We start from the raw sequence: 72,089 nt of genomic DNA on the forward strand, positions 1-72,089 counted from the left end.
CACTCCGCTTCGCGGGGCTCGCGCTCCCCGCGCCCCACTCCCATGTCGCGACCCGTGCCCGCTCTTGGTTGACCCGTCTCCCTGCTAAGCGCTGGGCCCCGCTCCGAGCCTGCCACCGTGTTGCCCCTGGGCCTGTGAAGCGGGGGGGTTCTTGCAGGATCTTGAATGACACTCAAGCATATAAAGAGAATCGACGTGACAAAAGAGCGGATGGTCGTCCTTACCGAAATGAAGCCTGAAGACCGACGCCGGCCGGCGATGGGTGGCAGGACCGAGTTCTCCCTGGCCGACAATTCGTTTATAGTTCCCGTAGCCCTTATGGCCTGGTTCACCGGATTTCTCCTGCCCTGTCACACCTTCCGGCCTTAGTATCTGCCTTGCAGGGGAAGCCTACCTGTGGTTACTGGTTGACATCGTTCTGATCCTTACCTCCAGCTTGTGTTGTTGATCTTTTTCTGTTGATGATCCAGGGTAAGCGGGCCTTGTTTTTTTATTTTTTCATGATCTTCTTGTTTTTTTGTTTTTTTCGTGTCTCATCGTCTCTCTCCATTCTTACCCCCCCTAATTCATCACGGAGGCAAGCATCATTTATACATACCTACCTCCCACACAAAATCGACACGGCAATCCAAACATCCAAATCCAATCATCATACTTCGCGTCCTAAATCCATGTCGAGAGAGACTCGGCCTACGTCCTAAAGTATCCACTCATCGTCTGAACATACCAATCGATCCCCGCCACTACAAAAAAAACCCTCTTCAGTACATCAAAAGTGCAAAACTCATAATATTCCTCTGTGCTATGCTATATCACTACACGCTTCGGATCCCTACGATTGGTCTTCCACAACATTGACACTCCCCCTGCTTGACCAGATCATTTGTCTCACCAAATGCAACCTTGCCTATAGCCTCGTACTCCGCCTGCGCTTGCTCCTTGCACCAAAAAAACGACAGCTACATCGAGCCCATATAGCGCGACCCCCTGCGCGGCTGCCCATACTCTTGGCTTCTCTGGCTACATAGTTCAGCTGCGTACGATTCATATACTTCATATACCTCCATATTATTATCTAATCTATACTTTCCTCTTATCTATTTATTATCCGCAGCATGCTCCGTATGTCGATCAACTATCCCTACCGCTCTCCATATCTGCGTAGCCAAGCCTGAAATTCCGGCAAGTAATCTGGTTCACGTTGCCGATTTGTAATACATCATCCTTTAACTATATCTCTATATCATATCTCTATTTTCTTATGTGATGTGCTATTATCCTCAAGGAGGCCCAGAATACCTCTCCGGACAATCGCTTTTTTTTTTTTTTTTTTTTGTGGAAGCTAATGATATAAATGAGAATCCTAATCTCTGAAATATCGCCAACCCAACATGTACCTTTGGAGACACCTGTAGTACTCCTTTATAATCACCCAGTTACGTTGTGACGTTTGGTAGTACCCAAAGTGTTCCTCCGGTAAACGGGAGTTGCATAATCTCATAGTTATAGGAACATGTATAAGTCATGAAGAAAGCAATAGCAACATACTAAACGATCGGGTGCTAAGCTAATGGAATGGGTCATGTCAATCAGATCATTCTCTTAATGATGTGATCCCGTTAATCAAATAACAACTCATTGTTCATGGTTAGGAAACATAACCATCTTTGATTAACGAGCTAGTCAAGTAGAGGCATACTAGTGACACTTTGTTTGTCTATGTATTCACACATGTATTATGTTTCCGGTTAATACAATTCTAGCATGAATAATAAACATTTATCATGATTATAAGGAAATAAATAATAACTTTATTATTGCCTCTAGGGCATATTTCCTTCAGTCTCCCACTTGCACTAGAGTCAATAATCTAGATTACACAGTAATGATTCTAACACCCATGGAGCCTTGGTGCTGATCATGTTTAGCTCGTGGAAGAGGCTTAGTCAAGGGTCTGCAATATTCAGATCCGTATGTATCTTGCAAATCTCTATGTCTCCCACCTGGACTAGATCCCGGATGGAATTGAAGCGTCTCTTGATGTGCTTGGTTCTCTTGTGAAATCTGGATTCCTTTGCCAAGGCAATTGCACCAGTATTGTCACAAAAGATTTTCATTGGACCCGATGCACTAGGTATGACATCTAGATCGGATATGAACTCCTTCATCCAGACTCCTTCATTTGCTGCTTCCGAAGCAGCTATGTACTCCGCTTCACATGTAGATCCCGCTACAACGCTTTGTTTAGAACTGCACCAACTTACAGCCCCACCGTTTAATGTAAACACGTATCCGGTTTGCGATTTAGAATCGTCCGGATCAGTGTCAAATCTTGCATCAACGTAACCTTTTACGATGAGTTCTTTGTCACCTACATATATGAGAAACATATCCTTAGTCCTTTTCAGGTATTTCAGGATGTTCTTGACCGCTGTCCAGTGATCCACTCCTGGATTACTTTGGTACCTCCCTGCTAGACTTATAGCAAGGCACACATCAGGTCTGGTACACAGCATTGCGTACATGATAGATCCTATGGCTGATGCATAGGGAACATCTTTCATATTCTCTCTATCTTCTCCAGTGGTCGGGCATTGAGTCTTACTCAACTTCACACCTTGTAACACAGGCAAGAACCCTTTCTTTGCTTGATCCATTTTGAACTTCTTCAAAATTTTGTCAAGGTATGTGGTTTGTGAAAGTCCAATTAAGCGTCTTGATCTATCTTTATAGATCTTAATGCCTAATATGTAAGCAGCTTCACCGAGGTCTTTCATAGAAAAACTTTTATTTAGGTATCCCTTTATGCTATCCAGAAATTTTACATCATTTCCAATTAGTAATATGTCATCCACATATAATATCAGAAATGCTACAGAGCTCCCACTCACTTTCTTGTAAATACAGGCTTCTCCAAAAGTCTGTACAAACCCAAATGCTTTGATCACACTATCAAAGCGTTTATTCCAACTCCGAGAGGCTTGCACCAGTCCATAAATGGATCGCTGGAGCTTGCACACTTTGTTAGCTCCCTTTGGATTGACAAAACCTTCTGGTTGCATCATATACAACTCTTCTTCTAGAAATCCATTCAGGAATGCAGTTTTGACATCCATCTGCCAAATTTCATAATCATAAAATGCGGCAATTGCTAACATGATTCGGACAGACTTAAGCATCGCCACGGGGTGAGAAGGTCTCATCGTAGTCAATCCCTTGAACTTGCCGAAAACCTTTTGCGACAAGTCGAGCTTTGTAGACAGTAATATTACCGTCAGCGTCAGTCTTCTTCTTGAAGATCCATTTATTCTCAATTGCTTGCCGATCATCGGGCAAGTCAACCAAAGTCCATACTTTGTTCTCATACATGGATCCCATCTCAGATTTCATGGCTTCAAGCCACTTTGCGGAATCTGGGCTCACCATCGCTTCTTCATAGTTCGTAGGTTCATCATGATCTAGTAGCATGACTTCCAGAACAGGATTACCGTACCACTCTGGCGTGGATCTTACTCTGGTTGATCTACGAGGTTCAGTAGTATCTTGTTCTGAAGTTTCATGATCATCATCATTAGCTTCCTCGCTAACTGGTGTAGGTGTCGCAGAAACAGTTTTCTGTGATGTACTATTTTCCAATAAGGGAGTAGGTACAGTACCTCGTCAAGTTCTACTTTCCTCCCACTCACTTCTTTCGAGAGAAACTCCTTCTCTAGAAAGTTTCCGAATTTAGCAACAAAAGTCTTGCCTTCAGATCTGTGATAGAAGGTGTATCCAATAGTTTCCTTTGGATATCCTATGAAGACACATTTCCCTGATTTGGGTTCGAGCTTATCAGGTTGAAGCTTTTTCACATAAGCATCGCAGCCCCAAACTTTTAGAAACGACAACTTTGGTTTCTTGCCAAACCACAGTTCATAAGGCGTCGTCTCATCGGATTTTGATTGGTGCCCTATTTAACGTGAATGCGGCCGTCTCTAGAGCGTATCCCCAAAACGATAGCGGTAAATCAGTAAGAGACATCATAGATCGCACCATATCTAGTAAAGTACGATTACGACGTTCGGACACACCATTACGCTGTGGTGTTCCGGGTGGCGTGAGTTGTGAAACTATTCCACAATTTTTCAAATGTACACCAAACTCGTAACTCAAATATTCTCCTCCACGATCAGATCGTAGAAACTTTATTTTCTTGTTACGATGATTTTCAACTTCACTCTGAAATTCCTTGAACTTTTCAAATGTTTCAGACTTATGTTTCATTAAGTAGATATACCCATATCTGCTTAAATCATCTGTGAAGGTGAGAAAATAACGATATCCGCCACGAGCCTCAATATTCATCGGACCACATACATCTGTATGTATGATTTCCAACAAATCTGTTGCTCTCTCCATAGTTCCGGAGAACGGTGTTTTGGTCATCTTGCCCATGAGGCACGGTTCGCAAGTACCAAGTGATTCATAATCAAGTGGTTCCAAAAGTCCATCAGTATGGAGTTTCTTCATGCGCTTTACACCGATATGACCTAAACGGAAGTGCCACAAATAAGTTGCACTCTCATTATCAACTCTGCATCTTTTGGCTTCAACATTATGAATATGTGTGTTACTACTATCGAGATTCAATAAGAATAGACCACTCTTCAAGGGTGCATGACCATAAAAGATATTACTCATATAAATAGAACAACCATTATTCTCTGATTTAAATGAATAACCGTCTCGCATCAAACAAGATCCAGATATAATGTTCATGCTTAACGCTGGCACCAAATAACAATTATCTAGGTCTAATACTAATCCCGAAGGTAGATGTAGAGGTAGCGTGCCGACTGCGATCACATCGAGTTTGGAACCGTTTCCCACGTGCATCGTCACCTTGTCCTTAACCAATCTTCGCTTAATCCGTAGTCCCTGTTTCGAGTTGCAAATATTAGCAACAGAACTAGTATCAAATACCCAGGTGCTACTGCGAGCATTAGTAAGGTACACATCAATAACATGTATATCACATATACCTTTGTTCACCTTGCCATCCTTCTTATCCGCCAAATACTTGGGGCAGTTCCGCTTCCAGTGACCAGTCTGCTTGCAATAGAAGCACTCAGTTTCAGGCTTAGGTCTAGGTTTGGGTTTCTTCTCTTGAGTGGCAACTTGCTTGCCGTTCTTTTTGAAGTTCCCCTTCTTCTTCCCTTTGCCCTTTTTCTTGAAACTAGTGGTCTTTTTGACCATCAACACTTGATGCTCCTTCTTGATTTCTACCTCCGCAGCTTTCAGCATCGCGAAGAGCTCGGGAATAGTCTTGTTCATCCCTTGCATATTATAGTTCATCACGAAGCTCTTGTAGCTTGGTGGGAGTGATTGAAGAATTCTGCCAATGACGCAATCATCTGGAAGGTTAACTCCCAATTGAATCAAGTGATTATTATACCCAGACATTTTGAGTATATGCTCACTGACAGAACTGTTCTCCTCCATCTTGCAACTATAGAACTTATTGGAGACTTCATATCTCTCAATCCGGGCATTTGCTTGAAATATTAACTTCAACTCCTGGAACATCTCATATGCTCCATGACGTTCAAAACGTCGTTGAAGTCCCGATTCTAAGACGTAAAGCATGGCACACTGAACTATCGAGTAGTCATCAGCTTTGCTCTGCCAGACGTTCATAACATCCGGCGTTGCTCCTGCAGCAGGCCTGGCACCCAGCGATGCTTCCAGGACGTAATTCTTCTGTGCAGCAATGAGGATAATCGTCAAGTTACGGACCCAGTCCGTATAATTGCTACCATCATCTTTCAACTTTTCTTTCTCAAGGAACGCATTAAAATTCAACGGAACAACAACACGAGCCATCTATCTACAATCAAACATAAACAAGCAAGATACTAATCAGGTACTAAGTTTCATGATAAATTTAAGTTCAGTTAATCAAACTAATTAAAGAACTCCCACTTAGATAGACATCCCTCTAATCCTCTAAGTGATTACGTGATCCAAATCAGCTAAACCATAACCGATCATCACGTGAGATGGAGTAGTTTTCAATGGTGAACATCGTTATGTTGATCATATCTACTATATGATTCACGCTCAACCTTTCGGTCTCCGTGTTCCGAGGCCATATCTATATATGCTTGGCTCGTCAAGTATAACCTGAGTATTCCGCGTGTGCAACTGTTTTGCACCTGTTGTATTTGAACATAGAACCTATCACACCCGATCATCACGTGGTGTCTCAGCACGAAGAACTTTCGGAACGGTGCATACTCAGGGAGAACACTTCTTGATAATTTAGTGAGAGATCATCTTATAATGCTGCCATCAATCAAAGCTCGATAAGATGCATAAAAGGATAAACATCACATGCAATCAATATAAGTGATATGATATGGCCATCATCATCTTGTGCTTGTGATCTCCATCTCCGAAGCACCGTCGTGATCACCATCGTCACTGGCGTGACACCTTGATCTCCATCGTAGCATCGTTGTCGTCTCGCCAAGCTTATGCTTCTACGACTATCACTACCGCTTAGTAATAAAGTAAAGCATTACATCGCGATTGCATTGCATACAATAAAACGACAACCATAAGGCTCCTGCCAGTTGCCGATAACTCGGTTACAAAACATGATCATCTCATACAATAAAATTCAGCATCATGTCTTGACCATATCACATCACAACATGCCCTGCAAAAACAAGTTAGACGTCCTCTACTTTGTTGTTGCAAGTTTTACGTGTCTGCTACGAGCTTAAGCAAGAACCAATCTCACCTACGCATCAAAACCACAACGATAGTTTGTCAAATAGACTCCGTTTTAACCTTCGCAAGGACCGGGCGTAGCCATACTTGGTTCAACTAAAGTTGGAGAGACAGTCGCCCGCAAGCCACCTATGTGCAAAGCACGTCGGGTGAACCGGTCTCGCGTAAGCGTACGCGTAATGTTGGTCCGGGTCGTCTCGTCCAACAATGCCGCCGAACCAAAGTATGACATGCTGGTAGGCAGTATGACTTATATCGCCCACAACTCACTTGTGTTCTACTCGTGCATATAACATCAACATAAATAACCTAGGCTCTGATACCACTGTTGGGTTTCGTAGTAATTTCAAAAAAATTCCTACGCACATGCAAGATCATGGTGATGCATAGCAACGAGAGGGGAGAGTGTTGTCTACGTACCCATGCAGACCGACTGCGGAAGCGTTGACACAACGTAGAGGAAGTAGTCGTACGTCTTCACGATCCAACCGATCAAGCACCAAAACTACGGCGCCTCCGAGTTCGAGCACACGTTCAGCTCGATGACGATCCCCGGACTCCGATCCAGCAAAGTGTCGGGGAAGAGTTCCGTCAGCACGACGGCGTGGTGACGATCTTGATGCACTACAGCAGCAGGGCTTCGCCTAAAACTCCGCTACAGTATTATCGAGGAATATGGTGGCTGGGGGCACCGCACACGGCTAAGGAATAGATCACGTGGATCAACTTGTGTGTTCTAGGGAGCCTCTACCTCAGTATATAAAGGACTAGAGGGGGGAGGCTGGCCGGCCACAGGAGGCGCCAGGAGAGTCCTACTCCCTTTGGGAGTAGGATTCCCCCCCCCCCTCAATCCTAGTTGGAATAGGACTCCTTGAGGGGGGAAAGAGAGAGAGGGGGCCGGCCACCTCTCCTAGTCCTAATAGGACTAGGGGAAGGGGGGAGGTGCATAGCCACCTTGGGCTTCCCCTTTCTCCTTTCCACTAAAGCCCACTAAGGCCCATATAGCTCCCGGGGGGGTTCCGGTAACCTCCCGGTACTCCGGTAAAATCCCGATTTCACCCGGAACACTTCCGATATCCAAACATAGGCTTCCAACATATCAATCTTTATGTCTCGACCATTTCTAGATTCCTCGTCATGTCCGTGATCACATCCGGGACTCCGAACAACCTTCGGTACATCAAAATGCATAAACTCATAATATTACTGTCATCGTAACCTTAAGCGTGCGGACCCTACGGGTTCGAGAACAATGTAGACATGACCGAGACATGTCTCCGGTCAATAACCAATAGCGGGACCTGGATGCCCATATTGGCTCCTACATATTCTACGAAGATCATTATCGGTCAGACCGCATAACAACATACGTTGTTCCCTTTGTCATCGGTATGTTACTTGCCCGAGATTCGATCGTCGGTATCCAATACCTAGTTCAATCTTCGTTACCGGCAAGTCTCTTTACTCGTTCTGTAATACATCATCCCGCAACTAACTCATTAGTTGCAATGCTTGCAAGGCTTAATGTGATGTGCATTACCGAGAGGGCCCAGAGATACCTCTCCGACAATCGGAGTGACAAATCCTAATCTCGAAATACGCCAACCCAACATGTACCTTTGGAGACACCTGTACTCCTTTATAATCACCCAGTTACGTTGTGACGTTTGGTAGTACACAAAGTGTTCCTCCGGCAAACGGGAGTTGCATAATCTCATAGTCATAGGAACATGTATAAGTCATGAAGAAAGCAATAGCAACATACTAAACGATCGGGTGCTAAGCTAATGGAATGGGTCATGTCAATCAGATCATTCCTAATGATGTGACCTCGTTAATCAAATAACAACTCATTGTTCATGGTTAGGAAACATAACCATCTTTGATTAACGAGCTAGTCAAGTAGAGGCATACTAGTGACACTTTTTGTCTATGTATTCACACATGTATTATGTTTCCGGTTAATACAATTCTAGCATGAATAATAAACATTTATCATGAATAAGGAAATAAATAATAACTTTATTATTGCCTCTAGGGCATATTTCCTTCAGAGAACATCCTTGTAATAGTTCTCGGGCTTGCAATGCTCCTTCCCCGGCGGCGGCCCGTCCCTCACAAGCCACTCACCGTCTAGCTTACCCCAGTGCACCTTTGCACGGGCAAGGGCCCTACGGGCACCTTCGATGCAGACGGAGCGCTTGATGACCTCGAGCCTTGGACAAGCCTCCACCAGCCGCCGCACCAGTCCGAAGTAGCTCCCAGGTAGGGCCTCTCCAGGCCACGGCCGAACTATGAAGCCCTTCAGGGCCTGTTCGGCCGCCTTGTGGAGCTCGACCAGCTGCTTCAGCTGGTCGCTCAAGGTCACAGGGTGTCCGGCCTCAGCGTACTGAGACCAGAACACCTTCTCCGTCGAGCTGCCTTCCTCGGCTCGGTAGAATGCGGCGGCATCGGATACGCTGCGGGGAAGATCTGCGAATGCCCCTGGAGAGCTCCGGATTCGGGTAAGTAACAAGTAGTTTACTTCTATATGTCTGCTTTGCATAGAGAATGCCTTACCCGCTGCTATCTTTTTCACCGCATCCAATTCCTGGAGGGCCTTCTGGGCTTCGGCCTTGGCAGATTTAGCAGTTTTAAGGGCCGCAGCAAGCTCGGACGCTCGCGTCTTCGAGTCGAGCTCCAAACTCTCATGTTTTTTATGAGAGCCTGAAGCTCTTGCTGCACCTCGCCGACCTGCGCCTCAAATTTCTCCCGCTCGGTGCGCTCCGTGGCCGCTCTCTTCTTGGCCTCAGACAGCGCGTGCTTGAGGGTTGCCACCTCAGTTGTGGCCCCTAGAATAAGCAGTATACTCCTGTCATTTTTTGCAATTGCATCTTCTTATAGGCATTTTTTCTATAAGGTATCTCTTACCTTCTTTGTCCTTGAGCTGCCGTTTGGCAAGGCCGAGCTCTTTCTCGGTCCGCTCGAGGCCCTGCTTCAGGGTACCCACCTCCGCAGTCAGTGCGGCGGTGGCCAGTAGCGAAGCCTGCATACGTATATTGACTCCTTTTTAGTTAGACTCCTGCGATATTTAATAGATCCTCTATTCGGCTTTTCTTTCCGAACTACAAACAGAGCATCAGGGGCTACTGTCTATGCGGTAATATTTTTACATATTTCTACTTACCTCGAAGCCTGTTAGAAGGCTAGCACAAGCTTCAGTAAGTCCGCTTTTGGTGGACCGAACCTTCTGGACCACCGTACTCATGATGATACGATGCTCCTCATCGATGGAGGCGCCCTTAAGCACCTCCAGCAGATTGTCCGGCGCCTCCAGTTGGACGAAGGACGCCGGCTCAATAGGCTTGCTCCTCTTGGAAGGATTTCGCCTGCCGCGGTCCGGAACCGTTGATGATTCCGGTGCGGTGTCTGGCTGAAAGCCGGACTTGGAGCCCTAGGGGGTCTTGTCCCCTTTACTCCTGGAGTCCGGGAGGTCGCCTCGCGGCTCCTCCTGGACCACCTCCTCTTGCCCCAGAGCTTGTCGCGACGCCACTTCGGCGTCATCCGCAGCACAGGGGGAGGCAGCGGGCGGAACTGAATTCCCGTCCGATGAATCTAGGGAGCCGCTCGACGACTCGTCGAGCCCGTCCTTGGGCGGGCTGCATGATTATATTCGACATTAGGGAAAGCTGCGCAACGAAAGGAATATCATGAGTTACTCTGGTATCCGAACATTTACGATTTCGCCGGACGCTTGGCCCTGTCCGGCCACTCCTCTTCGTCCTCATCGGCGTCGGGGGCGTAGTCCGGCGGAGGGGTTTTCCTCTTCTTGGACCCCTCGGCCTCCCCTACTAGGGTGGCCTTCCTCTTCTTTCCTCCCCCCGCTGGAGGGGGAGAGGTTTCTTCTTCCTCCTCCTCATTTTCATGGGAGGAGTGCGTCTCGGACTCGTCGGACGACGAGTCCGACACCACCATATGCCGGGAACTCTTTCGAGTCCCCGTGGCCTTGTTCTTCTTACCCTTCTTCTCCGGCACCACATAAGGTGCCGGAACCAGCAGCTTCACTAGGAGAGCAGGGGCTGGGTCTTCGGGCAAGGGAGCCGGACAGTTAATCAATCCGGACATCGCCTGCCAATCCTGTCAAAGGTGAGGGAGTTTAGATCCCGCATAGAGTCAATCTATGAAGAAAACTTAACATCTTGTAAAAGATGAAAATATTTTACCTCGCCAGCAGGACGCTGTGAGCTGAATCCGTGGTCTCCGGAGGCGGATGTGGGAGCCTCGGCGCCTTTGGTTAGCCCCTTCCAGACATCTTCGTACGTCGTGTCGAAGAGCCTGCTCAGAGTTCGGTGCTGCACCGGGTTGAACTCCCACAAATTGAAGTCCCGTTCTTGACACAGAAGGATCCGGCGGACGAGCATGAGCTGGACTATGTTGACAAGCTTGAGCTGCTTGTTCGCTAGGGACTGGATGCATTTTTGCAGTCCGGTCACCTCTTCTTCATCGCCCCACGACAAGCCCGTCTCGTTCCAGGACGTGAGCCGCGTAGGGGGTCCGGATCAGAATTCAGGGGCTGCGATCCACTTCGGATCACGTGGCTCGGTGATGTAAAACCACCCTAACTGCCACCCCTTCAAGGTCTCCACAAAGGAGCCCTCGAGCCATAGGATGTTGGCTATTTTGCCCGCCATGGCACCTCCGCACTCCGCCTGGTTGCCGTGCACCACCTTTGGCTTGATGTTGAAGGTCTTGAGCCAGAGGCCGAAATGGGGACGGATGCAGAGGAAAGCCTCGCACACGACGATAAATGCCGAGATATTGAGGATGAAGTTTGGGGCCAGATCATGGAAATCTAGGCCATAGTAGAACATGAGCCCGTGGACAAATGGGTGGAGAGGAAAATCCAGTCTGTGGAGGAAGTGGGGAAGAAATACTACCCTCTCATGGGGCCTTGGGGTGGGGAGAAGCTGCCCCTCCTCAGGAAGCCAGTGCGCGATGTCTTTGGACAGGTATCCGACCTTCCTTAGCCTTTTGACATGGCCCTCCGTGACGGAGGAGACCATCCACATGCCTCCCGCTTTGGACATTGTTGGAGAAGGTGGAGGTAGGAAGTGCGGGCTTGGGCACTGGAGCTCGGGTGCGTAGAAGATGGATAGGCAAAGGAGGAAGAAGGCGTAGGTAAAAAGGTGGATCCTTATCCCCTTATATGAGTGGATGCGACTATGCGTCCCCACCAGCCTAGTAAAACTCGCTTGCCTCCCAAGCGTCGTGATAAATGGCGCGGTTTGGTTACCCACGTCCGTATTGATGAGAATCCCGTAAATGGGGGACACGATCTCTGCTTTGACAAGACGTGCCAAGGAAACTTCCTCGCCAAACACGCTGAGGTGGAAAAGTGATAACGATTCGAATAAAGGCTTGGCCGTAGTGTGATGTCACGCTGCGGAATACGTCAGCAGATTAGATTTGTGTTAATATTATTCTCTCTGTGGCAATACGTGGGAACTTATTTTGTAGAGCCGGACACTACTCTTGGTGTTCACAAACTTTTATGAAGAATTTGGAGGAGGAACCCGCCTTGCAATGCCGACGACAATCTACGCGCCGGACTCGTCGTCATGGAAGCCTGGTTCAGGGGCTACTTAGGGAGTCCTGGATTAGGGGGTGTTCGGGTAGTCGGACTATACCTTCAGCCGGACTCCAGGACTATGAAGATACAAGATTGAAGACTTCGTCCCGTGTCCAGATGGGACTTTCCTTGGCGTGGAAGGCAAGCTTGGCGATGCGGATATTCAAGATCTCCTACCATTGTAACCGACTTTGTGTAACCCTAACCCTCTCCGGTGTCTATATAAACCGGAGGGTTTTAGTCCGTAGGACAACTTCATCATACAACAATCATACCATAGGCTAGCTTCTAGGGTTTAGCCTCCTTGATCTCATGGTAGATCTACTCTTGTACTACCCATATCATCAATATTAATCAAGCAGGACGTAGGGTTTTACCTCCATCAAGAGGGCCCAAACCTGGGTAAAACATCGTGTTCCTTGCCTCCTGTTACCATCCGGCCTAGACGCACAGTTCGGGACCCCTACCCGAGATCCGCCGGTTTTGACACCGACAAAAGGTCTACCAAGAATAATAGGGCATGAAGGATTGCAATCTATGTCAAGAACAATAAAATCTACGGGCACATAATTCCTATTTGCAACAATAAGAACATCATTAATTCTTCCCATAGATTTCTTGATAGTGGAATCCGCAAGGTGCAAGTTTAAAGAGCAATCATCAAAATCACGGAAATCTAACAAATCACACAAAGTCTTTGGAATCGTGGAGACACTAGCACCCAAATCACACAAAGAAGAGCATTCATGATCTTTAATTTTAATTTTAATAGTTGGTTCCCACTCATCATAAAGTTTTCTAGGGATAGAAACTTCCAACTCAAGTTTTTCTTCATAAGATTGCATCAAAGCATCAACGATATGTTTGGTAAAAGCTTTGTTTTGACTATCAGCAGGAGGAGAATTTAGAATGGATTGCAACAAGGAAATACAATCTATCAAAGAGCAACTATCATAATTAAATTCCTTGAAATCCAAAATAGTAGTTTCATTAACATCTAGAGTTTTGATCTCTTCAATCCCACTTTTATCAAATTTAGCATCAAGATCTAAAATCTCCGAATTTTTGGAACGCCTTCTAGGTAAAGGTGGATCATATTTAGTCCCATCATTATCAAGATTCATATTGCAAAACAAACATTTAAGAGGGGACACATCGATAACATTTAGATCTTCATCTTTATTATCATGGAAACTAGAAGAACACGCTCTTATAAAGGAATCTTTCTTAGCACGCATCCTAGCGGTTCTTTCTTTGCACTCATCAATGTAAATTCTCATGGCTTTGAGAGACTCATTGATATCATGCTTTGGTGGAATAGATCTAAGTTTCAAAGAATCAACATCAAGAGAAATTCTATCAACGTTCCTAGCCAACTCATCAATCTTTAGAAATTTTTCTTCAATCAAAGCATTGAAATTCTTTTGTGAAGTAATAAATTCTTTAATATTAGATTCAAAATCAGAGGGAATCTTATTATAATTTCCATAAGAATTGTTGTAGGAATTACCATAATTATTAGAGGAATTGCTAGGATAAGGCCTAGGATTAAAGATTCCTCTATACGCATTGTTACCAAAATTATTCCTACCAACAAAATTCACATCCATAGATTCATTATTATTCTCAGTCAAAGTAGACAAAGGCATATAATTAGGATTAGAAGAAGCACTTTTATTAGCAAATAATTTCATAAGTTCATCCATCTTTCCACTCAAAACATTAATTTCTTCTATCGCATGCACTTTCTTATTAGTAGATCTTTCAGTGTGCCATTGAGAATAATTAACCATAATATTATCTAGGAGTTTAGTAGCTTCTCCTAAACTGATTTCCATAAAAGTGCCTCCCAAGGCCGAATCTAAAAGATTTCTAGAAGCAAAATTCAGTCCGGCATAAATTTTTTGTATAATCATCCACAAATTCAATCCATGTGTTGGGCAATTATGTATCATTAATTTCATCCTCTCCCAAGATTGTGCAACATGTTCATGATCAAGTTGCTTAAAATTCATAATATCATTTCTAAGAGAGATGATCTTAGCGAGAGGAAAATACTTAGAGATAAAAGCATCTTTGCACTTATTCCAAGCATCAATACTATTTTTAGGCAAAGACGAAATCCAAGATTTAGCATGATCTCTAAGCAAAAAAGGAAATAGCTTCAATTTAACAATATCATTGTCAACATCTTTCTTCTTTTGCATGTCACACAAATCAATGAAGCTATTCAGATGGGTAGCGACATCTTCACTAGGAAGGCCGAAAAACGGATCTTTCATGACAAGATTCAGCAAGGCAGCATTAATTTCACAAGATTCAGCATCGGTAAGAGGAGCAATCAGAGTGCTAATAAAATCATTGTTGTTGGTATTGGTAAAGTACACAACTTATTGTTATCTTGAGCCATCGTGACAAGCAAGCAATCCAACGCACAAGCAAACGAGGAAACAGGCAAAAAGAGGCAAATAGAGAAAGAGAGGAAGGATAGAGAGAGAGGGAGAATAAAATGGCAAGTGTGAAGTGGGGGAGAGGAAAATGAGAGGCAAATGGCAAATAATATAATGCGGGAGATAAGGGTTTGTGATGGGTACTTGGTATGTTGACTTTTGCGTAGACCTCCCCGGCAACGGCGCCAGACATCCTTCTTGCTACCTCTTGAGCACTACATTGGTTTTCCCTTGAAGAGGAAAGGGTGATGTAGCAAAGTAGCGTAAGTATTTCCCTTAGTTTTTGAGAACCAAGGTATCAATCCAGTAGGAGGCTACGCGCGAGTCCCTCGCACCTGCACAAAACAAATAAATCCTTGCAACCAACACGATAAGGGGTTGTCAATCCCTACACGGTCACTTATGAGAGTGAGATATGATAGATATGATAAGATAATATTTTTGGTATTTATGATAAAGATGCAAAGTAAAATAAAAGCAAAGCAAGTAACTAAGTATTGGAAGATTAATATGATGAAGATAGACCCGGGGGCCATAGGTTTCACTAGTGGCTTCTCTCAAGAGCATAAGTATTTTACGGTGGGTGAACAAATTACTATTGAGCAATTGACAGAATTGAGCATAGTTATGAGAATATCTAGGTATGATCATTTATATAGGCATCACGTCCGAGACAAGTAGACCAACTCCTCCTTGCATCTACTACTATTACTCCACACATCGACCGCTATCCAGCATGCATCTAGAGTATTAAGTTCATAAGAACCGAGTAACGCCTTAAGCAAGATGACATGATGTAGAGGGATAAATTCATGCAATATGATAAAAAAACCATCTTGTTATCCTCAATGGCAACAATACAATATGTGCCTTGCTGCCCCTACTGTCACTGGGAAAGGACACCACACGATTGAACCCAAACCTAAGCACTTCTCCCATTGCAAGAAAGATCAATCTAGTAGGCCAAATCAAACTGATAATTCGAAGAGACTTGCAAAGATAACCAATCATACATAAAAGAATTCAGAGAAGATTCATTGCATATTCCAGCTCCAACCCCATCTCGAAGCCTGGGAAAAGGATTGAAGGCTATCGGAGCAAGTGGGTCATGATGGATGTCGGGCGCCTCCACCCTCGTCTGGTATTGCCCACGGGGCAACCTAAGTCCGTTGACGCATGGTCCCGCGCGGAGCTCGTCGACCCTCGCGCGAAGGCCGTGTTGAGGAGGATGAACGCGGACCTGAGGCCAAGCAACTCAGAGGCGGCGAAGCTGACCGGGGCCACGGTCCTGAGGGAGTTCTTGGAGCATCGGGTGGCTCCGCTCCAGGAGCACCCGCTCCCACTGTGGAGGCTTGGAGGAGCAGACGCCGCCCTGCGCCTGAGCTCTGAGGCCCTGACCGATGAGGATCTGGCTGCGGCCCTCCATTCCTTGGTTGGGGGAGACGTGGCAAGCCCGGTGGGTGCCCCCGTCCCCCTGTTCCTTCATGACGACTGGGAGCATGTGGTGAATGCCATGCCCACCTTCAACGGTGAGGTGCTGGTGCCCACGGCAGCTCCCAAAGATCTTATGGTCTTGGCGACGGTGAACTTGTCCTCCGGCAGCTCCAGCGGGGGAGAGGAGGAAGGAGAGGAGGAGGAGAAAGCGTCTGACTCGGAGGAGACTAGCGAGGATTGGAGGGAGTCCTTCCCTCGGCGCAGGTCCCAGGCCCTCCGCTCCATGCCGGACGATAACGAGGCCAGCGCCAGGTGAGGAGGGGGGCTCTTCCTCGATCATGAGGAAGGGCAGGTCGAACTTGGTTCCCCCAGGGTATGCTCTGGTCCCTGGGGGGTCCAAGGCCAGCTACATCCCTCCTGACACGCCTTCTGCCTCCGGGCCCCCCAAGGCTGACCCCCGCAGCAGGCTCTCGGGCTTCAAGTTTGGCCGGAGGTTGCTTGAGTCCACGGACGACGTCCAGTAAGTGCTCGATTCATGCTCTGCTTGGTTTCCGTTGCTGAGGCTTGACGTTTGCGCTCTTTTACCAGGCCGGCACCTGCGGCCAAGAGGTTGAAGGAGGCTTCTGCGGCCCTGCTTGGGGCGAATCCGTCTACGGGGCGACGCCTTCGGCTGTTGGGGGAGAGGACGGCGAGGCCCGCGCCTCTCCGACCCAACCGCCCTCGTGAGGCCAACTGGGGCACCCCAGCGAGGGGTCAGCCCTCGTGGCCACGCTGGACATGGAGTCGACTGCGCTTGACGCTGCGGCCGTGGCGGCCAAGGCTCAGGAGGTCCCTTCCTGCCAAGCCGTGGTCCCGCTGCCATCTTCTCCGCCTGCTCCTGAGGTTCTTGTCTCTTCTGCTCCCTCCGCCGCTGTCCTGGACCAGGTTGCCAATGAGCTGAGCCAATTGTGGGAGGATCTCCTGAGTGCGAACCCTCGTCTGGTGGCCGGGCGCCTGGAGTTGGCCTCTGGCTAGGCTAGTTCTGCTGCCTCCGTCCGAGCAGTGCTGAGACAGGCTGTGTCGTCCTCTAACGAGGAGAAGCAGGCCGCCAACCAAGCCAAGGCTGCTCACGACACTGCCCTGGGCGACGCTGCAACTGCCCAGAGCTGCTACAAGACGCTTGAGGCCGAGCTGCAAGGCCTGCGTGACGAGCTTGCCAAGGAGGTGCACAGCCGCCAGGAGAAGGAGAAGGAGATGAAGGCCAAGGAGGGCGCCGCCAAGGACCGGAACGCCAAGATTGATTTCCGGCACAGCCGACTGGAGACGCTGGAGCGGTCGCTGAAGGCGGAGAGGACCGAGCTGGACGCCAAGGCGAAGGTCCTGACAGAGGACCGGGTGGCCTTCACGGAGCTGGAGAAGAGGGCTCCTGGCATACTGAAGACACTGTATGAGAGCGGCCTGGAGGAGCCGTTGGCTGGTGCAAAGGACGGCCCCACCCAGCTGCTCCCCTTCCTGGTTGATGCGCTTGAGGACGTCGCAGACGGCCTTGGCCCCACGGTCGAGGCCGAGGCGTGTGCCCTGTCTTTTGCGGCGCTGACGCATGTCCTCAGCCATGTCTACTTGCGCGACCCCAACGTCGACTTCGACAGCCTGCTAGAGCCCCTGAGCGGCGACCGTGCCGCTGCCGCCGCTGAGGCCGTGAGGGGCCGAGCCGACGTTTTGCTGGGGAAGTTCCGCTCCCCTAGCGTCCTTCCCGGGCGCGGTGCCGCTGGCCTTGCGACCTCGAGAGGCGAAGCCATCCAGCGTGACTCCACCACCGGTGACGGCGTTTCTGGGGAGTGATCCCTTCGCGACTTCCATCCAGTTTTATTCCTGCATATGCACCATGCCTCGCGGAGGCGTTAAAACTTGTGTTTGGTGTTGTGGAACAATCTTATGGCTTGTAATATTTGCTTTGAATTTCCTGGAATTTGCATTTTCCTCTCCTACTTGCTTACGCTCTACGTCGGCAGGGCCCGGCCCCGCGCGTACCTCACCCAGCGTTAGCCCCGACCGAAAACCAAGGACGGGACTAAGGAGTGAGGGGCTACGTGGCAAGTTAGGCTCCTGAGTGCCGATGCTCAGGAGTCCCCCTTGACGCGCGAGCAACAAGTAGGGATGGGGGGAGCGAGGAGTGGATTGATCGTTCTACGTCGGCAGGCGGATGTGAGCGACGTCGAAGTCGATGAGCTCAGTGCGGTAGTTGTTTGCGTTGCCCGAAGGTGACCGGAAGGCGAATCTGCCCAATTGGAACAGTGGAACCATCGGTGACTCCTGAGAAAGGCTTGGTCGGCTGAAGCTGGTCGTACGACACTTGGAGATTGTCGTACGTCTCGATGGACAGGACGTTGAGTCCTGCCCCGCCATCGATGAGGGTCCTGGTGACCTGCACGTTGCTGATGACTGGGGAGCAAAGCATCGGGAGGACTCCGGCCGTTGCCGCACACTTGAGCTGGCCTGCGGAACTGAATGTGATCGCGCACGAAGACCACCTGAGAGGGCGCGTGGCCTCAAGCTTGGGAAGGATTGCATTCATCTCGCGAGCAAACTGCTTGAAGATGCGCTGTGAGGCTGGGGCCTAGGCGCCGCCCAAGATGCAAGCAATTGCACGCGGCTCTTGGAAGCCCCCAACCCCATCGTCTTGGTGTTGGTCTTCGTTCCTCCTTGGTGGAGGCGGCAGAGGGGGGAGGCCTGCGTTGCCGTGTGGGTGGCCCTCACGAGGCTGGTCCCTCCAGCCTCCCTCGCGAGGCTGATCCTGCCAGTGGTCCCTGTGAGGGCGGTCACGCCATCCCTGGCGAAGGCCACGGTATTCCCATTGTCTGCCACCTCTTCCTCTTCCTCAGCCATAGCCCCTGTCATTGCGCTCTGGGCGTCGGCCGATTCGCCCATCTCACACGGCTCTGAGTTCTTGACATTCATTGGTGTTGTGGGTGTGGAGTTTGTGGTACACGCAGTACTGTCCGCCCTTGGATGACTCAGGCTGATCCCTGCCTCGCTTGGTGTCCGGTTCTGCTGCTAGCACGGCAGCCCCCTTGCGCTTCACGTCTTTGGCCTTGAGCTTCTTTTCTTCCAGGTCAGCAGCCGGGAGCTCGAGGAGGGAGAGACACCCTTCCTCAGCCTTGGCGCACTTGGTCGCCAAGTTGAACAGCTCCAGGGATGTGCACTGGTCTTCATGGATTGCTAGCTCTTCCTTCATCTTGACGTCGCGCACGCCGTCGGAGAAGGCTGAGATGATAGCTTCTTCAGTTACCTTGGGGATCTTGAGGCGAGCGTAGTTGAAGCGCTCAATGTACGTCTGCAGGGTTTCTCCCAGCTGTTGCTTGATGCGGCGCAGGTCGCTCACGGCTGGGGGCCGGTCGCGAGTGCCCTGGAAGTTAGCGATGAAGCGGGTGCGCATCTCGCTCCAGGAGGAGATCGTGCCGGGAGCCAGGTTCAGGAGCCAGGTGCGGGCTCCGTCCTTAAGCGCCATGGGGAACCAATTCTCCATGACCTTTTCGTCTCCGTTGGCAGCTACGATGCCCAGCTCGTAGAGCTGCAGGAACTCCGCGGGGTCCGTTGTGCCATCGTAGCGGGGAGGGAGGTCGGGCTTGAACTTTCCTGGCCATGTGACACCGTGCAGCTTGGGGGTGAAGGCGAGGAAGCCCGCCGTGGTCACCGGCGCCCTTTGCTGGTGCTAGACTTGTTCTCGCGGGTCACCACGCGCCACCACTGGGAGCAGCGCGGGGTCTTGTCGTGGGGGCGCCGGGGGCGATCTTGGCGCGCCGGTGCTGGGAGCGCGCGAGCACCTTCTCGGGGACGTGGGATCTCTTGGCAGCTCCCTTCTTGCTACGCAGGCGCCGGACGTGGAGGGTCCCGCCCTGGGGCTGCGCGCCTTGGAGCCAAGGCACCTTCTTGGGGAGGAGGCGATGGAGGCGCCTCCTGATCCTCGCCCCCTGCACGGGATGGAGGGCGAAGCAGAGAAGGACCGCATGGGGGAGCCCCCTGCGGCACTGACGAGCTCGGTGATGCGGGCGAGCCAGTCCTCGTAGAGGTCGTCGACGGGGTGATAGTGCAGGAGCTCCCGCGCCAAGAGCAATGAGGCATGCACATGCATGGGTGCATGACGGGCGTGGGACGACGAGCCAGCTGAAGTCAGCGACGGGGTGGCAGTGCGGCCATCTCGCCGCACCGAAGGATGCTGGGACGAGGCCTGCTGCTCGTTCCTCGCCGGGCCGGTTGCGCCGTTGGCGGTGGGTGACGGGGAACGATGTGGGGGGCCGCCGACGGGCACCGTCTGGGCGACACGAGTGGCGCGAGCAGCCCGGCGCTCGGCGCGAGCCCGGCGAGCGTCAGCCATGGACATGACGGAAGATCACACACGGACAGCGGAAGAAAGATTCCGGCGCACCCCTACATGGTGCGCCAAATGTCGGATTTCGGGTTCCGGTAGACCCTTGAGGTTCGAACACTGGGGTGCACGCGGAGATCTTTCCCCTACCGATCTGCGTCCGATTCTCTCGTGCGAACTAAGATGAAAATGATGAACAACACAAGAGACACGAGGTTTATATTGGTTCGGGCCGCCGTTGTGGTGTAATACCCTACTCTAGTGTGTGGTGTGGTGGATTGCCTCTTGGGCTGATGATGAACAGTACAAGGGGAGAACAGCCTCGCAAGAGGTGTTCTTGAGCTGGTGCGATGAACTACTAGGGTGCGTCCCGTCGCCTCTCTCTCTTTCTCTGCTAGGGTTCTTCCGGGTCTCTCTCTCTTCTCCCCCTTCCTTTGTGGAGGCTAGCTCTATTTATAGAGGCCCTGGGCCTCTCCCCGAATAATTGAGCAGGAAGGGCGCCAACAATTGGCCATTTTAAAGGGGCACATCTGGTACAAGTTATCCTGACCAAAGGTGGTCTTCAGCTACCAAAAGCACTGGTGATGACGCCGTCTTGGGATCCATGGTGACCTCCGTTCGGACTCCGACTGGTCTTGGTCTTGTTGCACCGGAATGGCAACCTTTGCCTGATACCTTGGCCTGTGCTTGCTCCCTTTGCACCAAAGGGGAAACAAGGACACTGCATAGGCCGGCGCCCGCCTGGTCTTGATTGTCATGGCTTGCGTCATGGGATCCTCGCGAGGTACCCCTGCATTGATCTCTCCGCCTCCTCGCGAGCCTGCCTGATGAGGCTGCCTCTGAGGAAGCTTTGTGTCGTCCGCCCCGCGAGGCTTGGCCCCTCGCGAGGGTCTTGAGCTTGGGCTGATGAAGATGGGCCGCGGTGGGCCCCTGCCTGAGCCACGCCGTAGGCAGGCAAGTCTGGGGACCCCCGTTCCCAGAACACCGACAGTATTGAGATCCAAAAAGAGAGAAGAAGCCATCTAGCTAATAAATATGGACCCGAAGGTCTTAAATAAACTACTCACACTTCATCGGAGAGGCTATGGTGTTGATGTAGAAGCCCTCCGTGATCGATGCCCCCTCCGGCGGAGCTCCGGAACAGGCCCCAAGATGGGATCTCGTGGATACAGGAAGTTACGGCGGTGGAATTAGGGTTTTTGCTCCTCTTCTGATCGTTTGGGGGTACGTAGGTATATATAGGAGGAAGAAGTACGTCGGTGGAGAAACAGGGGGCCCACGAGGGTGGAGGGCGCGCCTAGGGGGGGGGTATGCGCGCCCCCTACCTCGTGGCCTCCCTATTGGTTGCTTGTCATAGGGTCCAAGTCTCCTGGATCTTGTTCGTTCCAAAAATCACGTTCCCGAAGGTTTCATTCCGTTTGGACTCTGTTGGATATTCCTTTTATTTGAAACCCTAAAATAGGCAAAAAAACAGCAATTCTGGGCTGGGCCTCCGGTTAGTAGTTTAGTCCCATAAATAATATAAAAGTGGATAATAAAGCCCAATAATGTCCAAAACAGAAGATAATATAGCATGGAGCAATCAAAATTTATAGATACGTTGGAGACATATCACTTTGCGCTTTTCTATCAATTGCTCAGCAGTAATTTGTTCACCCATCATAATTTATACTATCTTTAGAGAAGTCACTAGTGAAACCTATGGCCCCCGGATCTCTTTCTTATTATATTGCATCTCTTTTGTTTACATCGCATCTCGTTTACTATTTTTCAATCTTTACTTTCCAGTCTATACAACAAAAATACCAAAAAAATTTATCTTACTATCTTTATTAGATCACACTTTTGCGAGTGGCCATGAAGGGATTGACAACCCCTTTATCGCGTTGGTTGAAAGGTTCTTGATGGTTTGTGTAGGTACTAGGTGACTTATGTGTTATCTCCTACTGGACTGATACCTTGGTTCTCAAAAACTAAGGGAAATACTTACACTACTTTGCTGCATCACCCCTTCCTCTTCAAGGGAAAACCAACGCATGCTCAAAAGGTAGAAAGAAGGATTTATGGCACCGTTTCCGGGGAGATATATGCTCAAGCCAAGATATACCAAGTACCCATCATAAACTCTTCTCCCTCGCATTACATTATTTGCCATTCGCCCCTCATTTTCCTCTCCCCCACTTCTAAAATGATTTTCGAAAACCTTTGCCTTTTCTTCGCCTCTTTTCCGTTCGCCTCTTTTCGCCTGCCTCTTGTGTTCTTGTGTGTTGGATTGATTGTTTGTCACGATGGCTCAAGATAATACTAAATTATGTGACTTTTCTAATAACAACAACAATGATTTTATTAGCACTCCTATTGCTCCTACTACCGATGCTGAATCTTGTGAAATTAATACCGCTTTATTGAATCTTGTTATGAAAGATCAATTTTCTGGCCTTCCTAGTGAAGATGTCGCTATCCATCTAAACAACTTTGTTGATTTGTGTGATATGCAAAAGAAGAATTATGTGGATACTGATATTGTTAAAATGAAGCTATTTCTGTTTTCGCTTAGAGATTGTGCTAAAACTTGGTTCTCTTCTTTGCCTAAAAATTGTATTGATTCATGGAATAAGTGCAAAGATGCTTTTATATCTAAGTATTTTCCTCCCGCTAAGATCATCTCTCTTAGAAAAGATATTATGAATTTTAAGCAAATTGATCATGAGCATGTTGCACGAGCTTCATAAAAGATGAAATTAATGATACGTAATTGCCCTACTCATGGTTTGAATTTGTGGATGATTATACAAAACTTTTATGCCAGATTGAAGTTTGCTTCTAGAAATCTTTTAGATTCGGCCGCGGGAGAAACTTTTATGGAAATCACTTTAGGAGAAGCTACTAATCTCCTAGATAATATTATGATTAATTAGCCTCAATGGCACACCGAAAGATCCACTAGTAAAAAGGTTCATGCGACTGAAGAGATTAATGTTTTGAGTGGAAAGATGTATGAACTTATGAAATTGTTTGCTAATAAGAGTGTTTCTTCCGATCCTAATGAAATCCCTTTGTCCACTTTGATTGAGAATAATAATGAATCTATGGATGTGAAATTTGTTGGTAGGAACAATTTTGGTAACAATGTGTATAGAGGAAACTTTAATTCTAGGCCATTTCCTAGTAATTCCTGTAATAATTATGGTAATTCCTACAACAACTCTTATGGAAATTTTAATAAGATGCCCTCTGATTTTTAGACTAGTGTTAAAGAATTTATGAATTCTCAAAAGAATTTCAATGCTTTGCTTGAAGAAAAATTGCTTAAGATTGATGAGTTGGCTAGGAATGTGGATAGAATTTCTCTTGAGGTTGATTCTTTGAAATTTAGATCTATTCCACCTAAGCATGCCATCAATGAGTCTCTAAAAGCCATGATAATTTCCAATGATGAGTGCAAAGAAAGAACCGCTAGGATGCGTGCTCAAAAAGATTCCTTTGTGAAAGCGTGTTCTTCTAGTTCTCATGATAATAATGATTCAGATCTAAAAGTGATTTATGTGACTCCTATTAAATCTTTGTTTTCCAATATGAATCTTGATAAAGATGCGACTGGAGATGAGTCAACTTTAGTTAAAAGGCGTCCAATGATTCAGAGTTTTTAGATCTTGATGCAAAAATTACTAAAAGTGGGATTGAAGAGGTCAAAACTTTACATAGCAAAGAACCCACTTTTTTGAATTTAATTATGATAATTTCTCTTTGATAGATTGTCTTTCCTTGTTGTAATACATATTAAATTCTCCTCATGCTTATAATCAAAACAAAGCCTTTACTAAACATATCGTTAATGCTTTAATGCAATCTTATGAAGAAAAGCTTGATCTAGAAGTTTATATCCCTAAAAACCTTTATGATGAGTGGGAACCTACTGTTAAAATTAAGATTAAAGATTATGAATGCTATGCTTTGTGTGATTTGGGTGCTAGTGTTTCCATGATTCCAAAAACTTTGTGCGATGTGCTAGGTTTCCGTGAATTTGATGATTGTTCTTTAAATTTGCATCTTGCGTATTCCACCATTAAGAAACCTATGGGAAGGATTAACGATGTTTTTATTGTTGCAAATAGGAATTATGTGCCCGTAGATTTCATTGTTCTTGATATAGATTGCAATCCTACATGTCCTATTATTCTTGGTAGACCTTTCCTTAGAACGATTGGTGCAATTATTGACATGAAAGAAGGAAATATTAGATTCCTATTTCCATTAAGGAAAGGCATGGAACACTTTCCTAGGAAGAAAATTAAATTGCCCTATGAATCTATGATGAGAGCCACTTATGGATTGCATACCAAAGATGACAATACCTAGATCTATTCTTGTCTTTATGCCTGGCTAGTGGCATTGAACAATAGCGCTTGTTGTGAGGCAACCCAATTTTATTTTTGTTCTTTACTTTTTGTTCCTGTTTAGCAATAAAAAATTCATCTAGATACTTTTATGATTGTGTTTTTATGTTTTAGTTAGTGTTTTTGCCAAGTAAATCCTTTAGGATCTTCTTGGGTGATTGTTGTTTGATCTTGCTGATAAAAACAGAAAGTATGTGCTCACGAAAATAATTATCTTCTTTTACCAAAGAGCGATAAAATACCAATTCCAAGTGTAGTAGATCAATATACTTTTTATATTGGTCATCCTAAGTTTTCAGAATTTTTGGAGCGACCGAAGTATTCGAAACATCTAGATTTCTACAGAGTGTTCTGTTTTGACAGATTCTGTTTTTCGTTTGTTGTTTGCTTATTTTGATGAATCTATGAGTAGTATAGGGGGTATGAACCATAGACAAGTTTTAATACAGTAGGTTTAACACCAATAAAAATAAATAATGAGTTCATTACAGTACCTTGAAGTGGTGGTTTGTTTCTTACACTAACGGAGCTCATGAGATTTTCTATTGAGTTTTGTGTTGTGAAGTATTCAAGTTTTTGGGTAAAGATTTGATGGATTTTGGAATAATGAGTGGCAAGAGCCTAAGCTTGGGGATGCCCAAGGCACCCCAAGGAAAAATTCAAGGACAACCAAAAGCCTAAGCTTGGGGATGCCCCATTAGGCACCCCCTCTTTCATCTTCATCTATCGGTAACTTTACTTGAGGCTATATTTTTATTCACCACATGATATGTGCTTTTCTTGGAGCGTGTTGTATGATTTGAGTCTTTGCTTTTTAGTTTACCACAATCATCCTTGATGTACACACCTTTTGGGAGAGACACGCATGAATCAGAATTTATTAGAATACTCTATGTGCTTCACTTATATCTTTTGAGCTAGATAATTTTGCTCTAGTGCTTCACTTATATCTTTTGAGTTAGATAATTTTTCTCTAGTGCTTCCTATTAATGCTATGCTTTGTGTGATTTGGGTGCTAGTGTTTCCACGATTCCAAAAACTTTGTGCGATGTGCTAGGTTTCCATGAATTTGATGATTGTTCTTTAAATTTGCATCTTGCGTTTTCCACCATTAAGAAACCTATGGGAAGGATTAACGATGTTCTTATTGTTGCAAATAGGAATTATGTGCCCATAGATTTCATTATTCTTGATATAGATTGCAATCCTACATGTCATATTATTCTTGGTAGACCTTTCCTTAGAACGATTGGTGCAATTATTGACATGAAAGTAGGAAATATTAGATTCCAATTTCCATTAAGGAAAGGCATGGAACACTTTCCTAGGAAGAAAATTAAATTGCCTTATGAATCTATGATGAGAGCCACTTATGGATTGCATACCAAAGATGACAATACCTAGATCTATTCTTGTCTTTATGCCTGGCTAGGGGCGTTGAATGATAGCGCTTGTTGTGAGGCAACCCAATTTTATTTTTGTTCTTTACTTTTTGTTCCTGTTTAGTAATAAAAAAATTCATATAGCTAATTTTATGATTGTGTTTTTATGTTTTAGTTAGTGTTTGTGCCAAGTAAATCCTTTAGGATCTTCTTGGGTGATTGTTGTTTGATCTTGCTGATAAAAACAGAAAGTATGTGCTCACGAAAATAATTATCATCTTTTACCAGAGAGCGATAAAATACCACTTCCAACTGTAGTAGCTCAATATACTTTTTATATTGGTCGTCCTAAGTTTTCAGAATTTTTGGAGAGACCAAAGTATTCGAAACATCCAAATTTCTTCAGAGTGTTCTGTTTTGACAGATTCTGTTTTTCGTGTGTTGTTTGCTTATTTTGATGAATCTATGAGTAGAATCGGGGGGTATGAACCATAGAGAAGTTGTAATATAGTAGGTTTAACACCAATAAAAATAAAGAATGAGTTCATTACAGTACCTTGAAGTGGTGGTTTGCTTCTTACACTAACGGAGCTCATGAGATTTTCTATTGAGTTTTGTGTTGTGAAGTTTCCAAGTTTTGGGGTAAAGATTTGATGGGTTTTGGAATAAGGAGTGGCAAGAGCCTAAGCTTGGGGATTCCCAAGGCACCCCAAGGTAAAATTCAAGGACAACCAAAAGCCTAAGCTTGGGGATGCCCCGGAAGGCATCCCCTCTTTCGTCTTCATCTATCGGTAACTTTACTTGAGGCTATATTTTTATTCACCACATGATATGTGCTTTGCTTGGAGCGTCTTGTATGATTTGAGTCTTTGATTTTTAGTTTACCACAATCATCCTTGATGTACACACCTTTTGGGAGAGACACGCATGAATCAGAAATTATTAGAATATTCTATGTGCTTCACTTATATCTTTTGAGCTAGATAATTTTGCTCTAGTGCTTCACTTATATCTTTTTAGAGCACGGTGGTGGTTTTATTTTATAAAAATTATTGATCTCTCATGATTCACTTAAATTATTTTGAGAATCTTTTAGAACAGCGTGGTAATTTGCTTTGGCTATAAAATTAGTCCTAATATGATGAGCATCCAAGATGGTTATAATAAAAACTATCATATAAAGTGCATTGAATACTATGAGAAGTTTGATTCCTTATGATTGTTTTTAGATATGAAGATGGTGATATTAGAGTCATGCTAGTTGAGTATTTGTTAATTTGAGAGATACTTGTGTTAAAGTTTGTGATTCCTGTAGCATGCACGTATGGTGAACCGTTATGTGATGAAGTCCGAGCATGATTTATTTATTGATTGTCTTCCTTATGAGTGGTGGTCGGAGACGAGCGATGGTCTTTTCCTACCAATCTATCCCCCTAGGAGCATGCGTGTATTACTTCGTTTCAATAACTAATAGATTTTTGCAATAAGTATGTGAGTTCTTTATGACTAATGTCGAGTCCATGGATTATACGCACTCTCACCCTTCCACCATTGCTAGCCTCTCTAATAGCGCACGCCTTTCGCCGATATCATAAACCGACCATATACCTTCCTCAAAACAGCCACCATCCCTACCTATTATAGCATTTCCATAGCCATTCTGAGATATATTGCCATGCAACTTTCCACCGTTCTATTTATTATGACATGCTCCATCATTGTCATATTGCTTTGCATGATCATGTAGTTGACATCGTATTTGTGGCAAAGCCACCGTTCATGATTTTTATACATGTCACTCTTGATTCATCGCACATCCCAGAACACCGCCGAAGGCATTCACATAGATTCATTGCACATCGTATTGAGTTGTAAGTAAATAAAATTATGAGGATCATCATTATTAGAGCATTGTCCCAGTGAGGAAAGGATGATGGAGGCTATGATTCCCCCACAAGTCGGGATGAGATTCGGGACGAAAAAAAGAGGCCATAAAAAAAGAGAAAGTCCCAAATAAAAAATTAGAGAAAAAGAGAGAAGGGACAATGCTACTATCCTTTTACCACACTTGTGCTTCAAAGTAGCACCATGATTTTCATGATAGAGAGTCTCCTATGTTGTCACTTTCATATACTAGTGGGAAATTTTCATTATAGAACTTGGCTTGTACAGTCCAATGATGGGCTTCTTCAAATTGCCCTAGGTCTTCATGAGCAAGCAAGTTGGATGCACACCCACTTAGTTTCTTTTGTTGACCTTTCATACACTTATAGCTCTCGTGCATCCGTTGCATGGCAATCCCTACTCACTCGCATTGATATCTATTGATGGGCATCTCCAAAGCCCGTTGATATGCCTAGTTGATGTGAGACTATCTTCTCCTTTTTTTCTTCTCTACAACCACCATTCTATTCCACATATAGTGCTATGTCCATGGTTCACGCTCATGTATTGCATGGAAATTAAAAAAGTTTGAGAACATCAAAAGTATGAAACAATTGCTTGGCTGGTCATCGGGGTTGTGCATGATTTAAATATCTCGAATTATGAATATAGGGCATAGCCAGACCATATGATTTTGTAGGGATAACTTTCTTTGGCCATGTTATTTTGAGAAGACATGATTGCTTTATTAGTATGTTTGAAGTATTATTGTTTTTATATCAATATTAAACTTTTGTTTTGAATCTTATGGAACTCAACATTCATGCCAAAATAAAGAGAATTACATTGAAAATTATGTTAGGTAGCATTCCACATCAAAAATTCTGTTTTTATCATTTACCTACTCGAGGACGAGTAGGAATTAAGCTTGGGGATGCTTGATACGTGTCCAACATATCTATAATTTTTTATTGTTCCATGCTATTATATTATCTGTTTTGGATGTTTAATGGGCTTTAATATGCTCTTTTATAGTATTTTTGGGACTAACCTATTAACCGGAGGCCCAGTGCCAGTTTCTATTTTAGTGTTTCGCAGAAAAGAAATATCAAACGGAATCCAAACAGAATGAAACCTTCGCGAGGATCTTTCTTGAAACAAATGCAATCCAGGAGACTTGGAGTGGAAGTTTGGAACTCCACGAGGCGGCCACGAGGCGGGAGGGTGCGCCCCCACCCTCATGGGCCCCACGGAGCTCCACCGGCGTACTTCTTTCGCATCTATATAGTCTTATACCCTAAAAATATCTGGGGGGCCACGAAACCACTTTTCCACCGCTGCAACCATATATACCCATGAGATCCCATCTTAGGGCCTTTACCGGCGATCTTCCGGAGGGGGAATTGATCACGGAGGGCTTCTACATCAACACCATAGCCTCTCCGATGATGTTTGAGTAGTTTACCATAGACCTTCGGGTCCATAGTTATTAGCTAGATGGCTTCTTCTCTCTCTTTGGTTCTCAATAGAAAGTTCTCCTCGATTTTCTTGGAGATCTATTCGATGTTATACTCTTTTGCGGTGTGTTTGCCGAGATCCGATGAATTGTGGATTTATGATCAAGATTATCTATGAATAATATTTGGTTCTTCTCCGAATTCTTATATGCATGATTTGATATCTTTGCAAGTCTCTTTGAATTATCGGTTTAGTTTGGCCTACTAGATTGATCTTTCTTGCAATGGGAGAAGTGCTTAGCGTTGGGTTCAATCTTGCGGCGTCCTTTCCCAGTGACAGTAGGGGCAGCAAGGCGCGTATAGTATTGTTGCCATCGAGGATAAAAAGATGGGGTTTATATCATATTGCTTCAGTTTATCCCTCTACATCATGTCATCTTGCTTAAGGTGTTACTCTATTCTTATGAACTTAATACTCTAGATGCATGCTGGATAGCAGTCGATGTCTGGAGTAATAGTAGTAGATGCAGAATCATTTTGGTATACTTGACACGGACGTGATGCCTATATTCATGATCATTGCCTAAATATTCACATAACTATGCGCTTTTTTATCAATTGCTCGGCAGTAATTTGTTCACGCACCGTAATATATGCTATCTTGAGAGAACCCACTAGTGAAACCTATGGCCCCGGGTCTCTTTCTTATTATATTGCATCTCTTTTATTTACATTGCATCTCGTTTTCCAGTTTTCAATCTTTACTTTCCAATCTATACAACAAAAATACCAAAAATATTTATCTTACTACCTTTATTAGATCTCACTTTTGCGAGTGGCCGTGAAGGGATTGCCAACCCCTTTATCCCATTGGTTGCAAGGTTCTTGATTGTTTGTGCAGGTACTAGGTGACTTGCGTGTTATCTCCTACTGGATTGATACCTTGGTTATCAAAAACTGACGGAAATACTTACGCTACTTTGCTGCATCACCCTTTCCTCTTCAGGGGAAAACCAACGCATGCTCAAGAGGTAGCAATCATCTTCGGACGAATATCAAAGGTGATAAACATATCAGGCTCAAATGAATAAGCCTTGCATAGTGCTCTCCAATTTTTGCATTCAAAATAGGTGTAGATGTCTGCATTGTATAATTTTGCGGCAAAAGTATAGCCATGCTCGGTCCTCAAGTGAACTCTCTTTACCTCCATTGTTTCCATAGGACTGAAACCAATCTTATCCAAGACATAAATTCTTGCATGGTAGGGGATATGCTAGTAGAATAATAAAAAATTAAAATTATAAGTTGAAGCAAAAGAAGCATAAGTCATGCTTAATTATGAAAAAAGACTCGTCGTTGTGACTTACTGTATCCACTTTGAAGGTCTCATCTAGCTTGATGCTGAAGCGCCTACCACCAACTAGGTGAGGCCTGTCGCACAGGTGGTGCTACCTCTTGAGCACTGCGTTGGATTTCCCCGAAGAGGAGAGGATGATGCAGCAAAGTAGCGTAAGTATTTCCCTCAGTTTTTGAGAACCAAGGTATCAATCCAGTAGGAGGCTACGCTCGAGTCCCTTGTACCTACACAAAAACAATAGCTCAACGCAATCAACGCGCTTAGGGGTTGTCAATCCCTTCACGGTCACTTAAGAAAGTGAGATCTGACAGAGGTGATAAATAATATTTTTTGGTATAAAGATGCAAAGTAAAAAGTAAAAAGGCAAAGTAAAAGTAAAGCAATAATAAAGTGATGGAGATTGATATGATAAGAAAGAGACCCGGGGGCACAGGTTTCACTAGTGGCTTCTCTCAAGAGCATAAGTATTCTACGGTTTGTGAACAAATTACTATTGAGCAATTGACAAAATTGAGCATAGTTATGAGAATATCTAGGTATGATCATGTATATAGGCATCACGTCCGTGACAAGTAGACCGAAACGATTCTGCATCTCTACTATTACTCCACTCATCGACCCTATCCAGCATGCATCTAGAGTATTAAGTTAAAAACAGAGTAAGCCCTTAAGCAAGATGACATGATGTAGAGGATAGTTTCATGGATGCAATATGATAAAAAACCATCTTGTTATCCTCGATGGCAACGATACAATACGTGCCTTGCTGCCCCTTCTGTCACTGGGAAAGGACACCGCAAGATCGAACCCAAAGCTAAGCACTTCTCCCATGGCAAGAACAACCAATCTAGTAGGGAAAACCAAACTGATAATTCGAAGAGACTTGCAAAGATAACCAATCATACATAAAAGAATTCAGAGAAGATTCAAATATTATTGATAGATAAACTGGATCATAAACCCACAATTCATCGGTCTCAACAAACACACCGCAAAAAGTAGATTACATCGAATAGATCTCCACAAGAGAGGGGGTGAACATTGTATTGAGATCCAAAAAGAGAGAAGAAGCCATCTAGCTACTAGCTATGGACCCGTAGGTCTGAAGTAAACTACTCACACTTTATCGGAGAGGCTTGGAAGATGATGTAGAAGACCTCCGTGATCGATGCCCCCTTCGGCGGAGCTCCGGAACAGGCCCCAAGATGGGATCTCGTGGATACAGAAAGTTGCGGCGGTGGAATTATGTTTTTGGCTCCGTCCCCGGTCGTTTGGGGGTACGTAGATATATATAGGAGGAAGAAGTACGTCGGTGGAGCTTCAAGTGGCCCACGAGGCAGGGGGGCGTGCCCTAGGGGGGGAGCCCCCACCCTCGTGACCACCTTGTGGCTTTCTTGATGGGGGGTCCAAGTCTCCTGGATCTTATCTGATGAGAAAATCATGTTTCCGAAGATTTTATTCCGTTTGGACTCCGTTTGTTATTCTGTTTCTCCGAAACACTGAAATAGGCAAAAAAAACAGCAATTCTGGGCTGGGCCTCCGGTTAATAGGTTAGTCCCAAAAATAATATAAAAGTGGAAAATAAAGCCCAATATAGTCCAAAACAGTAGATAATATAGCATGGAGCAATCAAAAATTATAGATACGTTGGAGACGTATCAAGCATCCCCAAGCTTAATTCATGCTCGTCCTCGACTAGGTAAATGATAAAAAGAGAATTTTTGATGCGGAGTGCTACTTGGCATAATTTTAATGTAATTCTTCTTAATTGTGGTATGAATATTCAGATCCGAAAGATTCAAAACAAAAGTTCATATTAACATAAAAATGATAATACTTCAAGCATACTAACTAAGCAATTATGTCTTCTCAAAATAACATGGCCAAAGAAAGTTCATCCCTACAAAATCATATAGTTTAGTCATGTTTCATTTTCGTCACACAAGAATGCTCTCATCATGCACAACCCCGATGACAAGCCAAGCAATTGTTTCATACTTTAGTAATCTCAAACCTATAAACTTTCACGCAATACATGAGCGCGAGCCATGGATATAGCACTATGGGTGGAATAGAATATAATGATGGGGGGTTATGTGGAGAAGACAAAAAAGGAGAAGGTGTCACATCAACGAGACTAATCAATGGGCTATGGAGATGCCCACCGATTGATGTTAATGCAAGGAGTAGGGATTGCCATCCAACGGATGCACTAGAGCTATAAATGTATGAAAGCTCAACAAAAGAAGCTAGCGGGTGTGCATCCAACTTGCTTGCTCACGAAGACCTAGGGCACTTGAGGAGGCCCATTGTTGGAATATACAAGCCAAGTTCAATAATGAAAAATCCCCACTAGTATATGAAAGTGATAACATGAGAGACTCTCTACTATGAAGATCATGCTGCTACTTTGAAGCACAAGTGTGGTAAAAGGATAGTAACATTGTCCCTTCTCTCTTTTTCTCCCATTTTTTGGGCCTTTTATTTTTTTTATGGCCTTTTTTTTGGGGCCTTCTCTTTTTTATGGCCTTTCCTTTTTTTATTCCTCACTTGGGACAATGCTCTAATAATGATGATCATCACACTTCTATTTATTTACAACTCAATGATTACAACTCGATACTAGAACAAAGATGACTCTATATGAACTCCTCCGGCGGTGTACCAGGATATGCAATGAATCAAGAGTGACATGTATGAAAGAATTATGAACGGTGGCTTTGCCACAAATACGATGTCAACTACATGATCATGCAAAGCAATATGACAATGATGATGTGTGTCATAATAAACGGAACAGTGGAAAGTTGCATGGCAATATATCTCGGAATGGCTATGGAAATGCCATAATAGGTAGGTATGGTGGTTGTTTTGAGGAAGATATAAGGAGGTCTGTGTGTGAAAGAGTGTATCATATCACGGGGTTTGGATGCACCGGCGAAGTTTGCGCCAACTCTCAATGTGAGAAAGGGCAATGCACGGTACCGAAGAGGCTAGCAAGGATGGAAGGGTGAGAGTGCGTATAATCCATGGAGTCAACATTAGTCATAAAGAACTCACATACTTATTGCAAAAATCTACAAGTCATCAAAAACCTCGGCACTACATGCATGCTCCTAGAGGGATAGATTGGTAGGAAAAGACCATCGCTCGTCCCCGACCGCCACTCATAAGGAAGACAATCAAATAACACCTCATGTTTCAAATTAGTTGCATAAAGTTTACCATACGTGCATGCTATAGGACTTGCAAACCTCAACACAAGTATTTCTCCATTTCACAACTACTCAACTAGCATGACTTTGATATTATTACCTCCATATCTCAAAACAATCATCAAGCATCAAACTTTTCTTAGTATTCAACACACTCATAAGAAAGTTTTATTATTAATCTTGCATACCAAACATATTAAGATTTTAAGAAAATTACCATGCTATTAAGACTCTCAAAATAATCTAAGTGAAGCATGAGAGATCAATAGTTTCTATAAAATAAATCCACCACCGTGCTCTAAAAGATATAAGTGAAGCACTAGAGCAAAACTACAATGCTCAAAAGATATAAGTGAAGCACATAGAGTATTATATCAAATTCCAAATCATGTATGGCTCTCTAGAAAGGTGTGTACAGAAAGGATGTTTGTGGTAGGCTAACAAGAAAAGGCTCAAATCATAAAAGATGCTCCAAGCAAAACACATACCATGTGGTGAATAAAAATATAGCTCCAAGTAAAGTTACCGATAGAAGTAGACGAAAGAGGGGATGCCTTCCGGGGCATCCCCAAGCTTTGGCTTTTAGGTGTCCTTAGATTATCTTGGGGGTGCCATGGGCATCCCCAATCTTAGGCTCTTGCCACTCCTTGTTCCATAATCCATCAAATCTTTACCCAAAACTTCAAAACTTCACAACACAAAACTTAAAGTAGAAAATCTTGTGAACTCCGTTAGCTAAAGAAAACAAAAGACCACTTAAAGGTACTGTAATGAACTCATTCTTTATTTATATTTGTGTTATACCTACTGTACTCCAACTTATCTATGGATTATAAACTATTTTACTAGCCATAGATTCATCAAAATAAGCAAACAACACACAAAATACAGAATCTGTCAAAAACAGAACAGTCTGTAGTAATTTGTATCTAGCGCAAGATCTGGAACCCCACAAATTCTAAAATAAATTCCTGGACGTGAGGAATTTATCTATTAAACATCTTCAAAAATAATTAACTAAATATCACTTTCCAAATAAAAATGACAGCAGTTCTCGTGAGCGCTAAAGTTTCTGTTTTTTCACAGCAAGTTCAACAAGACTTTCCCCAAGTCTTCCCAACGGTTCTACTTGGCACAAACACTAATTAAACACAAAAAACACAACCAAAACAGAGTCTAGATAAATTATTTATTGAATAACAGCAAGGAAAAATATTGGGTTGTCTCCCAACAAGCGCTTTTCTTTAAAGCCTTATAGCTAGGCATTGATAATTTTAATGATGCTCACATGAAAGACAAGAATTGAAGCACAAAAGGAGCATCATAAAGCATGTGACAAACACATCTAAGTCTAACATACTTCCTATTCATAGGCATCTTATAGGCAAACAAATTACCAAGGCAAGCAAAAAACTAGCATATGCAAGGAAGCGGAAAGAAACAATAGCAATCTCAACATAACGAGAGGTAATTTAGTAACAGGAAAATTTCTAACACCATATTTTCCTCTCTCATAATAATTGCATGTGGGATCATAAGAAAATTCAACAAAATAGCTATCACATAAAATATTTTCAACACGATCCACATGCATGCAAAGTTGACACTCTTCCAAAATAGTGGGATTAACATTAACTAAAGTCATGACCTCTCCAAACCCACTCTTATCAAAAACTTTAAGATTGAACATTCTCCAAATATGTGGGATCTAAAGTTGACACTCTTCCAAACCCACTTTCAATAATATTGCAAACACTGTTATCAATCTCATATTCATCATGGGGCTTAAATAATTTTTCAAGATCAAAAGAATAATCACCCCAATCATGATCATTGCAACAAATAGTAGTCATAGCAAAACTAGCATCCCCAAGCTTAGGGTTTTGCATATCATTAACACAATTGACATTAAGAGAATTTATAATAACATCATTGCAATCATGCTTTTCATCGAAGGAACTATCAAGTATGGGTGCAATAGCAACGATCTCATGTTTAACATAAGGAACTATAGAAAATTCATCTTCATAAATTTTGGCATCATGGCCACAAGAATAGCAAGCATCATGTTCATCAAGGGATATTTCAATCAAATCATCGGAATCATAATTATCTATAGATTCATGCATATAATTATTTTCTTCCAAAGCAACGGTCATTCTTTCAATAAATTCTTGGACATAGACATTATGAGCAAAGTTTTCACTGCAATATTTAAGTATGACGGAATTTTCTGATTTATTGAGAGTAAAATCATACTTTTCAATCAAAGGAGCAACTTCATGAGCACCCTTAAAAATGACAAATTCTTCAATTTGTTCGATATCATAGTAACTATAAACACCCTTTGAATAAGAAGATAAGATTTCATTATAATTGAACTCACATAGGTAGGGAAGGTGTTTTTAGCGTTCTTAGAGAAACAAGTAAAATCACAAATTTCACAAAGATTCCAGGCATAGCATAGCAAACTATTTATATGATGCCATAAGAGCTTCCCTTTTTTAGACAAACGATGACGCACAAAATGAGCATCTCATCTAAAGATTTCCCATCAACCAGGCTAGTTGGTGTTTCAGCACGAGCGCATAAGGATCAAAGACAATCCAAGTAGAACACTTTAAGTGGATCCATATCAATAGATTATTAGCAAGCAAAGATGCAAGCAAATGGAAGGCACATGGTAACACAAGCAAACAAGCAAAAGAGGCAAATAGAGCGGGAGGATAGAGAGAGAGAGGGCAAATAAAACGACAAGGGTGAAGTGGGGGAGAGGAAAACGAGAGGCAAATGGCAAATAATGTAATGCAGGAGATAGGGATTGTGATGGGTACTTGGTATGTTGATTTTTGCGCTGAATCCCAGGCAACGACGCCAGAAATTCTTCTTGCTACCTCTTGAGCACTGCATTGGATTTCCCCGAAGAGGAGAGGATGATGCAACAAAGTAGCGTAAGTATTTACCTCAGTTTTTTAGAACCAAGGTATCAATCTAGTAGGAGGCTACGCTCGAGTCCCTTGTACCTACACAAAAACAATAGCTCAACGCAACCAATGCACTTAGGGGTTGTCAATCCCTTCACGGTCACTTACGAAAGTGAGATCTGATAGAGATGATAAATAATATTTTTTGGTATTTTTGGTATAAAGATGCAAAGTGAAACGTAAAAAGGCAAAGTAAAAGTAGAGCAATAATAAAGTGATGGAGATTGATATGATAAGAAAGAGACCCGGGGACCATAGGTTTCACTATTGGCTTTTCTCAAGAGCATAAGTATTCTATGGTGGGTGAACATATTACTGTTGAGCAATTGACAGAATTGAGCATAGTTATGAGAATATCTAGGTATGATCATGTATATAGGCATCACGTCTGAGACAAGTAGACCGAAACGATTCTGCATCTACTACTATTACTCCACTCATCGACCGCTATCCAACATGCATCTAGAGTATTAAGTTAAAAATAGAGTAACGCCTTAAGCAAGATGACATGATGTAGAGGGATAGTTTCATGCAATATGATAAAAAAACCCATCTTGTTATCCTCGATGGCAACGATACAATACGTGCCTTGCTACCCCTTCTGTCACTGGGAAAGGACACCGCAAGATCGAACCCAAAGCTAAGCACTTCTCCCATGGCAAGAACAACCAATCTAGTAGGCCAAACCAAACTGATAATTCGAAGAGACTTGTAAAGATAACCAATCATACATAAAAGAATTCAAAGAAGATTCAAATATTATTCATAGATAAACTGGATCATAAACCCACAATTCATCAGTCTCAACAAACACACCGCAAAAAGAAGATTACATCGAATAGATCTCCATAAGAGAGGGGGAGAACATTGTATTGAGATCCAAAAAGAGAGAAGAAGCCATCTAGCTACTAGCTCCGGACCCATAGGTCTGAAGTAAACTACTCACACTTTATCGGAGAGGCTTGGATGATGATGTAGAAGCCCTCCGTGATCGATGCCCCCTCCGGCGGAGCTCCGGAATAGGCCCCAAGATGGGATCTCGTGGATACAGAAAGTTGCGGCGGTGGAATTAGGTTTTTGGCTCCGTCCCCGATCATTTGGGGGTACATAGATATATATAGGAGGAAGAAGTACGTCGGTGGAGCTTCGAGGGGCCCACGAGGCAGGGTGCGCGCCCTAGGGGGGGTGCCCCCCACCCTCATGACCACCTCGTGGCTTTCTTGGCGGGGGGGTCCAAGTCTCCTGGATCTTATCTGATGAGAAAATCACGTTTCCGAAGATTTTATTCCGTTTGGACTCCGTTTGATCTTCTGTTTCTCCGAAACACTAAAATAAGCAAAAAACAACAATTCTGGGCTGGGCCTCTGGTTAATAGGTTAGTCCCAAAAATAATATAAAAGTGGAAAATAAAGCTCAATATAGTCCAAAACAGTAGATAATATAGCATGGAGCAAACAAAAATTATAGATATGTTGGAGACGTATCAACAGGCTGTGCTCGTCTTTGAAGTATTCGCACATACTGAAATGCTTTTCGTCGTCAGACATTTCCTATGTCCATAGTTGAAACATTAATCAAAAATCGATCGAAGGGAACTACTAGGAAACTCAACACACAGATCACTATTACTCAGTATGCAATGGGTTGACTTTAGGTCTGTCGAGTCTTCCTTCCTAAACTCTCATCTCACGTATATGGTGGGCACTCCCTCTTTGATATTGCGACCGTCGGTGATGGTCGCTACTCCTCCTTTCCCTAGTGCATTACAAATATCTAGCACAAGGAAAAGAAGGAAAAGCGACCCCCACGACAACAGTCGGCATTCCTCTTCTCTCATATATGGTGGACACTCCCTCACCGTTTCGACCGTCAGTGATGGTCGCTACTCCTTCTTCCCCAAGCACGTAACAAAGGTCTAACACAAAGAGAAGAAGGAGAAGCAACCTCCAAGACAACATTCGTCATTCTTCCTCTCTCAAATATATATATGGTGGACACTCTCCCTCACTGAAAGACACACAAGGAGCCGAAACAGACATAAAGTCAACCCGTTCCATATATCGAGCAATGACACAGAAAAAATGTCCTATGTTTTGCTAAAATATCATTGAATTCTTGTTCTGGCAAATCACAAGCACTCGATATGCCCTACATTGTATCACAAGTCATGCTACAATTCATGAAAAATTCCGGCATGACCTTTGCTGAAGACAGGACATGTCGAGCGCCTGAAATTTGCCGGGACGGAAACGAATCAACATTCCGGAAAAACATAGGCCACTCGGAGGCACATTACAAACAAAAACACCAAGACATCCTCTATATTCAAAATGCATCATCACCAACATCAATGACATGGCAACTATATAGCCCTAGCATTTTCATCATCGACATTTACAAGACATTATCATTTGGCTATTCTCACCTAGCGGTCTTAAGGGGTCGATGATGGGGACGACTGTGGGGATGAGGCAGGATAATCTTGATTTCTGCATGAACAAAATATATTAACCACTTACTATAAATTAATTCTATTAAGCACTTACTATAAATAAACTAATTCTATTAAGCACTTACTATAAATAAACTAGTTCTATTTAGCACTTGTTATAAATAAACCAGTTCTATTAGGCACTTACTATAAATAACCTAGTTAGTTAACCTGGCTAGTTAACATAGCTAATTAACCTAGTTAGCCTAGATAATTAACCTAATTAAACTAGTTAACCTAGCTACTTTGAATTTTTACTAATTTACTAAAAAAATCTACTCTATGCAAGAACAAAGTGAGGAGAGATGAGGGAGGGAGGAGGGAGCAGGGGGTGGGGGAGGGAGGAGAGAGGAGGAGGGGGGGGGAGGAAGGAGAAGGGAGGAGAGAGGAGGAGGGGAAGGAGGGCGGTGGGAGGAGGGAGGAGAGAGGAGGAGGGGGAGGAGGGCGGTGGGAGGAGGTAGGAGAGAGGAGGAGGGGGTGACCGAAGGAGTAGGAGGAGGGAGGAGGGGCGGCCTGAGGAGGAGGAAGGAGGGCGTGGTGGGAGGAGGGAGATGAGGGAGGAAGGCTTCCCGAGGAAGGAGGAGGGAGGACGGCGACGACAGTGCGGTGGCGACGGCAATGGGGCGGTGGCGGAGGAGTGAGGCAGCGGGGAGTTAGGGGAGGAAGAAGATGGCCGAGACACGGGGGAGGAAAATTTGGGGTAAGTCACCCATAGTAGTAGTGCGGTCCCAGGAAGAGCGCTACAGCTAAGACCAATAGCAGTAGCGCGTTCCTAGGAAGAGCTCTACAACTATACCTAGCCTGCCGGCAACAGTGTGGCAATTATAGTAGTAGCGCTTTTCACCAGGGACGTGCTACTGCTACTTATATACACTAGAAAAAAAGACACATCCATGACATTTTGGGCCGAACGAATTTTTTTTGTCATACTTATGACACTTCTATGACGATAATTGTGACGAAACCCGGTATCATCATAGATGTGGTGGGGTCCTACTTCTATGACAAAAAATCATGACAGAAAATGGGATTTTCGTCCTGGGTGGGCCGGAGACGCAGCTGCATGACATTCTTTGGGCCGTCCATGACAGAAAAAACCGTGGTAGAAGCAAGGGCGAGGAAAATATCGGGGTGTTCCCGGTTACGGTGGGTGGTCGGGGCCGAGCGATGCGCGTTTCTCTCATACACGCACGCGCGTTGGGGTGAGGCGTTGGGCTCTAGCTGAACTCGAGCGAGGCGTTGGGCTCTAACTGAACCCGAGCGATTGCACTGCACGCTACGCGTTACAGAACCCGAGCGATCGGTCGATGGCTGTTAACTGAACCCAATCAAGCGATTCCTTCGCTACTGCTGCTAACTGAAGCCGATCGATGCTGCCTCTAGATGAACAATGAGTGTTGCTGGGGGGTTTGGATGAACAATTCCCGGTGGGGGTGGATGAACAGGACCCTGTGGTGTTGCCTCTGGATGAACAGGACCCCGATCGATCAAGCCTATTGGGGCTGGATGAACAGGACCCTGTGGAGGGCAGGATGAACAGGACCACCCTGTGGAGGGCTGGATGAACAGTAGACGGTGGAGGGGTGGTTAAACAGGAGCCCGTGGAGAGGGCTGGTTGAACAGTAGCCGGTGGAGTAGGGCGCGGTGGAGGCTGGATGAATAGGAGCCCGTGGATGAACAATCGCAGGTGGAGGCTGGAGGAGGTCGACGGTGGATGAACAGTAGCCCGTGGAGGCTGGAGGGGGTCGACAGTGGAGATGAACAGTATCCCGTGGAGTCCCGTTTTGCGGTACGCCGCACCCCTCCCGATGAACAGGACCCCTGTTTCGACCGTAGCGCTCCAACACAAGTCTGTTTCCTCCGTTTGTAGTATGGCACACCCGTCCCGATCAACAGGACCCCCGTTTCGACCGTAGGAGGTTCGTTTCCTCCGTTTTGCGGTACGCCAGACCCCTCCCGACGAACAGGATCCCGTTTCGACCATGGCCGGTCGGACACAAGGCTGTTTCCTCCGTTCTGCGGTACGTCAGGCCTCGTTTCCATCGGCTATTCCGTCCAAGCCCTCCCGATGAACATGACGACGCATTCCATTTCAACCCAGCCGGTTGGCTCCCCATGAACACGATGACGACGTTGTTTCTCCATTCCGACCCTGCCATGTACAATAGTCCTGGCCGTACATATGCGCGAGTAGGCGTTCGACACCCTGCCCGTATGTACGTACGTGGCCATATTTTCTTTCTTGCAAACTGGCCGTTGTACGTACGTGTACATGCTACGTGCATGCCTCTACTACCACATGTGCGCATCTCTAAATCGATCAGTATGTACGTACACGTTCGCGACCAGAATGACAATTCTACGTACACTTCGACCAGGTTGGTCCCGACTATTAGGCACTTGCGTGCGAAGATGTAGCTGGTGTGTCCCAGCAGTTAGGGGGGCGAATCGTTTTTTTTTGCCCGGACGCACTTTCTTGCGTGCTAAGATTTAGCTGTTAGGTCCCAGCAGTCAGGGGGAAACGTTTTTTTCGCGAAATACAGTTGCCCGTCTGGTGGGTCCCTACTGTCAGGTGGAGGAATAATTATTTTGCGCATAATAAGGAGGTACTTCCTTGCTGCAGCCATGGACCCAGCTGTTAGCCTCTCCACGTACAGACCACGTCCGATGGAAGCCATTCCTTGACCAAGTTGACCACGCCGTGCCGAGAGCACCAGGGCGGTGGACGACGGCGAGGCCTAGGAAGGGGACGATGCGAAGCCGGGGAAGATGCGGTAGTGCAAGCCCACGCGGAGAGGAGTACGAGCGTTCGCTGGTTCGGCTACGGTGTGAGGCTGCCATCGCCGCAGGGCCTGCCAGCGGTGGGAATAGTAGGGGCGGTGAGGCCTCCGCGGCAGCACAGCCGGCCACGGGAGGCAGGAGCATGCCGGACGATCGGCGCTGCTTTGGGCGGTTGGAGCAAGAAGACCAGAGGTTGAAGAAGCACTACGGCCGTTGGATGGACATCGTACGGTCACTGGAGCTAGAATCGTTCATATTAACTAAGTTGACAAAGCACTCCGTCCCCGTCAACTTAGTAGGCCCACAAGTCAGCCTCCCACCAAGGTGGGTCCCAACTAGCAGGGGGGGTATTCATTTTTTTGCGTAATAAGGAGGCACCTCCGGTGGGTCAGAGCTGACAGCGGGGCGAACGTTTTTGTCGCGAAATACGTTGGCCCGTCCGGTGGGTCCCAGCAGTCAGGGGGGAAACTTTTTTCCCCAAATATGGTGGCCCGGCTGGTGGGTCCCTGCTGTCAGGTGGAGGAATAATTATTTTCCGCGTAATAAGGAGGCACTTCCTTGCGTCTGTCATGGACCCGGCTGTCAGCCTCTCCACGTACAGTACTCTTCCGATGGAAGTCGTTCCTTGACCACGTTGACCACGCCGCGCCGAGAGCACCAGGGCGGTGGACGACGGCGAGGCCTAGGAAGGGGACGACGCGGAGCTGGGGAAGACGCGACAGTGGATGCCCACGCGGAGAGGAGTATGAGGGTTCACTGGTTCTGCTGCAGTGTGAGGCTGCCGTCACCGCAGAATAACAGGGGGTGTGGGTGAGTGGAGGGATGCCCTGTCCAGTGGTGGGAGTAGTAGGGGGCAGTGAGGCCTGCGCGGTAGCACAGCCGGCCACGGGAGGTAGGAGCAGGCAGCACGACCGGCGCTACTTTGGGTGGGTGGATCAAGAAGACCAGAGGTTGAAGAAGCACGACGGCCGTTGGATGGACATCATACGGTCACTGCAGCTAGAATCGTTAATATTGACTAAGTTGACAAAGCCCTTGGTACGCGTCAACTTAGTAGGCCCACAGGTCAGCTTCCGAAACGGTGCGCCCCAGATGTCAGGGGGAGGAATCATTTTTTGTGCAGGTGAAGCTAGAATATCCAAGATTGAAGAAGAAGCACGGCATCCGTTAGATGGACATCCAACGGCCACTGCTGCTAGAACCGTGTGTTGACTATAAGTTGACAAAGCCTTGCATACGCGTCAACTCTTTTTTTTTTGAGGGGACGCGTCAACTTAGTAAGGCCACAAGTGTGTGGCAGAGAACTTATAGCCCAATTGAGATTTGTAAGAATGTGCAGCCAATGTTTGAATTCTAATGAAATTTACTACAGCCCATTTACAGTTTGTTAAAAGTACAGCCCATTTCAACCAACCATTCAAAACAGAATTCAATAAAACTTCCCACATTTTGATGGGATCCGAAATATTTTTATCCCAAAATTTCTAGTTAGATTAAATACAATTTCAATATAAATTTATATTACGTAAAAATCTAATAAAACATTGCGCTCACAACAATTAATGAAATTAAAATTTTCAATATCCAAAAATAACATTTTATAAAGTAATTACGTGTTTGGTGCATTTTTTATAGTTACTGCCCAGTTTTTATAATTACATCCCATTTAGTATTTCTTAAAGCCCATTTTCTTGTTAAGCCTAATGCATCCCTCCTAGGAAAGATTTGCAGCCCAGCGGGGCGGAGAATAACAACTTGACTTGCCTGGGTATTCCTAAAAAAAGTATAGCTGGGCTAGCCATTTTCAGATTGAAAAAAATTAAGATCCGGGCTGGATATCTGGCCTGGGCTAGATGGGCCACAGCCCGCCCAGTTAATAGCTGCAACGATGTTTTCGTTGTTGTTTAGAGGAGAAAAATTAATATCTGGGCTAAACATCGCTCAAGAAAAACCCTGCAGTGCTCACACCTCAAAAACGCAAATACTGCTCGAGCTGCTTGGTCCCAGCTGTCGGTCGCTTCTTGTGCAATTCTCTCGTTTATCGACTACATAAGCTGACAATGGTGTGGGACCGTGATGTCAGGAAACCAGGAGGAAGCAAAAAAATTTGTAGTTTTATATACTAATAAGGAGGCACTTGCATACGTGCGGCTATGACCCTGGTGGGTCCCCACTGTCATCCTTTCCAAGTAAAGTCATCTCCTCATCCTCATGTCTGTTGACCATGTTGACAACGCGAGACGGCGGCGCCACGGCAAGAGCAACAACTCAAAGGACAATGGAGAGGGCCTCGCGGGCCCTATGGATGGTCTGATACAGCGCCCGCTGCTCATTCGCGAAGCCAGGATCATAGGGCCACATGTCCACGACGGCATTGTCGTTCGCTTGTTCACCGGTGCTTGTTGAGGAGACGGAGGTTGCAGCACAGGTCCTTCTGCGCTGGTAGCTCTTCCGCCATTAGGGCATCAAAGTGCGGCCGCACCTACTCTATGGTGAACACGGCATGAACCGGCTTGGACAGTGGCGCCGGCTCTGACGGAAGCTACGTCCATCATCTGATTGTCGTTGCTCAGCTCGGCGAGGTAGCTGGAGAGCGAGCATGTCCGGCTGTTGGACCGACCCCCTGCCAAGCATGAGTCTGACTGCCCTGGCCCACCCAGACCGCCTCCCTCGCCCACGCGCGCTTTCCGCCTGAAACGGTCAGCGCCGGCCGCCCTGCTTCCCGGTGCATGCGATTGCTCCGCCTTCAAATGACACAAGTGACGTCCGTCCTTCTGCCGCCCACATTAATGATACATGGTTGCCGAGGCGACTACTCCGGCGCCACACGTCTGTCGCTCCGCTGCCCACCATTGCTATATAAACTGCTGCACCGGCCATAGCCACAGTCATCCGCATCCGTTCCTATTCTCCTGTCCACACCACTACTGCCCACCATGGCTTCCTCACGCTCCAGCACTCTTCGAGACGGGCAGACAACGGACCACAAGGAGATGGCATACATTGCTGTCGACTGGCTGGCCGACAGGCAGCCGGAGGACGACGACGCCCAATGGAGAACATGGTAGTCGATGATCCGGCGCCAACCACCTCCTCCGCGCCATCCTCGCTGGTGCATTGCACCATGACCATCGGCGAGGCCCGTGCCTAATATATGGACATGGTGAGGCAGAAGCATGAGGAGCAGTTCCGGGAGGCGCGGGCCGACGCCGCCTACAACCACCATCTCCTACAGGAGCACCTGCAGGCGGAGGAGCAGATCACCGCGGAACGGGCGGAGCAGGAGGCGCTGCTCGATCGACTCATATCGCTCCGCCCGTGAGGGCCGCCTCGAGCGCTGGCGGTACCGCATGCGGGTGGCGGAGGCTGCGGCCACCTACAAAGAGGGCGATGAAGTGGGTGAGGCGCTATTTGGCAAGACCGAGGACGAGACAGAGGACAGTGCCGGCGCGGACGAGTCCTCGCTCCGCTGGCGTCGACGAGGCCCTACTCCGCCAATGCTCCGCGGCGCCAACAACGAGGCAGAAGACACCGCCGGCTCCGCCAAGGCCCCACCCTGCCGGCAATGAGGGGGAGGATTTCGCCCGCTCCGCCGAGGCGCCGCCCGCCAGCAACGAGACAGAGGACATCACCGGCTCCATCGAGGCCCCGCCCCGCTGGAGGCCGTGCCACACAGAAAACGAGGAAGAGTAGAACACGGTAGGTCGCCGCTGCTCGGGTCCAAGTAAGGCCACCGCTGCTACCCTCCAGTTGCTGGCACTGAGCTGTACATCATGGAGCAATTCTATGATTACAGGATGATTGAAGAGTGCTCCGTGGTTGAGCAAGCTCATGAGATACAACCATTTGCTAGAGAACTTGAGAACTTCAGTTGTATGTTACCAGACAAGTTTGTTGCCGGAGGTATCATCACTAAGCTTCCTCCTTCGTGGATCTCATTGGCACTCTTGTTGTGGAAGAAAAGGCGAGGGTAAAGGACACACATGCTCGAGGAATTGAGGGAGGATCTAGTGCCAATCTGGTACAGAAGAAGAACTTCCAGCCCCACAAGTTCAAGAACACGGGAAAGTTTGATGGTAAAGCAAAGTTTGGTGGGAAGAACAAGGCTGTGCAACACACGAACTTCAAGAAGAAAGGTGTTTGTCATGTGGGGATCCTGATCATTGGGCTCCTAGTTGCCCTAATCGCTATGACAAGCTAGGCGGGTTGAACACTGACGGCCGGTTAGCTTCTTGGTGGCGACATGGAGTCGGAGAGCTATGTTGGAGAAGGACGCTGCTTCTACTTAACTGCTGGTGCAATTGGCTGACTGACACATGGGCCCAACAGGCATCTGGGCCACATGTCAGTTACGCAAATGCACCTGAAGTTAAGTCACTGAAGCTTTTATTCGGCTCAACCGGACATAGGTGGGTAGCTTCGGTTAATTAATTATACCTCCAACACACCCATTTTTAGTTGAACAATGTATGAAATGTAATGAAACCTGACATGTTTATATGTAGTACAACCGTGTATGAATGAATTTATTTCGATTAGTTCGAATTCTTGTATCACTGGCATTGGATGAACATGCAAAACAATACGTACTACCATTATTCCCAGGGTGATCACCTCGTTTGCAGCAGTTTCACATGTACTCGCTCCGGTCCTTTCTAGTCTGCATACAAGTTTTTTCTGCAGTCAAAGTATCTCTACTTTGACCAATCTTATAGAAAAAAGTATGCACTTTCACAATGTGCAAATTAAAAAGGAACAGAAGGAGTACAAAGAGTTTGAGCAGCTTTTTAGTGTTCCTGTACATTGCAATCAAACACACAGGCCTGGCAATTCATAGAGAACATTCAAAACAATCGATGATTATGCATCTCAGCGATTCACATGTTAGAGCCAATATTTAATTCACAACTAAAGAATAAAGGAAAAAAAGGATCGACGCTGCTGACAGCAAAGGGCGTCCCATTCGAAAATATCAAACACATGTCTTCTTGTTAAAATCAATGAGCAAAATTTGACAAGGTTTTCCCATGCCAAAATATCAAATGCCTACGATTGTGGAATGAGCAGGGTTTGCCATCAGTACGGACATTGACATGGCACCTCGTGCTAAATAAACCAGCTGTTCTTTTTGTGCAGTTCCACCAAAATCAACCAAATTCACGCGTAGCTTGTACAATTTCACCCTTATATGTTGCAACGCCTTGAACTTATCGGCACCTCCTTTCTTGTGGTGGAAATGATTGATTCGATATATTCATGAACATTTTGTGCAGTTCCCATTGAAATCAAGCTGAGCACCCCTGTTTGCACAAATACAAAAAAAGTGATTAGTATAAAGCAAACTGTACTATGAATTAACAGTTTAAACAGACACCTACATGGTCCTTGTAGAGCACACTTTTAGAAAAAATGGAACTCACCGGAAAGAATCCTAGAACAACATTGTACTCACGCATCATAGCAAGAAAATGGAGATTTCTCAGTCCTTCTGAGCTGTAGTTAGTTTGGTCTTGTGGGGGATAATGTAACCATCCTTCAACTGCTCCTTCTGATGAGAAGATAGATAGGGCTTCTTCATCCTGGCATAATCGGAACTAGTCACTTCACGTACTCCATATTATTCTTCAGATGAGGATGATCCTGTTGTGCAAAGACAAGATGATAACTAAATGCTAGCATCCCTATTTGCTCGAAAAAAAGGAAAGGAAATATTTAAAACAACACAGATGAAGCACTTCTCAAGGACAATACCACTTTTTGATGACAATATCTAAACAGTAGCACAACACCAATAGAGATGACAAAGCTCAATCATATGGATGAAATCAGTGGGCAGGTACCAACCTTTGTTAGGAGGCTTATTGTGTAGAGCATACAGATGAAGCACTTCTCCGGAACCATCTGTTGCTATCCACTATGGTGGCCATGCTTACTATATACTCCTCGATTAGATTAATGTTTCCAACATCTTCTTGTGCAGTTCCAGTAAAATATATGGTATATTCAAAGAAGATCCATGTTTTCACAAGTAGAGATAATTACGTATAACATTAAGAGTGGCATCAAATCAGTGGCAAAACAATTGCTCGTTCCAGCCATAGCAATAAATTAAGATGCAAAACTATATCGTTACTTGTGTCATCAAAGTTCCAATGCTTCATTACAGCACCAGGAGTTGATTTTTGTTTTTCTTTCACTTGTTCTTCCCCTTCATCACTTGGTTCAATAACAGACAAGCTTCTCCTTCAATGTAAGATTTGGCATGCCAATTAGGTTGCACAAGTATAGCACTAAACAATGACATTAATTTATGATGAAAGTGGCAAAATACAGGACAACAATTGTGAAATATCCTTATCTTACCTCAATGGGATATTGCGGTGCACATACAGATTGGAAGTCTTGTCTCCATTTGTGCAGTTCACTAAAATCAAGCAACATTACCGTACAAGTAGCACAACATATGAAAGCACACTGCAAAATCATGTGAAAGAAGGCTAGTACTGACCTCTCATGATGCGGAATTCAAACAACTCACAAGAAAAGATCTGAACCAAATTTGCCAACACAGATAGGAAGTAAGGTCACCTCTTGTGCAGTTCCACTAAGACCAAGCAATCAAGCAACATTGTCGGTGTGACACTTTGGTTGAACTGCACAAACCACTCTTAAAACAAAAGTGTTTTGTGTAGTGTAACAAAAGGTCACAATGGCAATGAGGTGAAGTAGATAACCCTATTTACACAGAGGTGCAAAGGAAAAAAAACTAGTGGTCAATAATGGTGGATGACACAGAAGCCAGCAAAAAGAAGCATCTACCTTATCTAAATGGGAAAGAAAGCAAGATAGTAGCATTTCTCAAATGGTGGCATTGATTAATATTAACAGAGAGATTATATTAACAATAAAATTTGTTAAACATGTAATTTGCTTTTAATTGTGGCATTGCATCAGTTTTCCAGCGGCATTATTAGAGGGTGCTTGTTTACAGGGACATTTTCGTGGAGGGACTAAAAAAACTCCGTGTCAGTCCCATCTAAACCAAACAAGAGGGACTTTTAGGGGCTAAAAGTGGGCATTTGGGACTAAAGAAAGAAGACCCCGAGGGAGAGTCTTTTTGGGACTTTTTCCAATAGTTGCCCCTGCCACGCATCACACCTTGTCTCTATTTGTTCATTACTAGGGGTAACATGGTCTTTTAGCATGTCATTTGATAGCCTCTAGTCCATGTTTAGTCCCTGGAACCAAGTAGGTAGGGACTAGGAAGTTTTTAACCAAACAGGGCCTTAGATTAACAACAGCTAAAGAGTTGCACTAGATAGTGGACGCACCAGCACCATGTTCATCAACCGATGTACTGGGGTGATGCACAGTCTGTTGCAACAAAGAACAAACAACCAAGGAGCATATTTGTGTTGGTCCCAGTTTTGTTATCTTTAGACACCTTTCCCTATCTGAGCGCAGCAAATCTAGTCCTTCTCAAACTCTACAACCTTGTCCACCAAAACAAAAGATCAGTTCGTTACAGATGTGCGTACTGCGTTTGTCATTGTTTTCCCTTTTCGACCAACGTAGGTACTGGATAGCGAGTCTGTACTAGTACTTTCCCCACTTCCTTTCCTCTGTGAACCACGTCCTAGATTTATGATATACAACTTTCCCCACAACTTTCCCCCATTCCTGTCCTCTTTGAACCACGTCTTAGATTCATGCGATACAACTTTCCCCACTACTTTCCCCCTTCCTTTCCTTTTTGAACCACGTCCTAGATTCATGCTATACAACTTTTCCCACTACTTTCCCCCATTTCTTTCCTCTTTGAACCACATCCTAGATTCATGGTATACAACTTTCCCCACTAGTTTCCTGTTTGATCCAACAGCTAGATTCGAGTGCAGAAGCGAAAAAAGCCCACATGCAGCTAGAGCAATGCATGTGGAATAAGTAAATTATACCTTAAGGTTCTTGGGGTGTGGTTCAGTGGGCGACCGGAGGCCGTTCGACCCACACTATGTACGGCGGCGAAGAAGAAGGGGTCGGAGGACCTCCCGCGCCGCCGCTGGGTGAAAGTGAACAGTTACACCGGTAGTCGATTCCCTCCCTCGCCAACGGCGACAGCGTTGAGCCTCCTTCCCTTCCCGGCGGACGGTTCCTGCCGGCTCTTTGACCAGCAGTGAGGGGAGAGAGAGAGAGGCCAACAAAGTCTTGTTTAGATCTGGAGAGGGTGAGAGAGTGTGAAGAGAGCAACTACAAGCAGACCAGCAGTGAGGGGAGAGAGAGATGCCAACGAAGTCTTGTTTAGATCTGGAGAGGGTGAGAGAGTGTGAAGAGAGCAACTACAAGCGCTAAAGCTCCAGCGTGTAAATATATACTAGAGAGAGTGTGAAGAGTGCAAACCCTAGAAAACAAGTGCCGAGGCTACAGCTTATACATGATGAGGTGATTATACGGTCACTACGAGCTCATATAGCTCCGTATCCATCCATTTTGACCAGTCAAAGAATCCTCCTGGCACGAGTTATGCTCAAGTGTAATTATCGAACCCGAGAACTCAAGTTTGATGAGCGAACAGGCTAACCAGCTACACAACCCTCCCGTTATATTCAACAAGAGGAAAATAACCTTTTATACATTCCTGCATTCGTGTGACAAGCATGCCGTGCTTTTTTTTGTGTGTGGGAGTCATTGGGATTTAAATCATAAAAGTGTGATGTGGCTTTGGTGGTAAGACTATCCACTGTGGTGCAGAAATAATGCAGCCTTAGTCACCTTACCTCTCTCCACGTAGTACGCTGGGTCCCGCCAGTCAGAGGGTGAAACAAACAAATTAATAAGAAAAATTAAAAGCGCCAACGGTGTATCTTACCTCACACATCTCGCTACTTCTCGGGAACACTGTCCAATTGATCCCTCTGTTCGCTCACGTACTATTTTAAGTGAATCCTTATTATAACATGCACAAAATTTTGGGCACTTGTAGTCGACCAAAGACAGTGTGCCACCGTATCTCGTACGACTCCCTCCATCTAGGTGTAATAAGTCACGTTAGAAGGTGCAGCGGGACCAAGGTGCAAGAAGATTGGAGGAGAAGGAGAAACTTGACCGGTCATTCCTCCAATCAAAGCCCCGATTTCTGTCTCTAAACGCAACAATTAATCCAAACAACTAAGAGATGTCGTTTTAGCTACCATGCAGGGCCACATATTAACTCGCATGCAAGCCGACTTTGATTTCTTGACTGATCAACGCATAGTTGCGGTCCATGCATTGGGTTTCTGGGGGAGATAACAAGGCAGAGTAAGGAGCGTTTGGTTACATTGCTTAGGCTGGTCATAGTGGTGAGTAACTTGGACTAGTACAACATGCATATGTTACTAGTCTATGTTACTACTACACGAAGTTTCCCGTCGGAAGCGAGCCGATCTGGCTCTCCTGAGCTAGCAAGGTTTTTCTAGCCCACCCAAGATAGCTGGCCCACAAAAGCTAACATATTTTAACAGTTCCAAATGCCTAACCTTGCCCGGCTATGCTATAAGATGTTCTTGCTAAGGATCCAAACGCTCCCTAAGTAACAACGCTCGCTAGCAACGAGGCCAGGAGGGGATTGAGATGCGAAGTTAATGGACGACGCTTAAACATTTTGGGAAAATCTGATTTCCGTAGGATGACTTAACACCTAGACGGAGGGAGTACTACTCCTCAGTCCAGGTTTGATGGAATATTCGTCAGCTCTTCTCTTCTTGTACGTACTCCATTTGTATCTCACTTCCTGTGGCTTCGCACTCGCACGATTTTCCTATTCTATGAACCTGTGTGTGCGTGTGCGTGTGCGTGTGTGTGTTTAACAGCATGTGTGTGTTAGAGAGAGCGACAGATCGACCTACTCCTACAGAGACATGGTGTGTAGTGTACAATTTTAGCCGCGGGAGTCGGTGCATCCTCTCGTTTCCGGGCGTCCGGTAGGGACATGCGGACAGCTGCCACGCCCGCTCCTGGCCAGCCTAGCCCACCCAAAGCCCCTCCATCGCCCGCGCATGCTTCCCGCTCGAAACAGTCAGCGCCGCTCCAAAGAATCGGTGCCGCATTCATGCCCGGGCAGAGCGGACATGACCTCTCACTGGCGCCTGCGTTGAAGGGAAAACGGATTCAAGAGTGGTGGTTGGTTCGTCCGTCCAACTTACTACTGGGTCTATGTGATTTGACGGCTCATTGGTCATTATTACTGAGGTGGTAGGACTGCTGGATGTCCTCTTTTGGTGAAAGGAGGTACTACTAGATTACAATTTTCTCCATTCTTATGGCGGAGGAGTGCAAGAGCAGTGCAAACACGCAGGCTCAGTGATTACATGGCCCACCTCACACTACAACTTTATTTATAAATGATGCGGCACCTACTACTCGTTCTCCTATAAACCTTGTGCTTGGCATCTCCAAACTATTAACCTTGCGATTGGCTCTTCGCCTCTTCGGGAAGTCGAGCAATAATGGTACTGTAGTATATATCGTTCTGGCTATATGAGACCGAATGAATTGTTGCACGTCCACCAGATGGCGAGGGTCGAGGGGTGTCGGTGTCAAAACCGACGGATCTCGGGTAGGGGGTCCTGAACTATGCGTCTAGGCCGGATGGTAACAGGAGGCAAGGGACATGAAATTTTACCAGGTTCGGGCCCTCTTGATGGAGGTAAAACCCTACGTCCTGCTTGATTAATATTGATGATATGGGTAGTACCACGAGATCGGAGAGGCTAAACCCTAGAAGCTAGCCTATGGTATTATTGTTGTTCTGTATGTTGTCCTATGGACTAAAACCCTCCGGTTTATATAGACAATGGAGAGGGTTAGGGTTTCACAAAGTCGGTTACAATGGTAGGAGATCTATATATCCGTAGCGCCAAGCTTGCCTTCCATGCCAAGGAAAGTCCCTTCCGGATATGGGACGAAGTCTTCAATCTTGTATCTTCATAGTCCAGTAGTCCGGCTGAAGGTATAGTCCGACCATCCGGACACCCCCTAATCCAGGACTCCCTCAGTAGCCCCTGAACCAGGCTTCAATGACGACGAGTCCCGCATGCAAATTGTCTTCGGCATTGCAAGGCGGGTTCCTCCTCCAAGTACTTCATAGAAGATTTTGAACACAAAGATAGTGTCTGGCTCTGCAAAATAAGTTTCCACATATTGCCATAGAGAGAATAATATTTACACAAATCTAATCTGCTGACGTATTCCGTAGTGTGATATCGCACCACGGCCAAGCCTTTATTCGAATCGTTTTATTGTCCCACCTCAGCGTGTCATGCGAGGCGGTTTCCTTGGCACGTCTTGTCGAAGCAGAGATCGTGTCCCCTTATTCCGGGATTCTCATTAACACGGGCGTGGGTAACCCTACCGTGACATTGATTACGGTGCTTGGAGATAAGCGAGTTTTACCAGGCTGGTGGGGACACGTAGTTGCGTCCACCCATATAAGGGGATAAGGATCCACCTTTTCACCTACGCCTTCTTCCTCCTTTGCCTATCCATTTTCGCGCACTCGAGCTCCAGCGCCCAAGTCCGCACTCCCCACCTCAACCTTCTCTATCCATGTCCGGAGCGGGAAGCAAGTGGATAGTCTCCTCCGTCACGGTGGGACACATCAAAAAACTGAGGAAGGCCGGATACTTGTCTAACGACATCGCGTACCGGCTTCCCGAAGAGGGGCAGCTCCTCCCCACCCCAAGGCCCCATGAGAGGGTAGTGTTCCTTCCCCACTTCCTCCACGGACCGGGCTTTCCTATCCACTCGTCCGGGGACTCATGTTCTACTACGGCCTGGATTTCCATGATCTGGCCCCGAACTTCATCCTCAACATCTCGGCGTTTATCGTCGTGTGCGAGGCTTTCCTCTGCATCCGCCCCCATTTCGGCCTATGGCTCAAGACTTTCAATGTCAAGCCGAAGGTGGTGCGCGGCAACCAGGCGGAGTGCGGAGGCGCCATGGTGGGCAAGATGCCCAACGTCTTATGGCTCGAGGGCTCCTTTGTGGAGACCCTGAAGGGGTGGCAATCGGGGTGGTTTTACATCACCGAGCCACGCGACCCTGAGTGGGCCGCAGCCCCCGAGTTCCGGTCTGGACCCCCAACGCGGCTCACGTCCTGGAAAGAGACGGGCCTATCATGGGGCAGCAAAGGAGAGGTGACTAGACTGCAAACGTGCATCCAAACCCTGGTGGACAGGCAGCTCAAGCTTGTCAATGTGGTCCAGGTTATGCTCATCCGCCGGATCCTCCCGTGTCAAGAACGGGCCTTCAATCTATGGGAGTTCAACCCGGCGCAGCACCGAACTCTGAGTAGGCTCTTCGACACGATGTACGAAGATGCCTGGAAGGTGCTTTTCAAGGGCGCCGAGGCTCCCGCATCCGCTACCGAGGATCACGGATTCAGCGCGCAGCGTCACGCTAGTGCGGTAAGTTGTTTATACCTTTTACAGGGTATTAGTTTTTCATAGTTTAACTCTATGCGGGATCTAAGCTCCCTTACCTTTGACAGGTTTAGCAGGCGAATTCCGGACAGATCGACTGTCTGGCTCCTTTGCCCGAAGACCCATCCGATGCCCGCTTGGCGAAGCTGCTGGTTCCGGCACCCTATGTGGTGCCGGAGAAGAAGGCCATGAAGAAGGCCACGGGGACTCGGAAAAGTGCCCGGCGTCAGGAGGTGTCGGGTTCATCATCCGACGGCTCCAAGGCGCATTCCTCCCGTGAAGACGAGGAGGAGGAAGAAGAGACCGCTCCCCTCCAGCGGGAGGAGAGAAGAAAAGGAAGGCCGCCCTCACTAGGGAGGCCGAAGGGTCCAAGAAGGGGAAAACCCTTCCTCTGGACTACTCCACCGACGCCGACGACGGCGGAGAGGAGTGGCCGCTCAGGGCCAAGCCCCTGGCGAAATCATAAGTATCCGGATACCAGAGTAATTCATAGTATTCCTTTATTGCACAGCTTTCCCTTATGTCGAATATGATTATGCAGCCCACCCAAAGACCGGCTCGACGCGTCGTCGAGCGGTTCACTGGACTCGTCGGATGTGAATTCGCTTCCGACGGCCTCCTCCCCCCGCCCTACGGACGATGCCGAAGTGTTGTCCCAACAAGTTCCAAGCCAGGAGGAGGTGGTCCTGGAGGCGACGCAAGGCGACCTCTCGGACTCCAGGAGTAAAGGGGATAAAACCCCACAGGACTCCAAGTCCGGCTCTAGGCCGGACACCGCTCCGGAACCTTCAAAGGTTCCAGAGTCCGGCGGGCGACCTCCTTCCAAGAGGAGCAAGCCCACCATGCCGGTGACCCCTGTCCAACCGGAGGCGCCGAACAATCTGTTGGAGGTGCTCAAAGGTGCCTCCATTGACGAGGAGCACCGCACCATTATGAGTGCGGTGGTCCAGAAGGTTCAGTCCACCAAGATTGGACTAACTGAAGCTTGTGCTAGCCTTTTAACGGGCTTTGAGGTAAGTAAAGAATGTGTAAATAATATTACCGCATAGACAGTAGCCCTTGATGCTCTGTTTGGCGTTCGGGAAGAAAAGCCGAATAGAGGATCAAATAAAATTCGCAGGAGTCTAACAAAAAGGAGTCAATATGCGTATGCAGGCTTCTCTACTGGCGTCCGCCGCACTGACTGCGGAAGTGGACAAGGAAGGTATGAAATACCTTGTTTAAATATATATATAAAAGGTGCAATTGCAAAAAATGACAGGATTATCGTGGCTATTGTAGGGACCACGTCTGAGGTGGCGACCCTTAAGGAAGCGCTGGTCGAGGCCGAGAAGAGGGCGGCCACGAAGCGCACCGAGCGGGAGAAGTATGAGGCCCAGGTTGGCAAGGTGCGGCAAGAGCTCCAGGCTCTCATGAAAAAACATGAGAGTTTGGAGCTTGACTCAAAGACGCGAGCGTCCGAGCTCGCGATGGCTATTGAAAATGCCAAGTCTGCCAAGGCCGAATCCAGAAGACCCTCCAGGAGTTGGATGCGGTGAAAAAGATAGCGGCGGGTAAGGCATTCCTTATGCAAAGAAAACACATAAACGTGAGTTACTTGTTACTTACCCGAATCCGGAGCTCTCCAGGAGCCTTCGCAGATCTTCCCCGTAGCATGTCCGATGCTGCCGCGTTCTATCGAGCCGAGGAGGGCAGCTCGACAGAGAAGGTGTTCTGGTCTCAGTATGCTGAGGCCGGACACCCCGTGCCCCTGAGCGACTAGTTGACGCAACTGGTCAAGCTCTACAAGGCGGCCGAACAGGCCATGAAGGGCCTCATAGTTCGGCTGTGGCCTGGAGAGCTCTGCCTGGGAGCTATTTTGGGCTGGTGCGGCGGCTGGTGGGGGCCTGTCCAAGGCTCGAAGTCATCAAGCGCTCCGTCTGCATTGAAGGTGCCCGTAGGGCCCTTGCCCGTGCTAAGGTGCACTGGGGCAAGCTAGATGCTGAGAAGCTTGTGAAGGACGGGCCACCGCCGGGGAAAGAGCATCGCAAGCCCGAGAATTATTATACGGATGTTCTGAAGGGTGCCCGCCTTGTGGCAGATGAATGTTCCAGGGATGTAATTTTTGAGTAAAACTCGCTCGTTTTGTCCTGTGCGCTGAAAACTTGTTCATATGCGCTAAGCAATGCTGTTGGAATTTAAAATATTACCTTCTGTGCGGCTGTTTATCAATTCTGAGAGATGGCGAGTCGTCGGCTTCTGCCCCCGTGCTGCTAGTGCTGGGGTGTTCGGGGATAAACCTGAGCGCTCTTTTTCCCATGTTTGGGTCCTTCGAGGGAGGCACTCAGCACAACGAACAAGGCAATCGGACTATAATGCGTGAACACTCTCACTTAGCCATAGAAGTCTATAATTTTAAATTTTGGTGAAGCCCCTAGTATTCGGAAGACCGAGTTCGGGGCGCTATCCACGCCTTGGCCGGACAGAGCCGACTCCTCGCTCTAAGCGGCATAAGTCTTTAGGGACTCGAAAAACCTCTCGAACAACGACCAGCTCTCGCTTCATCATGATAGTCAGTTTTAGCTTTCTCTACTGAGGTGCTAGACCCAGCTCAACTGGAGCACAATCGTAGTAGTTCTCCTAGTGCTCCCTTAGCCGACACAGCGGAACGTAAGGCACCAAAACATAGGAGCCGGGCAAACCCAACTATTGACCCAAGACATGATTCGGAGCCGATGCATATAATGCTATAAGTTCGGGGTGCCGCACTTGTTAAAGTGTTCGGACTTCTCACACCATATTGAGGGGTACTAAAGCCCCTGGCATATTTTGGCCGTACCAAAGTGTACGGGTGCAACATGTCGTTAAGGAACATATATTTGTAAAAAAAGTAATGCAAAAATAGACAGAAGCTATGCATTGTTTATTGAAAAGGGCTGCAATCAAAGCAGAACGATACAAATAATGCGATAAGCAAAAGGTTGGACTATTTAACATGTCCGTTCCAGGGGCAGGTTACGGAATGGTATGCAAAACAGGTATACTGCACGTGATAGAGACCACCTGGGAATTCCATAATGCGGCATGGCTTGTCTGCTTCCCTGGTTCTTGCATCGTTTGTGCGGCAATTGAACTGCCGAACAGGCCTTCCGAAGAATGGAGTCCTGAAAGTAAGAGAAAATTAAAAAATTGGCAGCCCCTGGTGCGGTTTAAGCCGTGTTTCGGGCGTGCCGTGATGGTGCCCCTCCCCCCTGTACCCATGGTATTTCTAGAGTGTAGTTATGTACGCGAAACACTGGTGTCGCATTTTTGCGAGGGCTAGGGTTGGGGCCGCATTGCTACGCCTGCTCGGAACGTTCCAGGTGGTCTTGTTGTAGGTTACTCCGGGCGCGCTTGACGGTGTCCGGACGTTTAATGGCCGGACTAGAGAACTGCCTGGAGAGGCTGCTTTGTACTTCCGCTGCAAGGGCCGCCGTGTGCTCCTCCGTTCGGAGAGAGCATTCGGTGTTTCCATTGACCGTAATTACTCCTCGAGGGCCTGGCATCTTGAGCTTAAGGTATGTGTAGTGCGGTACCGCATTGAACTTGGCGAATGCGGTTCGCCCGAGCAGTGCGTGATAGCCACTGCGGAATGGGACTACGTCGAAGATTAACTCCTCGCTTCGGAAATTATCCGGAGATCCGAAGACCACTTCAAGTGTGACTGAGCCTGTATAGTTGGCCTCTACACCTGGTATTATGCCTTTAAAGGTCGTTTTGGTGGGCTTAATCCTCGAGGGATCTATGCCCATTTTCCGCACTGTATCCTGGTAAAGCAGGTTCAGGCTGCTGCTGCCGTCCATAAGGACTCTAGTGAGATGAAATCCGTCAATAATTGGGTCTAGAACCAATGCGGCGAATCCGCCATGATGGGTGCTAGTGGGATGGTCCCTTCGATCAAAGGTGATCAGGCAGGAGGACCATGGGTTGAACTTTGGGGCGACTGGCTCTACCGCGTATATGTCCCTTAACGCGCGCTTCCGCTCCCTCTTGGGGATGTGGGTTGCGTATATCATGTTCAACGTCCGCACTTGTGGGGGAAAACCCTTCTTTCCACTGTTGTTCGGCGGCCGGGGCTCTTCGTCGTCATCGCTATGCAGCCCCTTGTCAGTATTTTCGGCATTTAACTTGCCTGCCTGCTTGAACACCCAACAATCCCTGTTGGTGTGATTGGCCGGCTTTTCAGGGGTGCCATGTATCTGGCACAAGCGGTCGAGTATGCGGTCCAAACTGGACGGGCCCCTAGGATTTCTTTTGAATAGCTTTTTCCACTGACCGGATTTATAGCCTCTGAATCCGGCATTGACTGTCGTATCCTCAGCATTGTCGCCGTTAATGCGGCGCTTCTGCTTGTTGCGACGCGACCTGCCACTACTGTCCCTGGTATTCGAATTACCATGGTTCTTGGTCATATTATTGCTACGAGCGAGCCAGCTATCTTCTCCCGCGCAAAAGCGGGTCATGAGTGTCGTGAGTGCTGCCATAGATTTCGGCTTTTCTTGTCCAAGGCGCCGGACAAGCCACTCGTCACGGATATTATGCTTGAAGGCTGCTAGGGCCTCTGCGTCCGGACAGTCGACTATTTGATTTTTCTTTGTTAGGAACCGTGTCCAGAATTGCCTGGCCGATTCCTCTGGCTGCTGAATTACGTGGCTTAGGTCATCGGCGTCTGGCGGTCGCACATAAGTGCCCTAGAAATTGTCATGGAATGCGGCTTCCAGGTCCTCCCAACAACTGATTGATCCTGCTGGCAAGCTGTTAAGCCAATGCCGAGCTGGTCCTTTAAGGTTGAGTGGGAGGTATTTGATGGCGTGGAGATCATTGCCGCGGGCCATGTGGATATGAAGGAGATAATCCCCGATCCATACCGCAGGATCTATTGTGCCATCATATGATTCGATGTTTACGGGTTTGAAACCCTCAGGGATTTGATGATCCATTACTTTGTCTGTTAAGCATAGTGGGTGTGCGGCGCCTCTGTACTGGGCTATATCACGACGTAGCTCCAATGAGCTTTGTCTACTGTGTTCGGCCCTACCGGATTTGTGTCCAGCGTGACGGTTACCGTCTCGAGTCGTGGGGCACCCACGGGATCCGTAGATCGATCTTGTTTGCCTTGCCTTGTCCTCCAACATATCTCGCAGGTCAGGCGCATTTTCCCATGCCTTGGTACGGGGTGCGGCTTGAGTGGAGGGCCGAGAGGCCTCTCTGTCGCGGCCACGAGGTGGCCGGTCGGCCGTATCAAGTGATGGTGATGTAGGTTTAAGTGCTTCCTCCTCTAATCGGGGTAGCAACCTGCTCTTTGGGTAGCTCTTGGAGGGGCGTTCGAGTTTCTGCTCTTCGGCCGCAAGGACTTCAGTCCATCTGTCAACTAGAAAATCTTGATCAGCTCTAAGATGTTGCTGTTTTTTCTTGAGGCTTCTTGCCATGGCCATAAGCCTGCGTTGAAAACGCTCTTGCTCGACGGGATCCTCTAGCACGACGAATTCATCGTCGTCGAGGCTTGCCTCGTCTTCGGAGGGTGGCATATAATTATCGTCCTCGACCTCTCTGTCTGCCGCCGTCTCATGAGGGCTGGCTTCTCCATCCTCCTGTGCTGAATCTTGCTGGAGGGGGTTTTCTTCGGCACTCTGCAGAGTATTATTATCTCCCGTGCTGGAATCACCGTATTTGCTTTGGCGGGATTTTGAGCGGCGCCGCTGACGCCAGCGCTTAGGCTGTTTCTTGGAGGGGTCATCCTCCGCTGTTCCATCGCCATATCCTTCTTTTGGGGTGTCCACCATGTATATGTCATATGATGAGGTGGCTTTCCAGGGCCCAATAGGCGCTGGTTCTTCATCGTCTTCTGCATCAGCGTCCATACCGTCGATGTCTTCGGAGTTGAAGTCGAGCATGTCGGTTAAATCGTCGACAGTGGCTACAAAGTGGGTGGTGGGTGGGTGTTGAATTTCTACATCGTCCGTATCCCAACCTTGCTGACCGTAGTCCGGCCAGGGCTCTCCAGATAAAGAGAGAGACTTTAGTGTCTTCAGAATATCGGCGAAAGGCGAGTGCTGAAAGATGTCCGTGGCAGTAAACTCCATGATCGGCGCCCAATCGGATTCGATCGGCAGGGGCGCGGAGGGTTCAGAGTCCGGGGAGGAGTCCGGCTCCTTGGAGTCACGAGTCTCGCAGAGTGCGGGGCTGGTGTTCAGCTCGATCGCCGTTGGGATCGCAGCCCCCGAGGCAGCATCCAACCACCCATCCTCGATCAGCGCAGTTGGCTCCGAATTAAGGGTCGAGGCCGATGCGGGTGCGGCCTCCAGGGCACTGTTCAGCGGCAGAGCTAGATCATGCTCGTTGTGACAGTGCGGCGCGCTCGGCAGTGGCTCGAATCCGTCGAAGATCAAGTCCCCGCGGATGTCAGCCATGTAGTTTAAACTTCCAAATCTGACCTAACGGCCAAGGGCATAGCTTTCGATCTACTCCAGATGGCCAAGTGAATTGGCCCGCAGTGCGAAGCCACCGAAGACGAAGATCTGTCCAGGGAGGAAGGTCTCACCTTGGACTGCATCGCTATTGATGATCGTAGGAGCCATCAAGCCTAACGGCGACGACACAGAGGAACTCTCTATGAAAGCACCAATGTCGGTGTCAAAACCAGCGGATCTCGAGTAGGGGGTCCCGAACTGTGCGTCTAGGCCGGATGGTAACAGGAGGCAAGGGAAACGAAGTTTTACCCAGGTTCGGGCCCTCTTGATGAAGGTAAAACCCTACGTCCTGCTTGATTAATATTGATGATATGGGTAGTACAAGAGTAGATCCACCACGAGATCGGAGAGGCTAAACCCTAGAAGCTAGACTATGGTATGATTGTTGTTCTGTATGTTGTCCTATGGACTAAAACCCTCCGGTTTATATAGACACCGGAGAGGGTTAGGGTTACACAAAGTCGGTTACAATGGCAGGAGATCTATATATCCGTATCGCCAAGCTTGCCTTCCACGCCAAGGAAAGTCCCTTCCGGATACGGGACGAAGTCTTCAATCTTGTATCTTCATAGTCCAGGAGTCCGGCTGAAGGTATAGTCCGGCCATCCGGACACCCCCTAATCCAGGACTCCCTCAAGGTGCGAGGAAGAGTGCGTACTATTATGTCTGTTTCAATATGGACTGCATACAGAGCAAAATGAGTGAATCTACACTCTAAAATACGTCTATATACATCAGTGTTTGGTTTATGTACTAGTAGTTCATATTGAAATCTACTAAAGGACATATATTCCAAACAATATGATAATCTCTCTAACCAAGGTAGGGACGAGGAGTAAACGGAGGGAGTACTAGTAAAATTTTCTCCTCGTCCTGTGAGCCACCGCGCGCGTGGGCGAGGGAGCGGGCGTAAGGCATAGTAAGAAAGCTTCACCTCATCCTGTGAGCCACCGCGCCCGTGGGCGGGGGAGACGGCGTACAAGCAAGCTTCTCCTTGTTCTGCAAGTTGACGGGACACATCAAAAGTACTCCAGTGTATAGAGCCTTGCCTCTAAGGTAGGCCCCACTTGGTTTGCCTGTTTTTTAACATAACGCGTCAAGTCACAATTTGTTTGTTCACCCGTGGTAGAGGATCCTCCCTCCATCTAGTGGACAACTAGTACACGTGTCAAATTACCACGTGGGCTGCCTTTTCATATAGAAATGAGCTCCACCGTGTACCCGCACGGGTGTGGTTGGGAAAGAGACGGGAGTACGTGCGCCATTCTTGCACCTCTTCTCTTCGTGCACATCCCCCACCTACATGGGTCTATGTAAGAGATACAAACCTAGACAAATGGCTTGTGCATTCATGAGTGTTTTTTGTTTGGGGGGAGGTTGATTTCATGAATGTATTTGTGGGAATATGTTTCGATGACATCTCAAACAAATTTTTGCATGCAATGTGTGTGAAATGAAGGCCTATCCATATCATATATAGAGGGTCGGGCGATCCACGAGAAGAGAGCGAGGGGTCATAGATATTGATAGAGTCGAAGAGAGGATCAAGTGGGTGGGTGCGAGATCGATGAAGAGAGCCATCGAAATTGTGTGTGTGTGTGTGTGTGTGCAAGTCAAAGATATAGGGCGACTGACCTAGCTACCGGAACGTCAGAGGGCACAGGTCAAGTTTGTTTGTGGCAGGGAGACATGACTAGAGCGCTCGATGTATCAGTGTGTGGGGGGGAGGGGTGGGGGAGGCGTAGGCAGATGCCTAACTATAGAGGTACAACGACTCGTATATGTGTTGAGAAGGAGAGACCCAGCTATGTCTCGAGGGAGATCGGTCGACATCCATACATAACTGAAGGACGGGAAATAGGATGGGACAGAGAGAGAGAGAGGAGATAGAGAGGGAGGGAGAGGGGTAGAGTGATGGATGGGTGATGGAGTTACTTCTCGAAGATGGTGGGAGAGGCCTACTAGACAAACTGAGGGTGGAACTGCAATATTATCAATAAGAGTGGGGATGTGTTTCTGTGTGTGCCTGTGCGTGATAGATCTGTTGGGACACATCCATGGATGATGAAGGGGAGCCATGTGTTTGGTAAGCAAACCTAACTAGATTAGTAGATCAATTGTTGTTTGTCGGAGGAAGGGAGAGACATAACTAATGAGGTAGATCGATCGGCGCGTGGGGAAAAATGAATTATAAGGACCTAGCTAGCTATATGTATAGCGGAGATCGGTCGGTGTACGTCCATTTGTTAGAGGCAAATAAGTCCCGGCGAGACGGATATGCAGAGAGAATGGAGCTAGGAGGTGGTGCGAGAGGCCCAGCTACTAGCTAGATAGGGGGAGGAGTGTGCGGTTGTGAGATCGAGGAAAAGAGGGGCGAGAATTTACACGTGTGTGGGACCGTATGAGAGACACGAGGCAAGGACACATAAAGGAGGAGATTGAAGGTGCGTGTGCATGTTGTAGGCAGACATCGCTGGAGAGGTTTATCGATCGGTGTGTGTCGGAAAGGAGTTTTGGAGACTATGGGAGAACGACCTAAAGAAAATAAATGTGCGCGGTGGATAGAATGCTGAGGGAGGGGGAGGGCGAGGAGGGCGTGTGCATGCACGAGAAAAAGTTAGTGGTAGCTACAAAGGTTAGAGGATTGTGTGGGTGTAAGAGACTAACAAAGATATAATTTGATATGAAAGTGGATTCATATATTTTAATAGGAGATCATAGTGTTTTAAACATATGCATGCATGAATATAGCGGTGATACGCGTGTTGTGGTTTTGCACATGTTATACCATAGTGTGATGATGCATGGCATTCGCAACTCACAGCTAAATGTCGAACAATCTAAACCATACTATACATTGAACAATCTCACATTCTATTTCAATTTGTGATAATGTGTGGCATTTGCAGCTTACAACTAAATATCGAACAATCTAAACAATACTATATATCGAACATTCTCATATTTTATTTGAACTTGTGGTAATGTGTGGTGTTTGCAACTCACATCTAAATACTTGTAGGCGTAGGGGGCGGGGCACCGTACATAATGTGATAAACACATTATACATATGAGACATGGTTTAGTTTGTGAAGATCTAGCTAGAGCTTGAAATGTACTATGATTTGAAATCAACATAAAGTGGATTCAAAAAATCGAGTTCGAGTTCATATAGTACACATAGTTCATATGTAACTCGAGACTAATCATGTGGTGTGTTGTGAAGATAATACACAAATGATGGTTTAACTTGACAATAATGACGATTGTAGATCTTATTAAAACAGAGAAACGGATTCAAATGCTTTGAATTCACAACAATCATTATTGTAGACCTTATTCAAATAGAGAAATGAATTCAAATTTAGTTCATAATGAAGCGTTAGTATATACGTTTGGAATGCACTAAAACGTTCATTTGAGTACTCGATTGCATGCATTATACACATAGAGAAATATTTTAATTGAACATAACATGAATTCAAAGTTTTGAATGACATTTGTAGTGCGATTTGATTTGGTACAGTACATGTTAGGCTTGTCCAGAAACTTCAACCCGCGCCTTGTTAGCCCGAAATATTTAAGATATATCTTTGTCTCGTTGTGCTCCGACAACTCCCTCCATCTCAACCCGCGCCTTGCTATTCCAAAATTACAACGCACTCGAAAACTCCCACCTCTTGTGAAATCCCGACAAACGAAATGCCCGTGATACCCCTAAACCGAAAGAACCGCCTCAAATCGGTGGGGTACTTTCGTAACTTACCCCACATTTTGGACAAGCGCGTCCCTAAGCCATGGTTCCCCCACTCCCATCCCATCTGCCCACCCATTCGTACACCGAGGCCGGCAAAACCCGCGAAGCCCCACACCCTCTTCCGTCCGCCACCCAGCCGGAGCCTCTTCCCCGACAATGTCGTCCACAACAACACCTCGACGTCCCTCATCCACCGTACCAGATGAGGATCCGTCGTCGATCTGGTCATCCCGCCGGTTCAGCCACCCCATCCTCCACCTCCAAGGAACTGCCCCGACGTTCCCGTCATCTTTCGTGCTACCTCCATTCCCACACCGCCGTCTTGACCTACACCACCGGAAGAGCATCATCATCACCGTTTCCTCGGATGAAGCTGCGGCCTAATCGGCGCCACCAAAGAGGTTGTACACTAATCACCGCATTTTCTTCGTGATTCGATCTCATGGTGCTGCCGGCGCTCGGTCCTGAGCCAACACGACGCGGCTCCATCCATGGCGGCGTCGCCGACCACTTCCTCCACGGCGTCGCTCCCTCGGCGGCGACGTCCACATCAGTAGGAGCTACTGCTGCTTTAGCTCTCGCTCGCGCTGCTGCTCTGCTCTTTCTCTCGGTCCCCTGCCTGGTCTACTCTTGATCTTGCTCTTGCTCGCACTTCTGCTCTCGCTCTTGCTCTTGCTTGCGATGCTGCTCTGATTTAGCTACACTTCAGTCGACTGAATAGACTTTTGGGTTAGTCGATTTTCAGGGGGTGGGGGCTCGCCAGAGTTAAGGAAGAACCAGCCAGAGCGGGGAGGGGAGCTCGCCGGAGAGGTACCCCACTATCTATCATAGGGTTCAGGGTGGGGGCAGTGTTCGCCAGCGGTGGTGGGGCGGTGGCGTGGGGATCACCGCAGAAAAATCTCGGCACGGGGGGGGGGGCTACAGGGATGGACGGTTTGGCGGCGGACCGGCGGGGGGGAGTGTTTTCAGGGCGGGCGGGGCAGCGCACCGCCGGCCGCGGGCGGCGGGGGGCTGTTGTTTGGCCGGTGGTGGCTGGCGGCTCAGGGGGTGGAGGTTGAAGATGAACTGCAGGCCATTGATTTCGTATCCAATGGCTGAAAAATCGACTAACCAGAGATGAAAAAGTCAGTCGACTGACTTGTAGCCTCACCTCTAGTGCGTTCTGTTTTGACAGTAAAATTCAGTTTCAACAGTTATGTTCAGTTTCGATAGTTAAATTCAGTTTCGACAGTTAAGTTCAGAGATGAGCGGCTGATGTATACATCTAGCAGTTTGTGGTTATCTATTTTACGTGATCTATTGGAGATGCTATTAGAATGCCACTCAAGTTAACGTTGTCTCTCTTGTCCTGCTTCAGCCTCGGCGTCGTATAACTCACCGGAGCTGCTCCAACGATGAAACCCTCCATGACAGCGGAGCAGTACCTCGGGCTCCATCTCCAGACGCCTAAGATCTTCTTCCCCTCCTCTGACAGCCAAGTCAGCTAGAGCATCCTCACTAGCCAACCCAATCACGCTGAGATTGACATGGCTTCGCCAAAGAGGTTGTACACTTCTTGTGGTTTTACTTACTCTCACCATGCTTCTTTGCATCCTATGATCTTCCCATTCTCATGAACTAAACACCCAGATTGCAGAAATCCTATGTTTTTAAATTCTTTGTTTTGCACGTGCATTCCTATCCTATTCCTGTCTATTTCCTATCCATGCATTATTAGAATCCTCAAATTCAAACAAGCCCTTACACAATTACTTCTGTTACAGATATGTGTCAAAGAAAACCTTGTGTGGTTTGTCCTGCTCCTGCGGTGCTATGTTCCACCCCAGCTCAGCTGCTCCAACGATGGAAGGGTTCACCACAGTAGGGATCCGCTCTCCAGACTGTCTTTCGTCGCCTCACATCTTCTTCCCCGCCGCCGGCAGCCACGACAACTGCATTACCATCATCAACTGAGCAGATGACCTTGAGGACTACACGGGTCCGCAAGAGAGGTCGCACTCTTCCGTGTCTTCTTACGTTATGCATCGCTTAATATGATGACATGCTACTTTATCATCGTGTTCACCTATTAGACTCCGACTCAGGCCCAAACTTATGCTTAAACTTGATATTTACTCGTCTATGCGACCTTCAGTTCCTCTTTCAGTTGATCTAACGATCCTGCCATGGGAAATACAAAAGTGTTAATATTACTGGTGTATGATTAATATTTTTCTGGACGGAGGAGAACATTACCAGGTGGTGCCTCCTTGGATTTCTCCAGTTCGGCGGTAGCAATAGCTAGCTGGGTCCGACACTTTTCCAGCTCATGGGACAGCATGTTGTTCTTCTCCGTGAGTGCCTGATTATACAATGATCTTTAAATCAGTTGTTTCAACTGCTTCAAGTCTCGGGGACTACTGGTGTATGATTGCCAGTTCTGTACAATGCATACTTACCCGCATATCTTTCAAATGCAAGTCAGTGGCTCTAGCAAGCCCATCCTGAGCAGCTTGGATGTACGCATCAGCCGAGCTGAAGGCATCGGACACCTCATTAGTAAAGCTGGGGTCGCGAGGAGTGGCCCTCCGTTGCCAATGATTCATGGCGCTCTCTACTTCAGAATTCGTGACGGATACATCATCCGAATCCCCTAAAGGAGGACAATCTGGCATCACTCTCGTGTCAACCCCCTCCCTAGAGGCAGGTTCTGGAACCTAATTGGTGGAGGCACGACCGGTAGGATCCCCAGACATAGTACGGTGAACACTCTTCCTGATAAAACATAGCGGACAATGTCATAGTTTGATGTGACCGCTAGGGGCGTATTCGAAACCATACCTCTTTGATGAAGGCTCGGCCTGGTTGTCATTTTCCATCCTCTTTGAAGATCCGCCCGACGCAGGCGCCGCTCTCTTATGAGACGCTACTAGTGTAGCATGGCGCGCCGAGCGCCTCCCCTTGGGAGCACGAGACAGTGCGATGGGTGAGGCATAACGAGGAAGCTCTTTCAGAGGAGATGTCTCTTGACTACTTACACATGGAGGCAGGAAGGAGGCCAGGATAATCAGCCATGATGGTCACTTCTGTGCCATCATAGCTCGCCTGGTAGAAGACTCCCTCTTTGAGCTCTACAAATATGTCCGGATCCTCTTCGAATCCGAGATTGAGGTCCCGGTTGTGGTTCTCTCGCCGTGGAGCGGGCCTATGCATCCCCGCGATAACCTTTTGCCATTCCTGTCAAAAATGGACGGGTTAATGGTCATATACCAAGCTCACTGGAATCTCTTGTCCATCTGACCCCTGAGGTCCGACCCGGGCCATATGATTTGGATCAAGTCCGGTGTAATGCATTTTCACCATGGCCCAGGCCTCTCGTGCGCCATCCTGGCAAGCCGATATCTTCCATAATCCAAAGCGGCACCGAGCTCCCTTGAATAGCTTCACAAGCTCCTCCATACATCCTGGAGGAAATGCGGATGGCCATAAAGCCTTGGCAACACTCTGCATCGCTTTCCGAGCTCGCTCGTGCACTTGTGTCAGCTCTTGTAGTAGATCGTCTTGAGCTCCGGACATTTCCTCTTCGGGCAGGCCAGTTAGCATACCTACAGACATATATCTGTTAACTCATTTTTTACCAAACTACATGAAGGTAAGTTCCAAAGCATACTGAATATGCCGCCCCGTAGCTTCCTGTTCTCTTTTACGGCGTCCACTAGCTGGGCTCACACGTCTTTTAGCTCTTCGCCCAGCAGAGTGTTGGAATCCTGCAGCTTGTTCCTATCATCCCTGGTCCATGTCAACACATGCTCACCAGTGGCCAATTTCTTTTCGGCCTGATATTTACCCACCTTTGCGACCTTCAGCTCCTCTTTTAGTTGATCTAACAATCCTGCCATGGGAAATACAACAGTGTTAATATTACTGGTGTATGTTTAATATTTTTCTGGACGGAGTGTAAGGGCATATTTATCCCTAAGTGTTTTGGTGATTGATGACAACGCATTTGCGGACTAATTGTGTGCCTTGAGTATTCCAGACACTTCATTGCTAGGCACAAGACGATTGGGTGCCCCACGAAGACTGATGAAGACGGCATCTTTTCTACGTTTCTTTTTGGTGGATTTGAGTCGTAGGAAAGCCGTACTATTAAGAGGGGGTCCGCGTTGGAAAGGTTTGGGTGGAATCATCACATACACGTCTCCTTCTTGTCCCCTCCGTTTTCCTTGGAGCTTCCTCCGTTTTCTTGCCTCCCTTGTGTGGCTGCTGTGGTTGGTCGCGGTAGTACTGCTCCCAGGAAAATGGTAGTACCGTAGGCATCTGCGGTAGTACCACGCGGTGGCACGGTAGTACCGCAGGTGCCCACGGTAGTACCGCTCCCCTGGAGCCGCACTACCGCTGCCCACCAGGCTAGTGCCGCCCCTTTGCGGTAGTAGGGGCGGATGTAATTTTTTACATCCGCACCTACCGTGGTAGTACCGGTTTCGCCGAGTGGTAGTACCGCGCTATGCAGTCAGGCAGTAGTACCGCCCCTCGGCAGTACTACTATGTCGGGTTTTTGCTACTTCCGTTTCTTTGCGGAAGTAGGCACGGAAGTTCCCTTCCCCCTGGCTAGAGTGTTTGCCTTGTGGTAGTACCGCAATGAGGGGCGCGGTAGTACCGCGCGTGCGGAAGTACCGCCCCCAGCTCCTGCGCGTCTGTTTATCTTTTCTGTTGCTGGGGTTGCGGCAGTACTGTGGGTCGGTACGGTAGTACCGCACAGCCGTGTGGTAGTACCGCTTGGTTGCAAGCAGCAGTACCGCGCGCCCTTGCGGTAGTACCGCTGGCCAGGCGCGGTAGTACCGCTGGCCGCGGGCTGGTTGGTGGGTAATGGTTGGATCCTTTTCCCACACTATATAAGGGGTCCCCTTCTTCCCCGTTGACTCACCTCTTCCACCCCCAAGCTCCATTATTGCTCTAAGCTCCATTTTCGCCCGATCTCCCTCCCTAGCCGACCAAACTTGTTGATTTGCTCGGGAGCGGTTGAGTAGGCCTCGATCTACACTTCCACCAAGTTTGATTCCCCCCACTAATCCCTTGCGGATCTTGTTACTCTTGGGTGTTTGAGCATCCTAGACGGTTGAGGTCACCGCGAATCCATAGTCCATTGTGGTGAAGCTTCATGGTGTCATTGGGAGCCTCCAATTGAGTTGTGGAGATTGCCCCAACCTAGTTTGTAAAGGCTCGGTCGCCGCCTCCAAGGGCACCAATCGTGGAATCACGGCATCTCGCACTGTGTGAGGGCGTGAGGAGAATACGGTGGCCCTAGTGGCTTCTTGGGGAGCATTGTGCCTCCACACCGCTCCAACGGAGACGTACTTCCTCTCAAAGGGAAGGAACTTCGGCAACACATCCTCGTCTCCACCGTCTCCACTCTTGGTTATCTCGTGCCTTTACTTGTGCAAGCTTATTTGTTTCATATATCTTGCTTGCTCGCGTTCCTATCCTTGTTGCATCATATAGGTTGCTCACCTAGTTGCATATCTAGACAACCTACTTTGATGCAAAGTTTAAATTGTTAAAGAAAAGATAAAAACTGTTAGTTCCCTATTCACCCCCCCCTCTAGTCAACCATATCGATCCTTTCAATTGGTATCAGAGCCTTCTCTTTATTAAGGACTTTACCGTCTAAAGAGTATGGTTGATACCGTAGACGGTGTGGAGGAACACTCCGGTGTGAATCCGATCTCGTCTACGGGCGATGGGGGAACCTCGGTCTCTCGTGAGGAGTTCAATGTGGCCTTGGAGACATTGAAAACCTCCATGACGACCGAAGTTGAAAGCATGTTTACTAAATTTCTTGAGGGGCTTAAACTATCCACCGCACCATTGAAAGTGGGTGACCCCGCCGACAAGGTGACGAATGCTATCCCCGACAAGGGGGAAGCTAGTAGTGAAAAGGCTCCTTCTTCTAGTGGTAAGAATGGCTCTGGCATCTTTGCCCATGTGGAACCACCACTTGTTTATGGTGGACCGGTTCCTTCCACTCATTTGAATCATGCCGGTCCTCCCCCTAAGATTATGAAAAATGAGGACTTTGATTCTTGGGTTTACCGCTTTAAACGTCATTTAAATCATGTGAACACTAACCTTTAGAGAATCATTGAAGAAGGTTTATATCCGCATGATCCAAGCAACTTCACTCCTCGAGAAGCCGCGGACAATAAATTCAATGAGAATGCTCTCTTCATCATTCAAGATGCAATTCCACCCGAAGACCTACCTCATCTTCGTCCCTTCGCCTTGGCCAAAGATGCATGGCATTGTGTTGTCTCTCTCTACCGGGGAAGCGCAAGCATTCAACGCTCCAACTATGAAGTGGTGCAAGATGAGGCCGATGAGTTTGCAATTAAAGAATATGAAGAACCTTGTGAGCTTTATCGGAGAGTAACCAAACTCGCGGTCTCACTACGAGATCACAGGAGTAAGGACACGGATGACAATTGGATCAAGCGCAAATTCCTCAAGGCAATGATGCCCTATCACAAGGCCATGTCCTTCGTCATTCGTCAAAGACCGGACTTCCACACTTTGACCTCAAGCGAAGTGTTGGATGAGTTTGTGGCCATGAACATTTTGGACAAGACCACCGACAATGCGGTGCTTCGTTCTCAAAGGGCAAAGAAGCCTAACCTTGCATTGAAGGCCAAGCTAACCGTTGAAGAAGAAGAAGAGGAAGAAGAGGAGATCAACCCCGAAGATACGAAGTATGCGTATCATGAACACATGGCACTTGCTTCAAGGCAATTTTGGAGCAAGAAAAACTCGAGGCCAAACTTTAGCAAAAACAACTCAAGTGGCACGAAGAG

This window comes from Triticum urartu, chromosome 5 (genome assembly GCF_003073215.2).
Source record: "Triticum urartu cultivar G1812 chromosome 5, Tu2.1, whole genome shotgun sequence".
NCBI lineage: Eukaryota > Viridiplantae > Streptophyta > Magnoliopsida > Poales > Poaceae > Triticum > Triticum urartu.